The 72089-nt window shown below is 39.0% G+C and overlaps 2 protein-coding genes and 1 pseudogene across 3 annotated transcripts in view; 1 reads left to right on the top strand and 2 right to left on the bottom strand.

Annotated features, from left to right (window-relative positions):
• Positions 1-24540: 24540 nt before the first annotated feature.
• On the bottom strand, positions 24541-42329 carry LOC123757886 (palmitoyltransferase ZDHHC3-like; annotated as a pseudogene).
• Positions 42330-45994: 3665 nt separating this feature from the next.
• Positions 45995-61377, bottom strand: LOC138349697 (venom protease-like). 2 transcript variants are annotated; one of them, XM_069338670.1, is made up of 11 exons: positions 60772-60826; positions 59889-60028; positions 55679-55735; positions 53198-53329; positions 52310-52409; positions 51888-52062; positions 50612-50754; positions 49111-49271; positions 48280-48375; positions 47367-47521; positions 45995-47107 (listed from the first exon to the last, which is right to left on the bottom strand). In XM_069338670.1, the coding sequence occupies exons 3-11, from the start codon at positions 55728-55730 to the stop codon at positions 46949-46951; spliced, it is 1173 nt and encodes a 390-aa protein (XP_069194771.1). In that variant the 5' UTR covers positions 55731-55735; positions 59889-60028; positions 60772-60826; the 3' UTR covers positions 45995-46948. The 2 variants fall into 2 exon arrangements, with proteins under 2 accessions (XP_069194771.1, XP_069194770.1); XM_069338669.1 differs by lacking the exon at positions 59889-60028 and having other exon boundaries at positions 60772-61377.
• A 9525-nt stretch (positions 61378-70902) lies between these two features.
• LOC123758108 (uro-adherence factor A-like) overlaps positions 70903-72089 on the top strand; it is a 364530-nt gene continuing 363343 nt past the window's right edge. The window contains exon 1 of the mRNA XM_069338664.1: positions 70903-71840. Coding sequence (XP_069194765.1) covers positions 71758-71840 — 83 coding nt within the window. The 5' untranslated portion in view covers positions 70903-71757. The remainder of the gene's footprint in view (positions 71841-72089) is intronic.

Below are 72089 nucleotides of genomic sequence, written 5' to 3'. Positions count from 1 at the left end.
GACAACACCCTGTTAATACAATACCCCATTAATGCATACACTACTCTGGCAACCCCTATACAACATTCTGACCCAAGAGACAAACTGCGGCCCGAACCCAAACTTCTCCATTACCTGAAACACAAAACTCATATCCACCATATCAAAAGCTTTGTACCAATCTAAATTTATCATAGCCGATGGAACAATATTGTCTGAAAAATAGTAAATCATATCCCTTATCAAATTATTACAGTAAACAATCGACCTACCCGGAACACCACAAAACTGCCCAGGCGAAATACACTCCCAAAACCAACCGAAGCCTATTCGCCAGTAACTTTGAAAGAATTTTATAGTCCTGGTACAGGAGAGACAACGGTCTCCAATTTGAGAGCAGCTGCACATCCCCCGATTTCGGCAGAAAGCGAATAATAACAAACGATTTTAACCCACTAAGGGCACCATGCCTCAGACTATACCGTACCACCTCCGAAAAGTCCAACCCAATCACCATACAATAAGCAACCATAGAATTCCGCCGGAAACCCATCAGACCCAGGCCCCTTCCCAGTCGCTAACCCCTGAACTATCTCCCAAATCTCCCTATCCGTAAACTCCCGAAGTAATGGTACATTGTCCTCAACAGACAACATATTTTGGCAAAAACTGAGAAAATACCCACAATCAGCCGAAACACACACTACCTTCCGATACAACCCCCCAACTCCTCCCGAACATAACACACTAACCCATCAGTATTAGTGAGGACCGTACCATCCACCCTGCGAATACCAGTCATCATGGTAGAGTACCTAGGAGACTTAACTTTAGCCAATAAGTGTGCAGAGAGTTTCTCACCATCGAAACGTTCAGACGTTATTAGACGGATATGGATACCCTGAGCCACCTCCTCCCGCAACCCATTTATCCTCCTCTTCAACAATACAATCTCATCATACCTATCCAAACCCTGGTCCATGAGCTCATAAAGCTGACGCAATCGAATCTGCAACAAATTCAAAAGACCATACCGTTCCGCTGCAAGATGCTTCGATAAACGACCAAAGAAACGTTTGCACTCCACTTTACACCAGCCCCCACCAATCCAGCACACACACACACAACGTCTGCTTTCCGCCTTACCAGCGCCCTCCACATCACACCAAATTCCTTTAACACCAACAGGCATCTAAGCAAACTACAATTTAGCTTCCACCACCCCCTACCCACCCGCATCTGATCATTAATAAAAACGCCCATCACCACCATACTATGGTCCGAAAAACTGACAGGAACTGTGGCCCAGGAGTGGACCTGACCATAAGACGTCCAAATACACGCGATCAATGCGAGAACCATACTCCTTACTAACAAAAGTATAGGCCGGGACACCACCCGCTAGGAAACAGGTATCACGGAAGTGTATAGATTTCAACGTCCTAACTAAAGCAGGAGAGACAGACGCCTGAGGATGAGTACTACAGTCCCGGACCGATATAACACAATTAAAGTCACCTCAAAATCATTCTCCTCGTGTCATTCCGTAAAAAATAAAGCAGACCATCCGAGAACAACAACTCCCTCTCAGTCCGACTATGCGTCCCTGAGGATGCATACACATTCAGCGGGGGAAACACAGAACCCATAAACGACACATGCGCCAAAATTACATTGCCACAGTCATCCATTTCCAAACTCACCACTACAACATTCGCCCTCTTCGCCAACAATATCATCGTGCCGCCCTTTGATAACACCGGAGAGTTCAGCAACACCTCGAAATATTTCAACAACACCTCTAGTCGGTCCATACACTTAACATTATGCTCCTGAATAAACATAACATCCAACTTGTGATAGCGGGCCACCGATACAAGCTGACGTTGCTTCAGACGGCAGTTCAACCCATTGACGTTCAACGTCGCACAATTCATCCACATATCCATTGAGAAAAAAACACAGAGCACCACACACACACAACACTACCACTATACCCCAGGGTAGCATCGCACCCAACAGAAGAGTCCACAAACCCATCACCCAAAACTACCGGCGAGGGAGCCACATCGGCCAGCTCACCCACAGAACTCTTCCGGAGCTTCACTGTCAAATCGCTCCCTATCGACTTCTTCTGGTCCTTCTCCACAATATTCCACCAAGCCTCATTCTGTGTACCTCCAGGCGGTGGACCACTTCCACGAATTATAGGGACACCATCATCCATCACAGACACGCCCTCACCGTGTCTGTGGGGGCTGATTATCCGTTTCGGACAGAATCATAGGGTCACACTGCACAACCGTCAATGAAGGGGAAGGGGGTGCCGTCTTCCAACCTCCTCCTGGCATCTAGGATATTCTGAAGAGAACTTCCAAATTTCCGACGCTTCAGGCTGAGCTGCCCACCGCCGACAGGCAACACGCAATCTGATTCTCTTCGTCCAGAACCGCGACTGGGAGAATGTATATCCACCATATGCACTTCCGCCACCACCTCAGTTGTCCGAGCAGCAGGGCGAGACGGGGAAACACCTTCAAGTATCACTCGCTGCGGGTTTCGATGCAGACCAATCGGCTCAGCACTGGGCACACATCCACCGAGGAAATGCCCACCACTGTATCTACCACCTCACCAGAGTTGGCAGTCACTGCAGCGCACTCGCCCTCGGAGCCGATCTGCACAGGCACGCACGGGCCGGTAGGGAGAACACCACCCCCACTAGACCGTAAGGGAGACGACACAGCAGTACGGACGCCATTTCCACCAGTAGTGACCAATGAAGCAACACTCGTAGAACCCAGATTGTTGTCATCCACCACTGCATCCATCCCCATACAAGGGGCACTGCTCAGAACCAAGAGACCTCCTTGCTCTTTCAAAGGAGGAAAATCGGCTTAATTAAACACGTTAACGCCGTTCATACATCCGAGTGGTGCAGGCACCAGCCATATGTCCAACATGACCACACTTGAAACATGTCCGAGTTTGCCCACGGTAAAAGAAGCCGACCGTAAAGCCAACAATCGATAGAGAAGAAGGCACATTTCCACGAAGAACCGTCTTATCCGTCCTGTAACCATTAATGAGTCCCTTGACGGCTCCGGACGTGTGCCTACACACACGAATAAATTCCACACGCCCATACCTGGCAAGAGCCCGACAGGGAAGATCCTCAGACATCTCAAACGGCGCGTTCTTAATAGACACGTATGTGTACTCAACACAACACGTATGTTGTACTCAACAGACAGTCTCCGTGGTGTAGTGGTAAGACACTCGCCTGGCGTTCCGCGAGCGCTGTCATGGGTTCGTATCCTGGCCGGGGAGGATTTACTGGGCGCAATTCCTTAACTGTAGCCTCTGTTTAACGCAACAGTAAAATGTGTACTTGGATGAAAAAACGATTCTTCGCGGCAGGGGATCGTATTCCAGGGACCTGCCCGAAACGCTACGCGTACTAGTGGCTGTACAAGAATGTAACAACTCTTGTATATAGCTAAAAAAAAAACACAAATTCGTCACAGTCACAGAGCCTTGACCGTTGCTCAGTCGCACCTCCCGATCCTCATACTGGTCGATAAACTTCCGGAACAAGCCATTCTCGGCGAACTTCACAACCACTCTGTCCTCACGAATGACCTCAAGACCAGCGAGATCTTCCACTTTCACGTTCATAAACATCAGAGTGTTGGTGATGATAGCAATAGCCACCCTACAGGTAAATATCAGCCCAGTCGACTCCTCCTTCCTCAGCGGCGGCACGTAAGTCCCCATATTGAGACTGAACAGTCACCCCGCAGTGGCAAACTACCACCAGGCAGGGCAACTGACAATCGTCCAAAGTAAACACCAGCCAGGAGCAGAGACCTCAGGAACGTCCTACTCGTCTGGTGGTTCACCACCAACTCCACTTAGCCATCACTAGCAAAATTTGGGTACAGAACAAGAACATCTTCCAATATTGATGAGTGTACAGAGCTCAAAGTACCTCATACGATTTGACCTGAAGTCACTGATAACAGGGCAACCACCGCTTTAGTGTTGGAGAGTATGTTCAAGCTCTTGTTCACATAGTTTACAATTGGAATGTTCACCATTGGATTCATTACCTGCAGCCACCTGCACTGGTGGAGGTGATTGCTGATTGCCTGGAGTATCTGATATCGATACTCCAGCCTAATTCTGGCAATTACAATGTCACACTATCTAGTGGATGTTTTGTGCTGCCCGTACATGTCTCGGTTCTAAACATGTCATAGCTCTTTATATTCATGCTCTTCTGTTACATCCCTAATTTCCTGAAATATTGCGGCTTTTACAGCAGAGATTGGAATGCCCATATCCAACTCAATTTCAGGCTTATCATATACAGTTTTAGTTGCCTTATCTGTGTCATCATGCTGGACAACACCTATGTGAGATGGTATCCATACAAATGAGACTCTTGCTCTTTGCATTAATAATTTTGTTTATAATGGATGTTACAACATTCCTAGTATCTATTTTGCATGTCGAGTTTTTAAGACTTTGAATCACAGAAAACTACTCCTTCACTGTTCTTCAGTGGGTTAGTAGCAAGTTGTGGTGCAGTTAATGCTGCCTGTAATTACCTAAGTGTAGTTACAGGATGAGAACTACGCTCGTGGTGTCCCGTCTTCCCAGCACTCTTTGTCATATAACGCTTTGAAACTACTGACGGTCTTGGCCTCCACCACCTTCTCACCTAACTTGTTCCAACCGTCTACCACTCTGTTTGCGAAAGTGAATTTTCTTATATTTCTTCGGAATCTGTGTTTAGCTAGTTTAAATCTATGACCTCTTGTTCTTAAAGTTCCAGGTCTCAGGAAATCTTCCCTATCGATTTGTGTGGAGCTAAGCCAGTTATTCAGTCTCCCACTTGTGGTCTGTGTACATATGTTGTCTTTATATATTCTACAGGCTGCTGCAGTGCGACCTGTTGACATTTGAACAGACTCATCAACGTGAGCATAGTGCTCGGAGGCCGTAAGTTATTTATATAGGAATCAATGGTTTCAAGTGTTGTTGTTTTCAGGAGTGCTGCGCGGGTTTTCCTTGCTCTTTTTGCTGATGGGTGTGTAAGATACTTGTATTTCAGGGTACAGAAATAATGAAATATCTTTGGCTAGTACGTTGCATAAGATAGGAATATTTAGTTTAATGAGATTGGCAACACTTCTACTCAACCTGCTTGTATATAGGTTGCTCGCTGGTGCGTTTGCATCACTCTCCCGCCTATAAACATAAGAACAAAGGTAACTGCAGAAGGCCTATTGGCCCATAGGAGGCAGCTCCTATTTATAACCCCCCAATCCCACTCATATACATAGCCAACCCACGCTTGGACACTAGCGTGGGTTGCGTGCTAAAGTAGCGTGCGTAGCGTGCTAAACAACACTAGTCAGTCAGACAGTAGTAAGGGTGATGTTGGATCTCTCATCGCCCTTACACAGAAGGTACTATTGAGCTGCTCAGTTTTTTCAAATATGGTTGAGTTTCAGCTCCTCCGTCATGTTGATGATTCTTGTGCATCTGGGGGCTCCAGGAATTATCCTCATGGCTTCATTTTGAATTTTCTCTAAATCTTTCAGCCTATTGCCAGGGAGACTAATAAGGTGCAGACCATGGCAGTCAACTAGTGACCTGAACATAAGAACATAAGAACAAAGGTAACTGCAGAAGGCCTATTGGCCCATACGAGGCAGCTCCTATTCTATAACCACCCAATCCCACTCATATACTTGTCCAACCCGTGCTTGAAACAATCGAGGGACCCCACCTCCACAATGTTACGCGGCAATTGGTTCCACAAATCAACAACCCTGTTACTGAACCAGTATTTACCCAAGTCTTTCCTAAATCTAAACTTATCCAATTTATATCCATTGTTTCGTGTTCTGTCCTGTGTTGATACTTTTAATACCCTATTAATATCCCCCCGGTTATGTCCATTCATCCACTTGTAAACCTCTATCATGTCACCCCTAACTCTTCGCCTTTCCAGTGAATGCAACTTAAGCTTTGTTAATCTTTCTTCATATGAAAGATTTCTAATTTGGGGAATTAACTTAGTCATCCTACGCTGGACACGTTCAAGTGAATTTATATCCATTCTATAATATGGCGACCAAAACTGAACTGCATAATCTAAATGGGGCCTAACTAGAGCAAGATATAGCTTGAGAACCACACCAGGTGTCTTGTTACTAACGCTGCGATTAATAAATCCAAGTGTCCGATTTGCCTTATTACGAACATTTATGCATTGATGCTTTTGTTTTAAATTCTTACTAATCATAACTCCCAGATCCCTTTCGCAATCCGACTTCGCAATCACAACACCATCTAGCTCGTATCTTGTAACTCTATCATCATTACCTAACCTCAGAACTTTACATTTATCAGCATTAAACTGCATCTGCCAATCCTTTGACCATTTCAAAACCCTATCTAGATCAACTTGAAGTGATAGTGAGTCCTCCTCCGAATTAATTTCCCTACCGATTTTCGTATCATCGGCAAATTTGCAAATGTTGCTACTCAAACCTGAATCTAAATCATTTATATATATTATAAACAACAGAGGTCCCAGGACAGAGCCTTGAGGCACTCCACTTACAACATTTTCCCACTCTGACTTGATTCCATTTATACTAACTCTCTGTTTCCTTTGGTATAGCCATGCCCTAATCCAGCTTAATATAGCACCCCCAATACCATGAGACTCTATTTTTTTAATCAGTCTTTCATGTGGCACTGTATCAAAAGCTTTGCTAAAGTCAAGGTATACAACATCGCAATCCTTACCACTATCAACTGCCTCAACAATGCTAGAATAAAAAGATAACAAATTTGTTAAACATGAACGGCCATTTATAAAACCATGTTGCGACTCAATTATTAATTTATGTTTTTCAAGATGAAGACGAATTTTATTTGCTATTATAGATTCGAGTAACTTTCCCACAATAGACGTTAGGCTAATTGGTCGATAGTTAGACGCAAGTGATCTATCTCCTTTCTTAAAAACTGGTATCACATTAGCAACTTTCCAAAACTCTGGCACTCTGCCTGACTATTGATTTATTAAATATGGTTGACAGTGGGTCACAAAGCTCCTCTTTGCATTCTTTAAGCACCCTAGCAAACACTTCATCCGGCCCTGGGGATTTGTTTGGTTTGAGTTTTACTATTTGTTTAAGAACATCCTCCCTGGTAACTGCTAAACTCGTCAACCTGTCCTCGTCCCCACCCACATAGACTTGTTCGGCTGAAGGCATATTGTTAAGTTCCTCTTTAGTAAATACAGATACAAAATATTTATTAAAAATACTACTCATCTCTTCATCACTATCTGTTATTTGACCTGTCTCAGTTTTTAATGGACCTATCCTTTCCCTAGTCTTAGTACGATATAACTGAAAAAACCCTTTAGGATTTGTCTTTGCTTGCCCTGCTATGCGAACTTCATAGTTTCTTTTTGCTTTCCTTATCTCTTTTTTAACATTTCTAACCAGTTGTACGAATTCCTGTTCTAAAGTGACCTCCCCATTTTTAATCCTTTTGTACCAAGCTCTCTTTTTACCTATAAGGTTCTTCAAATTCTTTGTTATCCACTTTGGGTCATTAGTATACGATCTATTCAATTTGTATGGTATACTACGTTCCTGTGCTTTGTTTAGAATATTCTTAAATAAGTTATATATTGAATCCACATCGAAATCCCCATTTAAGTCACCTATCGCTGGGTTCATGTCTCGCTCCAAGACCGGACCACACCCCATACCCAAGCCTTTCCAATCAATTTGACCCAAAAAATTTCTTAGGCTATTAAAATCAGCTTTTCGAAAATCTGGCACTTTAACAGAATTTTCTCCTACTGGTCTATTCCATTCTATGCTAAATCTGATTTCTTTGTGATCACTGCTCCCTAGCTCACTCCCTATTTCGATGTCATTAATTTGCGTTTCCCTGTTAGTTAACACTAAATCTAAAATATTATTTTCCCGTGTTGGTTCCTTAATGTGTTGCGTAAGAAAGCAATCGTCAATTAATTCTAGAAAATCTTCTGCTTCACTATTCCCTGTTTTGTTCAACCAGTTTATTCCGCTAAAATTAAAGTCACCCATGACATAAATACTGTTAGATCTAGATGCTCTAGATATTTCATCCCATAGATGCTTTGCTTCCATTCTGTCTAAATTTGGTGGCCTATATATTACTCCTATTATAATATTATTAGCTTTTTCGTTTAATTCAATCCAAATAGTTTCTGTGTGTGGCTCTGTTTTGATTCCCTCTTTGAGACTACATTTCAAATTGTCCCTAACATATATGGCTACTCCACCTCCTCGTCTAATATATCTATCTGTGTGAAATAGTTTAAATCCATATATTTGATATTCAGCTAATAGTTCTCTATTTTCTACATTCATCCACGTTTCGGTAAGTGCAATAATATCTATTTTTTCTGTGCAGACAAGAGCATTTAATTCGTTAATTTTATTTCTTAGACTTCTACTGTTAGTGTAATATACCCTAAGTGAATTGTTATTTTGCGGACCTTCTCTTTCCCTGATCGTTTTGCCAATTCCTTTCTCCCACAAACACATACTTTTATTACCTCCTTCCTCCAAATTAATTCCCATACCTCTATCTACTAACAGTTTAAACCCAAACAAACACCTCTAACCACTTCTTCTAGCGAGTTCGCAACAGCAACAACCCCAGCTCTCGATAGATGCACCCCATCACGAGCATACATTTCATTTCTTCCATAGAAGTGTTCCCAGTTGTCTATGAAAGATATTGCATTTAATTTGCAATATCTTTCCAGCCGGCAATTGACACCAAGTGCCCTCGATATCCATTCATTTCCCACTCCCTTTCTTGGAAGAATGCCACATATGATCGGGATTCCTCCCTTGCTCCTAACTAACTCTATGGCTGTTTTATACCTCTGAATCAGTTCCTCACTCCTGACTCGACCAACATCATTTCCTCCCACGCTAATGCAAATAATGGGATTGTTCCCATTACCAGCCATAATATCATTCATGTTGTTTATAATATCACCAATGCCAGCTCCGGGATAGCAAACCCTTAACCTGTTCCCCCTATCTCTAGCACAAAACGTTCTATCCAAATACCTTATCTGGGAATCTCCCACAACTAATGTTTGCTTAGGTACTTCCTTTACTTTCTGAGGGGCCTGCGCTTCCTTTCTCTTCGTTGCTTTCCCTTTTGCGCGATCCACAGTCTCTCCACAGCACTCGTCCTCCAAAACGTCAAATGAATTTGAAGTTGCTATGGCGTTTGAAGGCGGCTTTATCAAAGTCTTCTTAAGGCCCCTGTCTTTCGCAACTCTCCAAGACGAGGTCCCTTTACTGCTGGTCTCCTCCTTCGTTACTTCTCGTTGTTTTTTAAGCTGACGCACCTCCTCCCGCAGAGAGTCCAACTCTGTCCTCAGGGCTCCCACTAGAGTCACCAGGTCCTTCACTACAACTTCCATATTGCTATGATGAACATCATGTTGAACATTCTAGCATATTTGACATTAATACCAATGTGCTTTCCACCAAGCGTTTTAAAAGGACTTAGCCTTTCTTTAATCTTAAGTGTAGTTTACTTACAATGTCACTATCAATATTCACACTAAGGTATTTGTATTGCCTGCAGTTTTCAATGCACTTATCATTGATTGACTTTAAAAACAGGAGGATTATTGATTGAGGGGGGAGGCAGGGGGCATAAGGTCTTAGTTTTACCAATGGAGACGATAAGTCCACACTCAATACATTTATTTGCAAGTGTATCAAGGAGAGTCTGCAGCCGGTTGTCACTGTAATGACGCAAATTATGTCGTCTGCATAGCAGATGACAGCCTCGTCGACTTGTATAGACATGTCAGCTATTAGTCTATGCATCATCACATTGAAAAGCGTAGGAATGAGGAGTCCTCCCTGTGTGCCCAATTCAAAGGAGGCATTATAGCTACTCTTAACCCCATCTATTTGATTTGGCTAAATATCACCAAGGATGCCAATATGAGAACAGAAACGCATAAGGCGAATGGTATCAAAGGTATCCAATTCACCAAGAATTCTATCGAGGGACAAGTGACCACGAGGGACGGTCGGGAAGCAAGACACACGCTCGCCCTGGAAGTCAGGGCATTCAACAAAGATACGCACGATCGTAAGAGAGACAATGCAGTTTGGACAATAAGGAGCAGGGCGGCGCTCCTTTAAGTGCCCTTGAGTTAAACGTGTATGGCCTATACGTAACCTCGCCAGAGCCGTTTCCCTCCACCAGTTACGGTGGTAGGAGGAAGGTCATGGGTACACACTACTCTTAAGAGCACGCAATTTGTTACCAGTAACCAGTAACCAGTATGCCCGAAACGCTTTGCGTAATAGTGGCTTTAGGCATTGTATGTACTAGCTATACCTATAAGTTAAACAATCCTTGTAAATATTTATTGTATGTATGTACCTTACCTAAATAAAATTGTATTGTATTGTATTGTATAACAGAAGACCAACAACCCTGTCAACGGGCAAGGATGGAGGAATGAATAACTGGGTAAAAGTCGGAATAATGAATACCTTTATGAGAGATGGGACAAGTGCGGATAGCTTCCTAAGCGGCAGCGTCCGCTCATTTGAGGACACCCCAATATGGCTTGGAACCCAGCAAAACTCCAGTCTTAAATCTATTGGAGTTAAGAAACAGCCAGTGTTGAATCTCGACTACCACAGTATGGACTGGATTAAAGGACTCCAGAGCCACGAGGGCACTGCGAGAGTCAACTACAACAACAAGGGAGGATTGACAACGAGAAAGCAGTTGACGAAGAGCATACAATTCTGCCGTGAAGATGGTAGGAGGTAAGCGGCACATATAGGTGTGGTCAGGAAAAACAACAGAGTAGCCTACACAGTCTGCAGACTTAGTTAGACCCATCGGTGAAGACGGAAATGGAGTGTGAAGAAAAGTGTTTAAGGAAAAGGCGTTTCAGAACTGTAGGAGAGGTAAAAGCTTTTACCCCTTTTACATCTCGTAAAAAAAAATTGCGAGATGAATTTTTGTATATTTGCCTGAATTTACCCGAGGGCCGTAATATCTTTCTAGTGGCCTTGACGGGGACAGGAAGCCAGCAGCTTTTCAAAGTTCCATGCATTTGTCCTGTTGATTTTATCGAGTTAGATCTTGAAGTTCAGCAGTGCTCTGGCATTAACCGCTTCTGCGGCTAGGCGGTTCCATGGGTTAATTACCTGATTTTACCTGAGATATTACGAGGCCATTAACATAAGTGGCCTCGACGAGGACAGGAAGCCTGCGGCTTGTCAAAGGTTCCCCCCATTTGCCCTGATGATCTTTTACAGTTGAATTTTACAATTCAACAGGGTTGGTATTTATGGCTTCGGCGGGTAGGTAGTTCCATAGGTTTATAAACCTGTGGGTGAAAAAGCATCTCCCGTTCTCAGTCCTACATTGTGGCGTGTTGAGCTTGAAACCGTAGCTCCTTGTTTGTGTTACATCTGACCTTTGAAGAAATTGTCCGGATCAACATCCTCTAAATTATTCAGTATTTTATGTTTCAATGAGATCCGCAACGCCATGCCTAGTTTGCAGTGTTGTTAGCCCTGTAGTCCTCAACTATTCTCTATACGAGAGTTGACAGCTCTTAAATTATTTTTGTTGTACTTTCTCCAGATCAGCTATGTCCTGAAGATGAGGTCTCCATGATTGGATACAGTAATCCAAATGGGGGCCCACCAGAGATTTATACAATTGAATGGAAACCTTCTTTTCCTTAAAGTCAAAGGAACGGTTGATTATTTCAAGGGACTGAAAAAAAACCTTTTTGACTGCTGCTCTTATCTGTTGTGCAGCTTTCAGTGAATGGTGGACTTTGACTTCATGGTCCCTTTCTTCATCAATCTGCTCTAATGTAATGTTATTAATTTGCTAGTTGTGGCATGGGTTGCTATGCCCCACATGCAAAGTCTTGCATTTTCGCTACTAAATAGCTTTGCCAGTTTTCTGGCCATTTGTGGAATTCATGTATTTCTCTTTGTAAGGCTTCAATATCATTTTCATTTCCTACTTTACCATAAATCTTTCTCATCTGCAAATTTGATGATGTGGTTTGTAATATTCTCATTTGTGTCGCTGATGTATATGACAAAAAGGGTTGGCACCAAAATAAACCCCTGTGGTACCCCGCTTACTACATTTCTCAAGTCAGATTCATTCCCATTTAGCACAACCTTTTCTTTTCTTTGTTTAAACCATTGTTTTATTTATTCTAGTATTATATCTTTTATTCCATGTGCCTGTAATTTCTTTGCCTTTCTTTCATGTTGGCATAGACTTTGTCTATACAGTTCTAGCAGCGGACTATTAGGTTTGTAGCCACAATGTAGTTTATGATGTTGCCAGCTGTTTGAGCCCGAGATGAATGTAGGGAATAGTTGGATATTGGCTGTGACTTTGAGTGTGGTAATAGGGCCAAGAGGCAAAAGGGAGTCCCTGAGAAACTTGTATTGGCAACAGGGGTGCTGAAATAGGAAAGCAAGGAGAAGGGGGGCCAGGGAAGGGTAGGGCAAAAACCATGTGGATGGGGGGAGAGTGCCCTAGAGTCATATCCAATAACAGACTGCAGAGAGGCATTTCAGTAGAGAACACTGTCATGAGGAAATGATAATAATTCTGGAGCTGGAGATCAGAGAGGGAGTCAAGGACACCTGACAAGCAATGTATATGTAATGTCTGTGAAGAGCCTGAGGCACCACAGTTGCCGCCTTACCTCAAAAGAGAATGTCACTGCAGTGTTAAAGGTATAGAAAAGACTGTTCTTTTTGAAGTAAGCACAAGACTGTATGAATGCTGGGCACCACTTCAATTAATGTAAGTGGATATAATATTATCAGACTCGCAATAAAGATGGTAAAAGATCACAGCAATTCTGCAAGCTAAAACACCATGGCCACATCATCATCTAGTATTGCATTAGAGTGCTGGAGTTGGAGATTTATCAACAACTGCATAGTTAAGATAACAATACTTGGTCCATATAGGTGGACCAAATATATTATTAAATGTGGTAGTATGCAACAGGATGCTATAGCTAGAGTGGAGTCAAAAGATAAATATGATGCTGTGGCCTCCCTTGAGTAGTGAGGGGTGGCATAAAATACCATTATTAGAAGCATCGAGAAGTACTGGAGAGCTGATCACTCTGGAGGATATAGTACAGTAGATTCAATTGCTAAAGAAGTGGCAGGGAAGAGGAGATGATCATTAGGGTGATCAGGGGATAATGCCAAGTCAGGCCTGATCACAGCATATGATGTGGTTCCAGCAGGGAGCCTTCCCCGAGGTAAGGGGGAGAACAGATCTTTCGGTAGGGCACAACTTGAGCTGTGAAAGGTGAAAGAATGTTAGACAATGTAATATAAAATTGAAGACCTTCACATACCTGCATCACCACCTACCACAAAGCCCAACAAGGAAGAGATATAAAAAGCAGATGCATAGTAAGAACCTTAGGGATAGCATACATTGGTTACCATTGAGTTAGATGTCAAATGAAGGACAAAAATATATGCTGACTCCAGAGTGCTCACTTGACCCAAAGCCAGCTGATTGATTCAGGCAAGCTATACTAAACCTTCCATTTACCCTAACGCAACACCTAAAAAGAATGTTGCTAACCTGGACTCGACTATAATGCATGTAAAAACCATTGGTGGTATAAACCTACAGGTAGCTTTCAGTCTGCTTCTAAACCACTATCCAGTTTGGCAAATTCGATTCTATCAGGTGCTTAAAGGCACCCACAAACAAAATCCACTGGGGTTGAACAAAGAACAAGTCCTACTACAACACCTAGATATAACTGCCATGGGGAATTTTTGAAGCAAGCCATGGGAAGACGAGCAGGTATTGTACTGTTTATTGCAACAATGCAACCTTGACAGGTTGTGTTTCCATCATACTGTGTAATTACCAATAGCATGTTCATGTGACTCCATAGGAAAGGCTTCGAGGCACACACTGTCCAACTTATACCAATTGGCCAGAAGGGACTAAACACCCACAGTTCATTAATGATATAAATATGACATACCTCATGGGCAGGAAAGTACAGCATAGCTCCTTTTATAAGAAAGTAAAATTCTGGTGTTGGTTGCTCAAACAGGTAGATAGGCTCTAAGGTTAATGTTATAAATTCTAGCTTTAACAAGTCTAATGATAACAGTACTAAGTGCAATACAATAGACTTTGCAAGCACTGAGAATTCAAAATCATTTTATATAATATCTACAACAGGAAGTAATGTCTATACACTTGAACATCTTTGCGGACATTTTACATGAACACTGTCATGTTCATGTTCAGGCAGCTACAATTTTTGTACAAACTTAATCATTGCCAGATAGTAAAACTTATGATACCCATAACATATACATTGAATAGATAACTACAAGAAAGTACTCTAAAGATTAACAGCAAAACATGTATAAATAACCCAAGATGCACATCTGACAAAGGAATGACTAAAAGAAAATTGCTGGTTCTATTTAAGATGTATTAGTTCTACTGTATAATTCAATTATAAATTACAAAAGTCTTATCACAACACGTTAAACAGTTTGCGTCAAAATAATACTACATCATTATTATAATATTTATTATATTGTGGTTGCTGTCTTCAAAAAATTGGAACATTATATTCTGGACTAGTCTGCCTGACACTCCTGGAAGATGAGATACTGAATTTTATGTGGCACTCTATGTAGTAATGAGATATAATACTTATCACACTATTTTTCTTTGGTTAAATTTATTATAGAAACTTTTTCTACCAAAAACTCTATTAAGCTGTTAAAAATTATTTATAACCACTAATGGTGTGTGTATACAGGTAGCTGTCATTCTGTAATTTTTAACCCACATTCAGGAATCTAAATAAGCATGATGTATTAACAATAATATAAAATTTTGCCAAATATTCTTTCCCATAAAGTTAACATACTTTATTTATTCTGTACAGTATTAATAAAAAGTATATAGACTTAAAACAATTTCAGTGAAAATAGTTAGTACTGTACACAAGTGTGATCATCTTTTTTGCAGCAAGTACTGTAATGGAATATCTTTAGTAACACCCATACTGTTTATAGTATATATACAAATAATATATGGCATTACAATGTCGTTATTTTATAATGGAAAAGTAATCACTGCATATCATGTTCAGATGCAAATATATTACTGTATGAGTAATATTATTTTCCTATTATTATTAAACATTTATACACAGTACAAAAGCAATGATATCTGCCATAATTAAATTTTATACACTGTATTATAAAGGATGATGCTTCACAGAACTCATGTGATATAAAATGTGAAATGTTAGGATTTGCTGCCATAATTAGAGGGCTTTTACTAAAATTTATAATTTTATTTTTAGCCAAAAATTCTCGGCAAAGACAAAGAGCACACTAAAGTCTTCATCTTAGTGCACAATGTGACATTATTATATAAAATTCAGTGGCTTTTAAAGAATTTTTTTGGTAGTACCCTTTACCATTATAATTCAGTACAGTACTGTATATAATTTATGATCATGATACTGTAGTTGTAAAAGGTGTTACAATTGCCTGATACCTTAGGCCAATAATGCATAAAACTGAGTGGCCTTGATCCTCTACACTGTACCACTAATTTGGTGGGAAATATTCAGTTTGGACAATTAAACAAAGGCCATGTATAATCAAACATTTTTACTGTGCTGTATCTACTTTATCAAGGCAATATTGGTTGAGTTATTGATTTTATGACAGAAACAAATTACAATACTACAAAATTAATGTATCCCTTAATAACTCTACATTAGCAATGCAAATACGTAACGCAACAGGATGCTATAGTTAATCCACAACCGTAATAGCGATAACACGATAAAGCAAAAACAAATATTGAACTTTCATTTCCATAACTTTCAAATGGTTCATTATGGGCTGTACAAATATGCAACAAAAGCATATGGTAATGTATTTTCACTAAGAATAAGATTTACACAAAACTTTAACACAGAAAAAATATTAAAATATCTGCTGAAGTGGAAAAAATTGACCATGCCTGATTTAAACAAAATTTACTATAACAAATTTAGAAGTTATTAAAACAATTCCAAAATTCAGTACATAATACCCAAGGTATATTGTGAAGTTTTCTCCCTTTACATTACATGAAAGGAAGAATAAAATTTATCTTTAAATCTAAAACAATACACTGAGTGAGTAAACAGTGTTTTTAAACTACTGCTGCATGCTCCACAGAAAGTTTCATTGAATAGTTACGTTTACTTTATTAAAAAAGCAATTTAGCAATTGCAAGACATTATGAATAATTTGCAACTAGAACAGTTATGACAACTACATACCATCATTGATCTTTTTAAAGAGCAATATGCTGACAGGAGGTGTTTTTACTACCTACACTACAGGCTAATATTGATTAGCACAACTAAAGTATTGAAATAACAGATGACCACATTTCTTCCGGGCACTACTTATCTGGATACGCCAGCTATTCACTTTGGATTTGTCTGAATAACAGTTGCGATAAAATGGCAAGGCAAGTGGTCCAAATAAAAATGTGCAAAAAAAATGGATTAGCCTGGTCGAAGACCGGGCAGTGAGAACGTTGAGTCCGAAATCATCGCAAGGTAGGCTTAATTTGGTCAGTGACAGTACTGGGTGCCTCCTACCCATGTGATTTCATAAGTCCATGGGCCATTGTTTTGATTTGTTGTGAGGCATTGGAGCATTCATTCCCATGATTTCATTATACAGTACAGTATAAATCTACAAAATGTAGGTACCTGTGCATCCTTGCTCTATGTCGGCTCCAAATGCAAGCATTTTGCCAGTGAAAGTTTCAACAAGAGACAAAACTAAAAAAATGAGGTCAGTGCTGACATTCAAGAAGAAATTTGAACTAATTAAGAAAGAGTTGTCTTGAGAGTTGTTGTGCACTGAATATCAGGTGAACAAGATTATGCTTTTAGACACTACTGGGGCTAAATCTACCATCTCTGACAATCTTTCTAGAAGCGAAAGTGATAAAACAATGTGTGATAGAATGGGAGCAAGTAGAACTAAGATACAAGTGTTAATAATGGAGTGTGAGAGTGGTGGAACCACTTTAACATTAAAGGGTACCACCTCATCACCATCAATCTCCACTTTAAGTCAACTCAACACCATTAACATCCACCAACTCTACCATCTAAATAGCTATGTACCCTTAATAATAATAATCTTTAGTTTCATAAGTGTATCTGAACTTCTAATATTGGTGTGTACAATCAGGGTAGTCAGATTTTTCCCCTAGATTTTTAAAATGACAAACCACTTGTTTGCACCCAACAGGTTATTCATTCAGTCTCGAGGTGTCCGGAAAGCATGTGGTCGTCTGAATTTTTTGTTACTTTCCTGTGATATAACAGTTAATATACTGTATGTTAAAAAGGGAACCAGGTTCATTGATTGTACATAGGAGTGGTTAACAACAAATGTTAGATGGTACAAATCACACCACATACATACAACCATGGCCCTAACTAGTAATTAATTATTCATATGCTTCCCTTCCCCGTCCCTCCAAAAAATAATCCAAAGTACCAAAAACTACAAGAGTATTCCCAATACATTGCCATTTTTTATATTTTTGATGAGACTTTTTATATATATTTATTTATTTATATTGGCCCCTCCATTTGCGAATTATATCCGTTCCCAGAGATGGGTCGAAACTCAAAAATTCTTAACTCGAAACGAATTTTCCAATAAGAAACAATGTAAATTGAATTAATCCGTTCTGGACTCCCAAAAATATTAACTTCAAAATACATTTCATACATAATACACACATTTTGTACTATGTACTATAGTATGTACAAGTTATAGCTTACTTTTATTGATGACTTTTGTTTGCATATGGAAGATGGTGAGGATGGGGGGAAGAGGAGAGGTGTTAGTGTTTGGAAGGGGAGTTCCCTTCCATTATAACATCAGGCAGTGATGACTTCTCTGGGTGGTACTCTCTCCTAAGTTTTGCAGGCATACCACTAGGACCTGGTTGTGGCTCACTGCTTGCTTGTCTTACTAAGAATCTGTCTGAAGATACTTGTTTTTCCCTACATTTTAACACTTGTCTGTAGTGAGACATCACATTGTCATTTAAAAGGTCAATGCAACGGCCTGCTACAGCTTTATCTGGGCGAGTTTTTTTCAACAAAACTTTGCACTTTTTATCCATACTTCACACATTTTCTTAATGAGGAAGGGACTGCCTCTACTCACAACTATTTTTTTAAGTTGAACCTTACCACTGACTTTTTGGGGACCCATGGCATGATATATAATAATTACATTTATGTTAAAAAAACAAAACAGCACAAAAACAATTACATTTTTAACAAAGAATTCAAGCGCGATCATCGCTTGGCGAGCGGTCTGGTAAACTGAATCGGGGTCACCTATGCCACCAGGAACCACACGTTCTGTTGGCCCATACGTGTATCAACAAAGTCACATGACGAGGCTAAGGTCGTAAGTTGAGTAGAATTTTCTGACAAAATTGGGGTCATGACTCAAAAATTTCGTAAGTAGGGGCATTCGTAAGCCGAGATACCACTGTATATATACTGTGCGTGTGTGCGTGCGTGTGTGTGTATATATATAATGTATATATATATATTATATATATATTATATATATATATATATATATATACACACACACACACACACCACATAGACACACAGAGAAACCTCATGTGATAAGCAGCCCCATCTATGAGCATTTCAGGTAATGAGCAAGCCACTCACAGAAAATTTGTCTCATTGACAAGCTTCCTCTCGATTAATGAGATAACCACCTGGTGCTTCCTAGCATTCCCACCAGTTCTCGCAAATTCTCAGACCTCCGACGGCAGTGTTGTTGTTTTATCGCACAGGACAAGCATCCCTTTTCATTTATTTGTTTTTTTTGTGGTTTTGTGACCACAATTTGTAACCCACGATGTGAACAAAGCTGCTGCTTGCTAAAGATAGTGTTGTCAAGAGGAAGAAAGACACAATTACTGTAGATTTGAAGAAGGAAATTGCCTGACTCGAAGGTGGATTCTCCTTCCATACCGTACCCCCTCTCATCCTCCCCATCGTCTCCATCAAGCCAGCAACGAGTCTTCATAAGGTAAGGTACAATTGAAAACAGTACAGCGACTCCTCGGCCTACAAATGCCCCTCTCTACGAACGTTTCGGGTTATGAGCCCAATTTCTTCGTAAAATCCGAATTGGGTTGCTAACTTTGCCTCGGGTAACGTTGTTTGTTGATACGTGTATGGCCGACCTAGAGCATGGTGGCACGGCGACCGCCCCTCAGTTTACCAGTGCCTCCAGCCTAGTGACCATCGTGCCTGAATTCTTTGTCAAGAATTTCAATGTTCTTCAGATTTTTGGGTACTTGTACATAAAAGTATAGGTAATTATTATATATCTTGCCATGGGTCCCAAGAAAGTCAGTGGTAAGGTTCAACCTAAGAAAATAGTTGAGTAGAGGCAGTAGAGGATGTCCCTTCCTCACTAAGAAATGTGTGAAGTATGGGAAGAACTGCAGTTTTGTTGAAAAAACTCATCCAGATAAAGCTTTAGCAGGCCGTTGCATTGACATTTTAAATGACGTGTTAAAATGTAGGGAAAAATAAGTGTCTTTAGACAGATTGTTAGTAAGACAAGCAAGCAGTAAGCTACAACCAGGTCCTAGTGGTACTCTTGCAAAACTTAGGAGAGTGAGTACCACTCCAGAGAAGTCCTCACTGCCTAAAGTTATAATTTCAGGGGACTTCCCCTTCCAAACACTAACACCTCTCCTGCTATCCCCCCTCCTCACTGTCTTCCATACATCAACAAGCGTCATCAATAAAGGTAAGAAATAACTTGTAAATTCTTTAATACTAAAGATTTGGGTGAATTAAGTATAAAATTTACTTTGAAGTTAATATTTTTGGGAGTGTGGAATGGATTAATTCAATTTATATTATATTTTATGGGAAAATTCGCTTTGGTTTGTGAACCGTCTCTGGGAACGGATTAAATTCGTAAGGTGAGGTACCACTGTAAAACAAAACATTTATAATGATTACATGTATTATAATTATATTATAAAATTTCATATTGATGCTTTTCAGGGGTGGAATGGATTAATATTATTTCCATTATTTTAAATGGGGAAATTCGGTTCGCAAGATGAGCGTTTCACACGAGCTCGGTGCCAGAATGGATTAAATTCGTTAATCGACGCTCAATATAAATAAATTATATATATATATATATATATATATATATATATATAATATATATATATACATACATACATACATATATATGTATGTATGTCATACCTAGTAGCCAGAACACACTTCTCGGCCTACCATGCAAGGTCCGATTTGCCTAATAGGTCGAGTGATTTTCTTTATTTTCAATAATTTTTTCCAAATAGTTTCTTTGAATTATTATTATTATTTTATATTAAGACCATAATTTATTGACTTAGTTGTGTTAGTTAAGGTTAGGTTAAGATAGGTTAGGTTAGGTAGGGTTCGTTAGGTTCGGTTATATATCTACACTGTACGTTAGTTTTAACTCAAATTTAAACAAATTAACTTATATATAATGAAATGGACTGCTTTATCATTTCATAAGAAAAAATTTGGAAAAATATATAAATTCAGAAAAACTTGGCTTATTAGGCAAATCGGGCCTTGCATAGTAGGCCAAGTACGACATTCTGGCTACTAGGTACAATATATATATATATATATATATATATATAAATATATATATATATATATATATATAAATATATATATATATATGTCGTACCTAATAGCCAGAACGCACTTCTCAGCCTACTATTCAAGGCCCGATTTGCCTAATAAGCCAAGTTTTCATGAATTAATGTTTTTTCGTCTACCTAACCTACCTAACCTAACCTAACCTAGCTTTTTTTGGCTACCTAACCTAACCTTACCTATAAATATAGGTTAGGTTAGGTTAGGTAGGGTTGGTTAGGTTCGGTCATATATCTACGTTAATTTTAACTCCAATAAAAAAAATTGACCTCATACATAGAGAAAAGGGTTGCTTTATCATTTCATAAGAAAAAAATTATAGTAAATATATTAATTCAGGAAAACTTGGCTTATTAGGCAAATCGGGCCTTGAATAGTAGGCTGAGAAGTGAGTTCTGGCTACTAGGTACGACATATATATATATAAATATATATATATATATATATATATATATATATATATATATATATATATATATATATATATATATATATATATATATATATATATATATATATAAATATATATATATATATATATATATATATATATATATATATATATATATATAAATATATATATATATATATATATATATATATATAAATATATATATATATATAAATATATATATATATATATATATATATATATATATATATATATAAATATATATATATATATATATATATATATATATATATATATATATATATATATATATATATATATATATATATATATATATATATATATATATATATATTATATATTGTGTGTGTGCATGCACAAGTTATATGTAACTAAAGAACTCAATCTCATGAAGGATTCAAACCTTAGATAGCCTGGTGCTCCAAACACACTAGGAGATCACACTATGGGAAGAGATCGGTATTCTCTTCCCATTGCAAGTGCTTTCGGATCGTTGGTCAAATAGCCTCGGCTATCAATGACTTTTGTAAAGTCTAAATAAATAAATTTAAAATTTAAAATAAATTATTTTTAGATTTAAATTTAAAATTTAAAATAAATTATATTTTTAGATTTAAATTTAAAATTTTTAAATTTAAAATAAATTATACACATACATACATACATACATACACACACACACACCTTAATAACTTACTGTATTGTATAAACTTTCCTATATATCATTGTTTTTAGTTACAATCTGAATGGTATGTCCTGGACAGAGAACCAAGGAACCTGGGTTCCATCCTAGGGTGGGGACAGAAATAGTTTGGACAGGTTTCCTTTCACTTGATGCTTCTGTTCACCTAGCAGTAAATAGGTACCAGTACTTTGTAGACAGGCAAGTGTTATAAGCTGCATCCTGGGAAAGATCAGTTGGCCTACAGGGACCTCAATAAACCTGAGTAAAGGTATCCTGTCCCCAGACAACGGGACTTAAGCTAATTCAAATATTATACAAAATTCTCCACATTAGATACATAAAAATTCCCTTGCCTCTTTACTTTATACATTACCTCAAAAGAGAGATGCTGGAACCTTTTAAAACCAAAGATCTTCCATTTAGGTCTATGAAAAATTTAAATTTTTGTGAGCACATATCCAGAGCATAGTGTACAGCTAAAGCAATGTGGCAGCAAAAGTTGTGATAATTGTGGAGAACATTAATGGTACTATATGATATTTTGAACTTTAGGAATGGTTGGGCCCTATGGAAGATACAAGTCTACATTAGGTAACTTTCATTATGTTGCCTATTAAAGCACCTGCATGATCATCACATACAGGCACTGGTTGCATATAAATTTGTTGTATATCTACTGCTGTCCTGAGGAACCCGCATATTTGGCTTAAGAAATGAAATAATCTATGAAATTATATACAATAATGAGCATTTTATTACACTTGAATATTCGCTGAAGTTTAGATGCTATGAAGAGTACACAAATACCAAGTACATTAAAGGACAATTAAGCTTTTCATACTGACAAAAAAAATAATTGTATGATTAACAAAAAAATTAAATGCATATGAATTAATCATGTCCATAATATAGGATGATAATGAATAACATGAATCATCTCCTGTAATAATTTCCAAACCTCAAACATTAACAAATAATTTGACAGATGACTCTTATGACTTAATAACTACTGAATTTGTTTATCAAATTTTTGAATAATATGCAACAAAAAGTAAGGATCATCTTTCAAAATCTATAATATATTAAAGGTTTAATAGAGCTCAAATATATAAAACTATATTGAAAAGGTGAACGGTAAAGCTAGTGTAATAATTAGTAACTATTCTTCAATATTGATGGGTCATAACACTTTAGTGAATGACATTTAAGATACAGTGTATCGAATGACTACATACCAATCCTTCACAATTAACTGAACTCGATTCAAAGGAATCTCTTCAAGATATACTAAATTAAATACAGACAAAACTATACTGCAGGGATCCCCAACCAGGTGCCTGTGAGTGCCACAACATTAAGCCACACAATTAAGAGCACAATACATTATTACTAGCACACAGAAATCACATTAATGTGATATATTTCAATGAGAAAATCCACTAGGGCAGTGAGATGGGTGCGAGCCTATGACCATGGCCTAAGGTCAATGGGCAATAACCAAGCTGCATACTCTACCACTAGACCACCACTAGTCACCGGAGGTTTAGTGACTAGTGGTGGTCTAGTGGCAAAGTATGCGGCTTAACATTGCCTTAATGGTAGGTTCTCGCCCACCTCACTGCCCTAGTGGAGTTTCTCATTATTACTATTAGAATAAGCAATAAAAACTCTGAATCCTCTCTAAAACATTTTACACATGCACATTGCATATACAGTACTGAATAATACTATTATGTAATTTGTTTAAGAGAACCTAACCCCTTATGTTCTGTACTACTACATTTGGTTCCTATACTGTAATGCATATGACTTCAATTGGCTCCAACTACATGTTCATAATTTCTCACAGCAGCTCACCACCCGAAATAATGTTGGGGACCTCATACACTATAGTATCTTCATTTACAACTTCCAACAACAACTGATCTATACAATGAGATTTCACTCACACAGTAATTATAAGTGTTAGTTCTCTTCTTACTTGTTTTTTTAAGATATGTACAGTACCTTTAAGTTTTAGATACTAAATCAATATTAAAATTATATGTTTATGCAATGAGAAAGGTCATATAAATTTATGATACCCCATCTACTGTACATCTTAAATAAATTAATTGATAAAAAAACATTTAACTTCTCGATATAAGAATTCTCTAGCATATCAGATATATATAGTACTGATGTAGTGCCTTTTTACAAATCTTGGTGTCATACAAAGTGATTTACTGCTTAATATATAATCCTGTAAAAAAGCTATATGTATAGTGCTCAACATTTATCTATATACCATTGATATAAATCACTCTTAAAGTATATTTATATGTTCTAATTTAAAATTCAAAACTGTATAAAAACTATTAGTCACCTTGTTTTACATCTTTAAGTTGTCAAACTATCTCAGAAAATCTTAAAAGCTTTTTCTTGAGATAAATGCAGAGTAGATAGTTGGGTTAGGCACTAAACTGACTTAAGCATTCAGCATGAATTTTAAAAAGGCATCACATTCGGCAGTGGAATCAATAGCCTTTAGAGAACCATTCATGCTATCAATGACCTTTTCATATCATTGTCAGATTTAAATGTATTTTTTAATATACAATTTATTATAAATTCTCAACTTTAATTAAGGTCTTTAAACAGTCAAGTTATAAGAGGCCTCAGTGTTCGTAGGAGCACTGGTACAGGGAAATATCCACAGTATTGGACGACTGCGACCACACACTTCTCTAAGAAGAGCCATTTTGGGTCGGCGCGCACGATATGGACCTTGGCGCTTTACCTAGGTAAAGAAAATAATTGTACAACTTTTTCACAATTTGATTACTGCAAATGGAATGTTGCATATTTAAGGGACAGATTTTCAACCAGAGAAATGCAGAATACTATATGCAATTGAATTAAATAATATGTTAACTAAATAAAGATATTTAATTTAGAAAGGAATAATTTTTATGGGGTAAGCAATGCTTACCTTGCTTCTGAAGAATATACACCACTGCTAAGCAGGGTAAGCATTCAAACATTGTATACTACAAAGCGTGTGAAGCTGACCCTGTGTGTCCAACGAGATAATAGAGGGGGGCTAAAGATAAGGCTGTCAGGGTCTAGGAAATCTATACAATAACTTGGTATGCTGCAGCATGCAACGTTTTATCAAACATCACAGTGCTACACCATATTGGCCACGTTTGGGGAAACAAATGAACAAATCCACAAGGGACGTGACGAGGGATCAAACCTACGCTGAGAGGATCCCAGACGCTGCTTTAATCAACTGAGCTATGACATGGTAAAAGAATTGCAACCGGGAAATCATCCTGATTTACCGACGGATCCTGCAGTCTCTCCGAGACATAAACCAGGGTTTTACGCAATTCCCCCATGCACTTGAGCAATGTCAATAGGCTGTTCTACCTCTCCAGCCTATTGACATAGCTCGAGTACATGGGGGAATTGAGTAAAACCCTGGTTTACGTCTCAGAGAGACTGCAGGATCCGTCGGTAAATCAGGATGATTTCCCGGTTGCAATTCTTTTACCATGTCGTAGCTCAGTCAATTAAGGCAGTGTCTGGGATCCTCTCGGACGTAGGTTCCAACCCTTGTCACGGCCCTTGTGGATTTGTTCATTTGATGCATCACGCTATTGTGATTTCTGTGTGTAATTGGGGAAACAAAACAATGATAAAATAATGTTCCAGTACAGATCACCAGAACGGCAGCTTTCTAGGCAGTTTTACTTGATAATGATATTGATCTCAGATCCCCATGCTCCATATGCTTATAGAAGCACACCAAATTCTGGTCCCGGTCTTAAGAAGGTTTGCACAAGTCTGAAGGCCTTATAGTTTGTGGATACTGTATCTCTGTGGATTTAGAGTCAATGCACCGGGAAGTGACTGAGGACCAGCCCAGAAAAGTCTAATGAGAGCCAGATTGTATTTAACCTTATGGTATTTAAATACAATATTGTAGTTCATTCCACCGAATTTGCATTATACTACATAATCAAGAACTCAAGATAAACTTATATAAAAGAAATAATTGAATTTCACTGCCACATCAAATTACTATTTAATGTTTAGTCTGATAAATTTATGAAGGAGAAATGTTTCTTTTAGTACAGTATTGAGCAGTGGATAAATTTATGAATAAGTATTTATCTGAAGTTACAATATCACTTTCATTTATGATTTCTTCAAAGCCTAAATATATAGATCATAGCAATAACACATTTTTAGGTGTACAATACTATGATTGTAAATTATTAAAATATACCTGTAAAAATGCAACATTAAAAAAAACAAAAGAAGACCTATTAAATCATTCCAATAGGGAATGATCTAATAGTTCTTTGATTTAATTCTAATGATTTAATTGGTGAACTAGTTCACCAATGATGTTAAATGTCTATATATGTATATTTCTGCCCGAAACGCTGCGCATACTAGTGGCTTTACAAGACTGTAATTACCATTTTATGTATCCTCACATTCCCAATGTACCTTCTTGTATATGCATATATAAATAAATAAATAAATAAATATATAAATTAATCATGCCCAATATAGAATGATTTAATATTTTTTATTTAAAAATATCTGGAATTATGTAGCTGCATAACTACTAACCTGCTCAACAGCTGTCTCATCTGTAAGTATAGCTTGCATCTGGTCCCACATGATGGCAATAACAAACAGACCAAACAAAATACTCTCCATACTCAATATTACAGAATGCAACCTGCAAACATAAAGAACCATTGTAGTACTAAATTGTATCTTATGAATGCTTATATAAAGAACGTAATTATTCATTGATCCATACTAACAGGTTCAGAAAATTTGACTAAACAAGGATATTATTTTTTGGGCTGCAACTGGAAAAAATAAATGGTTAATTGACAACCAATGAAACCGGCAGCAAAGTTCTTCAATTTTATATATAACCTTTATGCTGTAAACATTGTCATTTAAATACTGTACCTACATAACCTGCTGATTTGTGTTAATAAATTCTGTAACTAGTTCACCAATGATGAAACATGTCTATATAAATTAATAATGGATCTCAGTTCCAAAGCCTATGATGCACCTCTGAAACCCTTCCACCACCACCCACAGGATGCAAGAAATGTGTTTGCTTTTATTGTTTATACCAGTACATGTGTTTGTAACATGCAATGTAGATACTTTCCATCTTATACAGATGGAAAGTATATGTCTGTCTTATTTTTTTGTAGTAGTTCAAGTAACATTTGCATTTAACAAAACAAAGGACCCAAGGGTCACACTACAAACAAAATTAGTTATTGCAAAGCTAAAAATTTATGAAGGTATATCAGCAATTTTAGTGTGGGAAAAATAGCTCTTAGCTTGTAGTAGTATTTAGGAGCATCAATGCTAATCTTATCAGACCCTGTTACATGAAAAAAATGGATAATAATCAGTAATAGCAAATACTATAGAAGAAAAAGAACAAGAATTAATCATGAATATGTGTTAAGTGCTCAGTGATTGTTAAACTGAAAATGAACCTGGGTGTAAGAGTTGTAACTCGTTTGCAGTGCAGTTGATTTAGTGATTATAAACAATAAGTGGAAGGCCAACAACTTCAAATGAGGCTTTAGGCATAGAATACTTATATCAGCACATGCTGAGGAGGGACTGACCATACCTAGGAGATACATCACTGATCCATAAGCTAAGGATCAAGCTCATAAAGAGTGATATCATGAGACTTTCACGCAATATTTGCTTAGCTATAAGCATGTCTGTAAATGACACTGTAGTCATTTATAGTACTGTATTACCTGAGCCAAATAGCACAGGTAGGTGCTATTTGGTCTTTGTTTATTACATGTTAAGCCTTGTGCTGTCAAAACAAGACTACTTCACAAATAGTTTAAAGGCTGATGTGACTCTGATAGTTTTATTTACTATACATATTAATACATTACTGGACTGTGTTTTAGTTAAAATGAGGATAAATATAAGTGACATGTTCAAATAACCAATAAAATTCCAGCAACCAGACTCTCCAACCTGGATATACAATACCTACCAACCAAGATTTACCATAAATAAAATGTCCCTGTTCAAATTTAAACTTATTTATCTAACATTATTTCTAATGCCATATTCATTCAGTGAAAATTGTAATGATATAGTTCTCTACATTTATCATAATTATGCATTCTCTAAAAATGTCACATCTCATAATATTAAATTTTGCATTCCATTCTTTAAGATTTAAGAATTATACTTTAGTCACCTCAACAATACTTACAGTCGGCCCTGTTTCACCATCATGTCTTTTGAGCACTCGGGGCATGCCTTAATCCAAGAATAAGCAATAAGGCTCATTGCATATATTGACATGAGACCAACGAACATTAGAAACTGCAAGAAATACTTCTGGTTCCACTCTCCAACACAGTTGTTAATCCTGAAAAAAATATGGTGGCAAGTAAATATAAAATTAACTTTTCCAAGAAATGCCATTCAGTTACTGTACCTCCTAAGTTAAGATTCTCTGTGCTCTCCAAACAAGGATCATTATGATCAGGCAGGTAACATTCTTGGCACCAGCGATGTTGGGTCACTAAATGCACTAAGGAGGGTCAATGAAGATGAGCTCAATTGAGTAAAACCAACAGTCTTACTTAGCCCAAAATGCCCAACATTCCATCTGCTGTGGTGACAGCACTTCCATCTGGTAGCGGCTAGGTTGCTGGGCAGGGAGGTGGCAGGAGGCCTCATTTGGTGGTTACGTTTGATCACAAGAGAGTAAATGGTACAAGTTTTTAAAGAATGCACCTGTCAAGTCTTTTGTAGCAGGATTGAACAACAGTAATCTCAAATGACCACTATTGGCACCTTTAACGATCCTGCAAGAACCATTTTAAGAGTTCTATGTGGTGCCAGTGCCAAGAATGTATTCTGCCTGAATGCCATTTTCCTTGTCCAGTGGACTAAGTAGATCTTAGCTTAACCACTGCACTGTTAATCTGGTATTGGCAAAAACGTCATAGTGCAATTGACAAGGACTTTTTTTTTTATATATAAATGTTCAGGTAAAGTTAATGTCGAAATGTTTTTAAACTCAACCATTTTCATTTCAAAACTAAAAGTGATGAAAACATTAAAAAACATTAAAATATAGCCTAATTAAAAAATAAATAACACAACTCTCAGTGCCTTAGGGCACTCTGCACAGTACAGTGGTTAAGGGTCAACCAATTGCAATAAATCAGAAAAGAAGCATATTTTATAGTATAACTTCTGTATCTCCATACTACAAAAATAAAATACCAGCATTGGATGTAATGAAACGCCATTTTCTAGGCGAGTCCCATAGGCTTCCCGGAGCTATACCGGGCCGATATGCATGTATTAGACCTTGGTATCAGTCATTTCGATTGGAGTTCTTAGCCTACCGGAGACCACGAGCCAGAAGTTGGCCCCCCCCTCAGAGAGGCACAAGTAGCAATGGCCTATAGAAATGCCCATGTGGATGGAACATTCTATGTATGCCATCTACCGGGTTAGGGACCCAGAAAGGTAGGCATCCCAAAACAGACTCCACTTGGTGAAAATTGCTACCAAAAACCAAACTATCAAGCAGAACTCCACAATCTGAAGACAAACAAACAAGCATGACGTCACAACTGCCGCCGCCCCACTGTCAGCGCAGCTTCCCCCTCCCTGGGGGGGGGGGGGAGGGGAAGCCCCAGACCCCTCGCACCGGCTACCCAACCCCAGTTCAGAGGCTGAATATCAAGACGTGAAAACCGCTGACCGGAGGGAGGGAGGGTTGCTGGGGAGCCTCAAGGACTCACCCAGAAAATATTGTTTCATTACATTCAACACTGGTTTTCTGTGGAGAGCCCCTCCAGCTCTCCAGAGCTACCTAACCACAGAAAAATTAAACCAGGACCCTGTTCGACCTCCAAAATCCCCACGCCTGAATGTTAGCCCAAGACATATTACCAAAAACGTCAGCTAAAGCAGCAAATTGGTGAATGCCATTGGCACAAGGATAGATCGCAGGCTGGCTGGACCAAATAACCCTCTGGACAACCTGGGAGACCATAACCCTGGAACAGGGAAAAAGAGAAACTGGTGTTACGGACCCGAGTCCAGCATCGGAGCACGGAGCAGTGACAACAACGCCATCTGTGAGTCCGCTCCCGAAATCCCCTCCAAATGGACGACGCCATCTAGTGAGGACGGGATATACCAGCCACAGGTGCTGGATTCCCGTCTTAATCAGCTCATAACATAGCCGCTGCTGACTTCTGGTGAGGTGGCGCTTAGACAGCAACGCCATCTATGGAATGAAGAGGTGGACGTTTGTGTCTAAGCCTGTAAGTGAGGTTCCCTAGAGCGTCCCAGTATTAATGACGTGTCTGATTGCAGAGTCGACCTAGGACTGCGTTGGATGATGAATCATCCAACACAGTCCTAGGACTGCGTTGGATGATTCAGACAATGTTGGATGATGCAGACTAGTGTTGGATGATGAATCAGTCTACCCAAGGCAGCCAAGGTCTCTTCACCAGTCTGCTTTGAAGAAGCTGTGAGCCACCCCCGGACGAACTCTGTTGAGAGTGTAATAGCCTGCCTGAGGCGTGGCGGTGTCGGGAATCGCCTTATCCGGGGCTGGCTGGTGGAAGAGACTAGCCACTGTGGTGCTTAGTGAGGAGAGTGATCAGCGGGATCACACGAAGTTCCTGCCTAGGGCTCGCAACCCTAGTATCGGTCGTGGAGTGGCCTACACAGCGGAGCTGATCGGTACCTGCCAGCTACAGGCTGGATTGTGGTTGAAGGCCTCCACGACGAAGCACCCAGTGGGACGGTGATTTGGCTGGCCTGTGGCCAGGGTAGATTCGTCATAGAATCATAGTGGATTCATAGTGGGCCACGGAAGAAGGAACCAGGGCTACCCAGAGTGAGCACCGTCGAGCATCCAGTGTCTTCGGAGGAAGACGAACCTGTACATAATTGTGTAGTTATAACCCCCGCGTGTGACTGTTAATTTATTTATACATGGTGGTGGAAAATATATATATATGTAAATTGGAATATTTGTATCCCTCCCCCTTTAGTTTAACTTGCGTTACGGAACACACCCCTTGAAAGCCTCTACTAACTTGGGGCCGGATTCCCAAACTCTACTAACATCAGAGAAGAACCCGGTTGCGTCCCACTAGGGCCGTAACAACTGGGTCAACCCAAAGTGTGTCCCTGGTCACAGAGGCCGAGGCACGCAAATAACGGCAAAAAGCCGCAACTGGACACAACACATAATGCAACCCCAGCCGAACCAACCAAGCATCAACCACCCAAGGACCCCTCCGGAAAGCCACCGTCTTGTTCTTCGCCAGAAAAGAAGGAGACGCTTGCAGCCAAACAAACCTCTAACCAGGACCAAAAGCGCAAAAACCCCTGCGCCGAAGGAGAGCATGAAACTCCCGACCCAACCAAGCCCCCCAGAGACCAATGTGAATAAGAAAAAAGCCTTATCAAAACAATCTCGAACCGAAGGGGCCACCACAAACCTAGGAAAAGAGAGAAACCAGGTGGTGCATGAGCAGGCCGGAGGTGAAACAACATATGAGACAGCTCGTGAAATGGGGCTGAAGTGACATCCACCCCCGAACTCAAGCAGGAGCGGCTCCGCCAGCAGCGCACAATATGAGGAGACAGTATTCGGCATAAGATGACGGTCCTGAAACAACCAATAGAAAAAGGCCAAGACAACCCAATCCGAAACCAAAGACATTCTACGAAGAGAAAAAAATAATGAAAGGACAACCAGGAGACTTCATACTGCTGCCGAGACGAAACTTGCAGGTGGGACACCATCAAAGAAGCCACCAGATCACCCTACAAATGGTGATAAACCCATTCAGAAAGACCAGATACGAAGATTGAAGGTCCAGGGACACCATTCAAGCATCCAGCTCCAAAAGAAGCCGGACCTGGGACAGAGTGGTCATCCGAAAGGAAGGGCAAAAGACCCAGGGGTTCAGACGGGCCAAGTCCAGAATGAACCGCAGATCTGCACAGTCCTGTTTCGGAACTGGAAACAGGCAGGAAACCCACCTGAGGGACGGGGTTGTTTCGACCATGCCCAAGCGCACCCACTCCAGGATGACCTGACAGAGCACAGGGAAAGAGGCCTGCTCTGCGAGCCCCAAACCCCCCCAAGGGGAAGGAGCCACCCAACAAAGGCCAGACCAGGCATGCGCAAACAGAGCGAACTGCTCCCACATCACCCCATCAACGGAGTGAGCCGCAAAAGGGCAGACGCCCCTCACGCGAACCCGAACGATGCGCAGAGCAATCACTGCGCTGACCAGACGCCATTGGTTCTGAAGGAAGTGCCAACTCCAAAGCTGGCACTACTGGCCCACCACGACTGGAGGAGCCCTGAACCCTGGCACAACCCCTCCGGGAATGACCCCAACGATTACCCAGTAGAACCAACAAGTCCGACAAAGGACGACAGCTAGTAGAAGCCACTTACAGATAGTGCATAACCGCAGAATCCGCAAACAGCAACGGACAAGGAGATGAAAATCTAAGAGCCAGGGCCCATGTGGTTTCCAGAGAATGAACAAGCACAGCCTGCTGGCACACGAGACAGGAAGCAAAGAACAGAGACACCGACTCCTTCAGAATCGGTGCATACAACTTCAACAAGGCAGCCGATGCCCGAACCGCCAAGGCAAGTGCACAGACACATGCACAGTCCCCAGCGCCTCCACATCCTCTGCAAGCCAGTCCATACAGCTCGAGCAGGGAAAAGAAACGCGAAACCGAGGCCAAGTGCCCTCGGGCACACAAATCCTCAGCTACCCGCGATGCCAAAAGGGTGGGAACCTGCACATTGAGCTGCACCTGACCAACATCCTTAGGAAGAACGAGGGCAAACAAGCACGCATTAAGGTGCTCCAACTCACCCCCCAGGTAAACCTGAACCACAGTAGAAGTTCCCACGACTCGAGCGTACAGGGTCAGACAGAACGAATGCCACGCCCCCAATGAAAAGAAAGGACAGTCTGCTAGCCAGGATGACTTCAGTACCTTGTAACACACCCAACAAGGAAAAGCAGAAACTAGCTCAAACGAGGAAGGGTCCATTATCGAGGTAAAATTTGGGTCACGCAGGAGATATGCCGCAATGGCCTCCCGGACCTCCTTAGGCAGGATATGGGAAGCCGATAACCCCCGGAAGGAAGGGACCAAAGAACCCAAGGGAACCCAAAACCAAACCCGGGGAGGAGCCAAACCCATATCAAATTCGAACAGGGAAGGGGGTAAGAAAACCCCTGCAACAACAAGTCCCACACCGAGTGTACCAACACCCAAGTGGGGTCAAACAGGGCCCAAGCACCCCAAGTCAACTCCCCAGCCCCATGATCCTCCACGCCAGGACCCAGGGCAGAGCCATCCTCCAAATTCTCCAATCAAAAAGAAAAGGCAGAGTCAACCAGAAAACCTGGGAAAATGGGGGCCCCGCTGGTCATACCCCGAAGACCAGGACGGAGGAGCAGGCTCGAATGCCTCTGTCGCCGAATCGGAGGGGGCAGCCCCAGAGACCACCTGAATCTCACCACCATCTACACCCTGTCCTGACTTCAAAACCCTCAGATGTTTGGGAGCTGGCAGCAGGGAATGAAGGGGTGGGGGGCAGCAGGACAAACCAGAGCAGGAAGGGAGGGGGAGCAGGACAGACCACTGGAGGGAAAGGACGAAGGGGCGAGGACGAAACCAAAGTCAAAGTAACTAACGCCCCCCAAGTCTGGGGTCACTATAATCAAAGCGGGGCAGCTGCGGGACATCCGAAAAGGCAACCAACCTAATGCGTTGCAGCAACCGAAACCTTGCATGCAACGCCGATGCTGCCTGCACCCTAGTATCAGTATCAGTGGACTGAGTGAATTGGAGAACCAGCAAGGAACACCACTCGCAGGACTCTGGGTTGAAGGTGTCACTGACCCAACAGGCAGCATGATGAAGGCAAAACCAGTGAATGTTACCCGGAGATAACAGGACTGAGCAACCTTCAAAATCGCACAAAGCGAGATGGAACCCAGGGGACACATCCATTGGACAAATGAGTCCCAATGGGGTTTTCTAAGGCCCTTAGGCTGACTGCTAAGGGAAGCCCAGGCAAGGTACTGCTAACCGGTTGGCCCAACTACCGAGAGATCTGTTAAAAGCTGAACCCCTGTGACATGTACAATCATGGGGACCTAGCAGAGGATCACCAGAATAATAGAGGGTGGACAAGAACCAAGGGGCAGACCCCTTCCCAGGTAACAAACAAAAAGAAAAACCCCCGCAAAAGTACGTCTCCAGGAAAAACAGAACCAGCCTTGTGTAATAGGTGACAAGCTGCACAGTACCTTGTGCCCCTACCAACTACGATACTACCTCCTGCCCATGGTCAAACAGTGGAAATGAAAACTCCAGCTGATCCCAAGGGCAGGCAATCACAGAGCTGCAAAAGGATCCTATGGAGGTAGTGTCCTTAACGACTTGTGGAAGGAAACCCCAAGCTGCAAGGGCAGTACTTACAGGGCACCTAGGGAAGGTGGCCCCTAGGCGCATGCAGCCCCAGTACTCCGTGAATTACTTATTGGCTTGCACACCACCACACAGCAGAACAACATCGGAAAGGTACAGCACTGCTCAGAAACAGGAGCCAGAGTCGAACGACCGCCATGCAACACATCAGCCTCAGAACTGGGGTAGGGTAGGCGGTAAAAGGGGGTCTAGGGCTACCCCCTTCCCCCCTCCTGAGGAGGAAGGAGCTGCACAGACAGTAGTGCGGCAGCGGCGGTTGTGACGTCATGTCTGTTTGCTTGTTTTCAGATTGTGGAGTTCTGCATGATAGTTCGATTTTCAGTAGCAATTTTCACCAGATGGAGTCTGTTTTGGGATGTCTACCTTTCTGGGTGCCTAACATGGTAAATGGCAGACACAGAATGCTTTCAACCACATGGGGGTTTCTATAGACCACTACTCCTCTGAGGGGGCCAGATTCTGACTCATGGTCCCTGGTAGGCTAAGAATCTCAATCGAATTAAGTGATGCCACGGTCTAATATATGCATATCAGCCCGGTATAGCTCCAGGGAGCCGGAGGGGTTCTCCACAGAAAATGCTCATGATTGGAGTTTTCCAAAGTTTTTACCATCAGAAAAACATGAATATTAGCAGTAAATTTTAATTAAAAACTCAAATTGTACCAAGGACAATGATGATCCATTCGACGTATACAACGTTGACAAATACGGCAGTGGTGTGCTCGAGGAGGTCTATACATTTCACATCTAGCACACACAGTCCAGTCATCATTTTTTTCTCCTCCTGAAAATGTAAAAAGTTAATCTAATGATGCTGATTACTGCACAAGGCTTTTTATTACTATCAATGTATTGAAGCACAAATAGTCTCTTCGTATATTTTAGGGCCCACAAGCGGGGACAAAGCAGAGTGAAATGGTGATAGCTAATGGTGGAATTGAGTTTCTTACAGAAGCTTGTTATGTCTATCATGGCCCTATGGTGTCTGAGCACCAAAGCTTGGTGAGGTATTGAAGGGTCTCCACAGAGAAAATACTGTACTCGACTCTCAAACTTAATATTAGTTATTCAGGTTTTACTATACAGTACTGTACTCGAAAACTGTACTGTAGGTTGTCATTTTTTAATAGCAAAATCTATGTTATAAAGTATTTCATTCTTCTAAATATCATGCAACATACTTATGTTAATTTTTTATTCAGAAGGAAAAAACAGTTACCCTTCTTGGGTTAATTTTTGTCCTTCGCTGATACCTCGTTTCCTCTGTGACTGCTTTTTGTCTAAAATCTTCTCTAAACATTTCAACTGTCTGCAAATGTTAGATTTTGAAGGAAAAGAGTATTTGAATATTTGCCATCGAATTTCTAATGCTGAAAGAGTTAGAATACGTGGCAAAAATTAACACTGCTTCAGCAAACATATACAGATACAGTACAGTATCTGAGAAAAAGACAAGATGAAAACAAAAACAAAAATGGGATAGATGGGAAGACAAGATAAAAAACAGACTACAGGTAGCACAAGAGTGGATAGTATTATATAATCCACTATACAGTAATGTAATTATCAAACGGCACCAACCCTGGGGGACTATGTAGCACCATAATCTACTGTACACCATGCATTATTTTTATTTATAAAGTGTTTTCATAACAAATAGTAAAAGGTAATTCCTTTACAGCTAAGTGAAGCAAAGAACTCCACATATCACACAGTTAATGTTAATACTTTTGTTCTGATAGCCTCCAAAATGGCTCCAATAAATATATTTACTGTACAGTACTGTATTTCAAAGTCATACATTCCTCATAACATTGTAATAGTCATTCGCACAGTTCTGCATTAATCAACACTTGTGCAACATTTTATTGTATAGTATTCTGAAATTCAGAACCAATGGAGCATTCATATAAAATTAGCAAAATCTTAATTACAATCTAAATAAAATTAGTAGTAAAGAAAAAACGAGTAAAAAAACTGCTAAATTTTTCTCTATGAGGATATGTAAGAAGCATACTACAGTATTATTATATACCGTACTATTAACCTTACAGGCACATAATAAAGTATATCAAAGAAATAACATTAAAAATTAGTAACTATTGCAAGGATTTTTTTTATTCATTCAATAATTAAAACAAAATGTAAATAAACATGTAGTGAAATTAAAATTGTTATTCAGTCACCTGAATGCATGTCTGAGAAATCCAGTCGAATCTGGGGTAGAGGTACAATCCCTGGATCACTGAAGACTGCTCGCACATGTGCCATTAGAGTCAAGAAGACAAGGATGTTGAAAAGAAGGACATGTAGTGCTCCCCATAAGCTGCAAGATTAAAAACAAGAAAAAATCAGTTACTGAATAATTTTCAATATATGCCTTAATAATTCCTTTCATATAGGTTTCTTTTAACAGTATTAAGAACAATAATCAAGTTACCAAAATTCATTGTAAGAAAACTAATAATTATCTAAGAACTTATTTGCAACAATGTTTTATTCCTCTATGGAACATCTTGAGGTAAAGAATGAATACATAAGGTAAAACATTGGGCTATATACCAATGAGAAAGGATTGAGAGAGTGGGGAGGTGAAGGGGCCACTTAAACATTGGGCCAGAATTTAAGTAACACTCTGGAACTCTCAGTGGGCAGGGAGATCTCAGTAGTGATGTTCTCGTTATCCAGTGATGTGCAATGAGATCTGGGTTTGAATATCAGCAGGGAAGCGACGTCATTATTTTGCATATTTAAAGGAGGTCTTTTTTTTTCTTGCATTAGTATAGCTTCCAGGATATACAATCTTCTTTGATTGGTAGTAGATTCCAGGATTTTTTTTATTATTTTCTAGCATGTTTCTAGTAAGTGTCATCTCTTGTTCACTTTGCAAATGGTTTTTGGGTTTTAGAAGTCACTGGTCTACAATTGATCAGTTGGTTCATTTAGAGAATACCATTCAATGTGGGTGCCAGCCTTTAGATGAAAAGTCAATATACTTGTACTCGAAAGCTTTGTAGTTGTCATACCAATATAAGCTGATCAAAGGTGACATCCTTCATTGGGGCATGTAAACTGGTATGCCACATGAAGGATGTCACCTTTATCAGCCTATATTGACCCGAGCCCAACAAAGTTTTTGAGAAGATTGACTTGCCATCTAAAGGCTGGTGCCTACATTGAATAGTATGCTCTAAATGAACCAACTGATCAATCATAGGCCGATGACATCTAAAACTGGCTTGATTTGATATAGAGAAAACCTGTTATTCACTTATAAGTACCGGTATAAATGACGGAACACCATTTTCTCGAATATATATCTTATCAATGGAAAACAGCAGCGAAATAATTCTGTAAGATGATGGACTCAAAAGATCCTTGCCATTTTGCAAATGGCAATATTACAGTATGATTTACCGAGCTTCGAATGAAGCCACCAACCCAAATGTCATTACAAGTAATAAGCAGATAGCACTTGTAATGTAACAGCAAAGCAATGAGGAACTTTTAAGATTTGATGACATACAATGTCACCTTATTCCCAAGAGCCATGTGTAGAGCTGGATCAGGTTCTTGCATCAACTTGTCCTCTTAAAAAGAACGTCGCTTTTGGCCGTTTGCCCGTATGGCCGAAAGTGGACGTAATTTGAAAATTAAAAAAAATAAAATAAATTTGGGATTTTTTTTTCAACAACAGTAAGTTAAGGGTCCTCTGATAGGTTAGGTGGGCAGGAAATTCTCATAAAATTTCAAAACGTTATGAAAAGCGTTAATTGAAAGTTTCCTCTTCTAACCTTACCGAGTGAGCCGGACGACTCAAACAGAAAACGGGACAGTACGTCACTTTTGTGAGTCAATTTCATTTCAAATTACATCCAAATTTGGCCATAGTGCGCATACGAGCCAAAAGTGACGTTATTTTTAAGAGGACGGGTTGCTTGCATAGTGAGAACCTGATCGAGTTCCTGCATAGTGAAGGAAACATTATAAGGACAGTTCCTTAGGGAATTGGTCTTTGTCATGTGGATTTCACACCCAAGTGCCTCCTTGTCAGGGAGGATGACTTTATTACCAAGTATAAAAGACATAAACGGCAGCTAGCACATTAGCTTTCTTTTTAGGCATCAGTGGTACACCTGTCAGACCTGACAGTGGAAAAGTGTCAAGTAGAGAGTGCCCTTTCACACCATGGAAAACTTTCCACACAAAAGAAAGCAGAGTTTGAGCAATAAGCTGAGAGCAGAAATTATGCCAATATGATCTCCTGGTAGACTGTACGATTCTCGTGTATCCTAAAGCAGCCTTAATATAGGGACACAAGAGCAATGCTGTAATGGCAATGAAGTACTGGTTTGGCCTACTGCCTCCTTGCTATTGCCAAGGAACAAGCTTGGGTCTATCACGGAGCAGAATATTTCAATGAGTACACCCTCTTGGTGCACCTTACCTTGAGGTGCTACCGGGGCTTAGCGTCCCCACGGCCCGGTCGTCGACCAGGCCTCCTAGTTGCTGGACTGATCAACAAGGCTGTTGGACACAGCTGCTCGCAGCCTGGTTGATCAGGTATCCTGTGGAGGTGCTTATCCAGTTCTCTCTTGAACACTGTGAGGGGTCTGCCAGTTATGCCCCTTATGTATAATGGAAGCGTGTTGAACAGTCTCGGGCCTCTGATGTTGATAGAGTTCTCTCTCAGAGTACCTGTTGCACCTCTGCTGTTCAACAGGGGTATTCTGCACATCCTGCCATGTCTTCTGGTCTCATGTGATGTTATTTCTGTGTGCAGGTTTGGGACCAGCCCCTCAATTATTTTCCACGTATAGATTATTATGTGTGTCTCCTGCCTGCGCTCAAGGGAATACAGATTTAGGCTCTTTAGTCGGTCCGAGTAGTTTAGATGTTTTACTGAGTGGATTCTAGCAGTAAAGAATCTCTGCACGCTCTCCAGATCAGCAAATTCTCCAGCTTTGAAAGGGGCTGTCATTGTGCAGCAGTACTCCACTCTAGAGAGCACAAGCGTTTTGAAAAGTATCATCATCGGTACAGCATCTCTAGTGTGAAAAGTTCTTGTTATCCAACCTGTCATTTTTCTTGCAGTTGTGACGGCTACTTTATTGTGTTCTTTAAAGACAAGGTCAGTAGTAAATGGACAATGGTGAAACCAACTGCTGTCAGGGCAAAAAGGAAAGAGGTAAAGCTAGCCACTATCCCAACACTGGAGGAGGGAACATAGGAACACCAATGAGAAAACAAAGGCCAACTTGATACCAAGTTGGCCACAGCTGATCTTCTAAGAGCCACCTACACAAAATGCTATTGAGTGCCACACAGGATTGCACATACACTACTAATTATAATTATAGGGAAACCTCTTGCAAACTAGCTTGCCACAATACTTATTCTTTATTGTGGTGAACTGGAAGACACCAATGTAGTGATACACTGTGCTTGTTTACTGTGGTGAATTGTATAAGATGAATACCAAGTATTTACCAACAACTGGATAAGCTTTACATACATCGTGTTAGATATTTACTAACTGTCCAGATGATATGGTACTCCGCTGTCACCAAATAAATTATAGTATACAGATATTAGACATATCAAATTTAAATGGACGTACAGTACAGCATAAAGACATTATATTTTGTTAGCTCAATTTGTAAGCTGTTAAGGATGGTTTGTGTGAAATTTCAGTTTGAAAACTCCAACACAGTAAAATAATACACTTATTCTCTTGAATCAGAAAATTATATACAGAATAATGTGTATGCTGTGACTATTTTAATAATGGCTATGGATATGCAGTGTTATGTTTCAGTATTTTCCACGACATTTGTATTATATGATACCTGTATGACGATATCCAAAAATGACATTCATTAGATTTGATTAGTTAGGTTAAACAGTGCTATTGCTCTATACCTCACTGAAATATCTATATATCAGGCTATATCAGAATAAGTGGTGCTTTTTCAGAAGCACAACAAGCTAAAATTTTAACAAAGCTGATATTAATGAAATCTTACAAGAAACATTTTATTATTAGAAAGAAACATTAGGTCAAGAAACATTTTTAAAATATCAAACTATATCAGATAAGTTAAACACATTGAATACATTAAAAGGGGCTTATTTCAATAAATACCAGTATAAACAATATTTGACTGATCTGGATTCTCCAAACACTTAGAATATGGTAAAGAAAGATCTTTTTTGTGAATATCCCAAAACTTTCCCACAGAATAAACCTTTCATGAACACCCAAAAACAGATTGAAATACAGTACATAAAAAATGCATAAAATAGTAATTAAATTAATTAAAAATAAAGCACCTGTTTAATGAAAAGTCTCACTTTAAGATGAGTCATAGACAATTATTTGATAATAATAAGGCTTTAATGTAATTCAAATATTACTAGAATAATGATTATTTACTGATTGAGGATGCAGGCTCATGGGGGAGGATTCAGTATTCAGAATCCCCTGAATATTGAACCCTACCTATTCTATGTATTGTAGATATGTTGGATCCAGGCCTTAGGGTAAAGTTAATATGATACCGTCCCATTGGTGCTGTGCTATTTAGTTAATTGTTTTTGTTGTTGTTAGTTGATATCAGGGGACCTGTGAAATTAGCTGTATGCACCCAATTGGTCCAGCTCCTAGTATGATACAAAATAGGAGTGTATCTCCAAATGAAAGCAAAGCCAAATGGAAAAAACAAAAATTGCCTAGCAGAGCAGCACACTAAGCGACACTTGGTGACACCCGAATACCCATAGCAGGGCAGGAACTGGCCACCCATTCTGCACATAGGATAGCTACCTTGGAATGGAGCAAAAGCCAGGTACCCCTCCATATCTAGAGGGAACACTGGAAACGCCAAGGCCAGCTGATCCTCAGCACCTCTTGGCCAAGCCAATTCACGACCCCACTCGATGCCCGAAGAGCAAGCCAGGAAAACACAAGACAATTCATTAGCACTCATTGACCCCATGGTGACGTATGTGCCAGGCAATGCAATCACTCTGGTAGTTGAATAAAGTGCCTTATGGCACAATGAAGTCCAAGAGGCAGCAAATGCAACACATTTTCTGATAATCCCGAGGCAGAGCAGAGGTACAGCATCAAAATTTAACTGGCAATCCCTTAGTTAATTATTCTGGCAATATTTCAGTTACTCCTGAGAAATTGCTGCACTTTTTCAAGAATGTTTGCCTCTCTAGGATGCATAGAGAGCCTTTCCTCATACTACTAATTATAGGCTGGAGAATTTCTGAAAATATCAATCTAATAAAAAGTAACTGCATATTTTACGATGGATAAAATACCTCAAAATTAATATATATGTATATATATAACATTAAAAATGAATTTATAAAATATAAACCTCCTTATTATGATGACGAATACATACATAACTTAGATTTTCCCTTCTCGCAGATGAAGGCCAGCTTTTTACCTACAAGTATGGGCTTGTCCCAATGGTTTTGGCCGCACAACGAGACCCAGTGATGTTAACCTACCTGTTAGACATAGTCTGCAACACAATCCAGTTGATGACAACATAATCTGCGTAAAATATTGCGGCATAGGTAAGAATTAAGCAAGTTATGCCACAAGGGTCTCCTCTGAACACGGGCATGTTGACATCTTTCTTGACATGTCGATGACAGGGACCTCTAATGTAAATATCAACACACCATAACAATTAACAAAACAGGTAATATAACAAATATGTGAAGTTGTTTTCAAAACAATACAAAGTTAAAAATTATTAATTGCGTGATATGAATGTCTTTGAAATATTTAGGTGTAGATAAAATGGTAAAAAAGAGATGAGATGAAAGTTCCCCCTTAGTCCCCCACCCACGGATGTGGGTTGAGTCACTCAAGGCGACATACGGTTCTTCACTCATTCCTTTCCCACACGTCACTACCTTGATGTGTTTCCGAGGATCAACGTCTTCGTGAATGGGTCTCTGACTAGGCCTCCTGGTTGGTGGTCTGGTTAACCAGGCTGTTAGACACCTCTGCTCGTAGTCGCTCTCATGAGTTTTGCCTGAATTTACCTGAGGACCACCATCTCTCTAGTGGTCTCCACGAGGGCTGCAAGATGACGGCTTGCTAAAGATCCCCACCCCCATTTGTCCTGATAATTTTATCGAGCTGGATTTTGAAAATCGCCAGTTTTTTGGCATTTACGGCTTCGGCGGGTAAGTGGTACCGACGATTTATAACTATGGGTGAAAAAACATCTGTAAAAACATCTTAATCAATCATTGCTACTTGTCCGTGTTGCATCTCACCTTTTGAAGACGTGGTAACAACCTAGATACAACCCCCTAGTGGACAGCGTTCGGGGTACGTAGTCTTAAGGGTCCGGGTTTGATCCCCGGCGGAGGCGGAAACAAATTGGCAGAGTTTCTATCACCCTGATGCACCTGTTAACCTAGCAGTAAATAGGTACCTGGGAGTTAGACAGCTGCTACGGGCTTCTTCCTGTGTGTGTGTGTGTGTGTGTGTGTGTGTGTGTGTGTGTGTGTGTGTGTGTGTGTGTGTGTGTGTGTGTGTGTGTGTGTGTGTGTGTGTGTGTGTGAAAATTAGGATTAAGGACTTGCCCGAAGCACTATGCGTGTTAGTGGCTGTACAAGAATGTAAGAACTCTTGTATATATATATATATATATATATATATATATATATATATATATATATATATATATATATATATATATATATATATATATATATATATATGAATGAAAACTCACACCCCAGAAGTGACTCGAACCCATACTCCCAGAAGCAACGTATGGGTTCGAGTCACTTCTGGGGTGTGAGTTTTCATTCGCATATAGTCCTGGGGACCATTCAGGCTTGTTCGCATATATATATATATATATATATATATATATATATATATATATATATATATATATATATATATATATATGTATATATGTAAACAAGCCTGAATGGTCCCCAGGCATATATGCAACTCAAGACTCCACACCCCAGAAGTGACTAGAACCCATAGAGCCGGAGCACTATGCAACTGGTGTACAGGAGACCTTAACCACTCGACCATCAGTGACCATGCAAAAGATGATGGTAGCCGAGACTATTTACCCATCATCCTGACGGCACTTTGATGGTAATCTTGGGCAGTTATTTATCAAATCACCTCACTTTGTGGGGCCACGTGAGCAACACATGTGAACAAGCCTGAAATGGTCCCCAAGCATATATGCAACTGAAAACTCCACACCCCAAAAGTGGACATGCATGTGAGTGGGATTGGGTGATTAGAAATAGGAGCCGACTCGTATGGGCTAGTGGGCCATCTGCAGTTACTTTTGTTCTTATGTTTCCTCATGAATACCGAGAGTAGAGATCGGCTATATTTATGCCCCCCCCCCTCCCCCACACAGCTTATCTTTAATTAAGGGAGGATGTTGAAAACATTTGGGTCCTTAATTTTTATAGACTTGTCTTTCAGCATATCAATTGCACCTTTGCTTAAAAATTGAATAGTATTAAACGATACATTAGAGTCCCCTAATTAATTACTTCCGTGTGTAGATTTGGAGTTAGTCAGTCTAATATTTTCTAAATGTAAATCTCGCTGGCGCTCGATCCAGGGAATATAGTTTGAGAGATTTTCAGTAGTCCCAATAATTTAGGATTTTATTGAATGAATTCGGACAAGTAAAGGGTCTCTGCATCAGCAACTTCAGTTTTGAATATGTTTGTTAGTGTGCAACAATATTCCATCATAGAGTATTAAAAAGTACCATCATTAGTTTGACATCTGCTTGAAGGGTTCTTGTTATCCGGCCTATCTGGGTTTTTTTCCCAGTTACATAGTTATAATAGTGAAAGTGAGATTAAGTGACACGATCCACCTTTAATTAAAGTTCTTCCCTATTTGGTTTATACGACTTTATCAATTCTTTGAAATCTATGGTTGGAGGGGTTTGTTTAAGTTAAACGTGTTAGATGACAGAGGTATGGAAATGGATTTGGGTAAGGGAGGGATAGAAAAAGTTAGGGGGTGAAAGGAACAGGATGGATGCTGACCTCAACATAATATTCTTCTAGGTGAACTACACAAATAGCTTGACTCTTAACAAGAAAATAGACGATTAAACTACTCCTGCCTTCACATAAACACTGATATTAATGCAGTGTTAATTTCCAACATAGGAAACCAATACAATAATATTTGACTAACAGGGAGACATAAATAAATGACATCAAAATGAGGAGTGAGCTAAGTAGGGAACAGTGATCACACGGAAATTAGATTTAAAGTAAAATTAATAGATATGCAAGACAGGGGAGTAGTAATATATGTTAGGGGAATTTTAAAGTGTAAAAGTAAAGAGGGGATCAAAAGTGAGCCACATACAGAAACTATATTTGGTTGGAATTAATTTAAAATAAATAATAATAATCTAATAATAAGCGTTAAACTTCGACAAATGGAAGCATAGCATCTATGGGATGAAATATCTAAAGCATTATATGCAGACGAGGAGTCACAATAACGTGGCTGAAATATGTTGACCAAACCACACACTAAAAAGTGAAGGAACGATGACGTTTCGGTCCGTCCTGGACCGAATCGACTTGAGAATGGTCCAGGACGGACCGAAACGTCGTCGTCCCTTCACTTTCTAGTGTGTGGTTTGGTCAACATCTAAAGCATCTATCCCAAACAGTGTTTGTGTTGGGGACGATTTCTTCCTTAAACAACATATTAAGGAGCCAACATAGGAAAACACTAAAATAATATTTGACTAACAGGGATATATAAATAAATGACATCAAAATGAGGAGTGAGCTAAGTAAGGAACAGTGATCACACGGAAATTAGATTTAACGTAAAATTAATAGATATGCAAGATAAAATTCTGCTAAGGTGCTAGATTTCTAAAAAGCTGATTTTGACAAGTTAAGGCATAGTTTCTAAGTCGAACTCTTACTCTTTGTGCTGCATTCTTATCTGATACTGTATACCAAACACGTACCCTCCCGGTTCACCTCTCGGCATACGTGGATGACTTAACATTGTATTATTCAGACAATAACCGACCAACCTTAAAGCCCTCACTGGCACCACCTGGGTACCATTAAACACTGCACCATTTTAATACAACCGACATTTGAAGTCAACTTGATTATTGTTGCCAGTCATATGCATGCGCAGCGACTGCTAAACTTCAGAGCCTTGAGGTAATACAAAATGCCATGCGAATTATATGTGGCGCACGTAGTCCTTAGCACTGGCTAGGGATCCGGGGTCTCATTTGCAAGGGATTCAAATGATATAACTTGTAGAGTTTTTTATTTATTTAATGATACATCCCTTGAGCTCACTGCACTCCCATCTGTGATGAAAGGAACAGATATATACACACCAAGATTTACACAAATGCATTAAGATTTGTAGAGATAATGCCCACAAGTAACAGAAAACATGAAAGATAAATAGTTATAACTATTTATCTTTCAAGTTAAATAAGGGATAACTAATGAGATTTGCAAGCTCTGAAACTAATTGGAGATGCATTCTTATTTCATGGTAGAATATAATGCACCATACAATTTCCAAATATATATATATATATGGTTCACATTTACTATATTAACTTTAAGACAGATTCATTATTGATAACTATGCACCATAAATTACTGGGATCTGCGTTCCCATCCTTTACCTCTTGTCTTGAAAACCCAGTGATGTTTGGTCTTATTCTCTGCTAGTGTGATAGGCTTCTATGCCCTGCTTCTTCTCTGTAGTGCATATATAGCTTAAACAGGATTATTAACAAAAATTCATTTAACGATATTAGTAAAGTAATAATAAAAGACTAGTTTTGGTTTTATGGCAATCTTCTAGTGACACCACATACTGCAAAACCAGTATTATTACCTGACGATACGAGTTCTGTCTTTTAAAAATTTTTTGTCGAGTCTACATTTTAATTGTGTTTATTTTATCTACATCTCTCTTTTGTCTTTGATTTCTTTGATTTATTCGCTTTGAGAAGCGAGTAAATTCGCACCCATTAAATATGCACTTATGTGTTCCATTGTTTACTTAGTATTTCCCCTTTCTTCCTTACCTACCTCCCTATACTAAAATATAATTTTCTCTCTTTTAGAATTATACCTAATTAAGCGATGGACGAGAAAACATAAATACGCATCAATTACATAATGTACATTAACCACAAGAACAACGAGATTGTAGTTGTGGCATCTACAATAACAACGTTCCGTGTACTATTGGGCATTTCTAACGATCCAGTCGAGGAAGGAGGAGACGCGTGTGTAGACTCCGGGGAACTCTGGTCGAGCACACCCGACACCGAAGGACACGATGCCCACTACGTAGTACTTGCCATTGGCACCCCTGTAGTTGAGAGGTCCTCCGCTGTCACCCTGAGGAGAGATATGAATGGTCAGTAAGAACCGCTGATGAAGGAGGTCAAATACTGAGGGTTTGGTGGCCACAAAGATGCTTAAATGATACTGTTCGGTGGAGGGCAACAGAGGAAATATTTTTGTATATTTGACACTGTGCACGATAGTATTCAACTGCACATACGGACAAAACTCATAGGAAATGCATCAACTGATCAAATTTCCTTTCTGTCACCTAATATGCATTCCAAAAGAGACTTAGACTTGAGGTACTTACACTACACGAGTCCTGGGTGCCGGAGCCGGCGCACAGGTGCCTCTGGTCCACCACAGGCTTGTCTCCCTGAACTGCCTGGTAGGAGGTGCTGCAGGTGCGGGTGTCCACCACCGGCACCTTTGCCTCCATGGGCACATCAGAGAGTGTTCTGCTCTCTGCACAAGGAGATACGTGTACAAAATTTAAAACAAAAGCAAAAAAGTGATGAAACCCCATTAAAATATTTTGTTATTGGAAGTGAGGAAAGGTTGTGAGTACAGACACAAACTTCTATCTACTTTCTTATTTGAGATGTGGTGGGATTGTATGTCTTTAATGATCAGCAGGGTATATACACCTAGCTGCACCCTATTTGCTTGTATATATATATACATTGATAGCTTGTTTTAGCCCTGAACTATGATGAGGACTGATGTATATCTGCTGGTCTTTCAGTAAGCTCGTGTCACAGTCGTAATAACCCTCTACAGCACAGGTCTCAATCTTCTTTTTTTAAACTGTGACACACTGAGCAAGGTGCTGAAGTTGTTAAGACACCATCATTTTTTAAAGAGAGACTTTATATGTATAAATAAACGGGTTTAAGATTGTGTTAAATGTCTAATAGCCAAAATTGTAATCATAGTGTTATTTTGTAAGTAAAGTTGATCACGGGTTTTAAAAGATTGCTGTCATTTATTCCTGTTATTTTTTATCTTCCCTCAAACTCCTGCGGCACACGTCTGGACCATTCGCGGCACACTAGTGTACTTGGACACTAGTCAAAGTACATATATAGTGTGTATTTTAGTGTGTATTAGTGATATATATTAGTGTATTTTTTAGTGTGCCGGGACACTAGTGTGTTGGGACAGTAGTGTCCCAGCACAGTGACCGAGACCTTCAAAAAGAAATAAAGGGCATGAAAACTCACCAAAAGTTGTCCTCCCCCAGCCTACGATAGTAAGGCGGCTTCCTTCGAAATTGTTGTTGCGCTCGTTGAAGGGAAGACACGCTGGGGCGATCTTATCTGGAGGGAGATGGAGGCGGTTACGAGGGACCACAAGAGGTCTGACTTATTACAGCTGGAGTCGCCTACTTGATATATTATGTACAAACAAAGCTTTAGTCAATTGTTAATGTTATGTAAACATTGAGGAATCTTCCAAACACAACTACACCATAGACACAAAAAAGCACATCTGAATGTTAAAATTCTGGTCAATAATCTATTGTGATGGCCTTAAAAATAGCCCTCCTGCCGTTGATAGCTTCTAGCCTAAGCCCAACAACAAACAAAAAACTTGTTTGCTTCACGTGCTCTTAATACTGTACTAGATTTTATTTCAACATTTTTGTTATTAACACATTTAGGTACATCTGCATTTGTTCAAGTTCAAGTTCAAGTTTGTGCAACTACCCTAGACTATATGAAGGGTAGTACAGCGTGTGTCCAAAAACTAGCTACGTGATGCTAAAAATCCCCATTACCGAGGCATGTGATCAGTAATTCTTTCAACATACTGTTGTTGTTGATTGAGATGAGACGACGATCGAGGGATGAGGATGCGTCCATTTTCAACATACTGTGATGTTTCAAATATCGAAACAAGTACCAACGTAAACAAATCCATATCTTCTAATTCCCTTCTATGAATTCTACTTTTTCAGCCCATTAATGGCACGAACTTTTGTAGATTGAATAACTTTATATATTCTCAAGCCACTGCTGGTGAGCATAATAACAACTACGAATTACACTCACCAATAAACTGGACGTCGCGGTCCATAATGAGCAGCATGATGTCATTTTCCTTGGTCCTTCGGTTGTATCCACCGTCGATGCGGCTGGCGATCCTGAAGTCTTGCGGAGCTGCGTCGTCGTTTGATCGGGTCAGGCTGAATTCCCCGAGCCGTATATCTTCCCTGTAACACAATACTCAGGGTAAGACTTGTAGGGCCTTACGATAACCAATATGTAACATAACAATGTGCCCTGAGCGGAGACACTGTGGTGATAGGAACTAACTAACTACACAGAAGGATAAACGATTGCAAGAGTGTTATACTAATTAAATGAATTAACAAGAATTTCATTGTAAAATAGCATGTTGAAGTAACTTTGACAAGTGTGCGGTAAAGATTTTATTGTTATATAAAATAAATAACAAATATTATAACGATATTTTTATTTATTACTTAACTGGCTAAGTGAGTAGGGACGGTGCGTTCTGCAGCTAAGAGTCTGAGTGACTCAAGACTGTTATACTAGTCAAGATTACCACCAACGAACTGCTACAAAATGGCCTTTGCAAGAATTATCAAGGACAGTGGTTCTTAACGTTAACTGTAGCTCGCACCCTTTTATCTCTCAAATTTGACGTTCTTCCACAGATTTATATGTTTCTCCGATGATGGAGTCCAGACGCTCTTTCCAAAAAGACACATAGAGGGGGCGGGGGGGGGGGGGGGGGAGATATTACAGGAGTGTCACAGGCCAGTCGGGGTTGGCCCTAGTGCCACACTTTGAGAAATATTAGAATCTATAGAGACGCCTTGGGATTTTCTGAAATCTGAAATGAATTCGGAGATTTTTCCCGTAGGGTTTTAATCCTTACACCTTCAGTTTACCCGCTCATTTTCATTGTTTACTCGAAAATGACGAGCGTGATTTCATCATTCTCGTCATTTGATTCGGGTTACTGAATCTAATATTATTATATTTTCTGAGAAAGTGACAGAGAGAGAGAGAGAGAGAGAGAGAGAGAGAGAGAGAGAGAGAGAGAGAGAGAGAGAGAGAGAGAGAGAGAGAGAGAGAGAGAGAGAGAGAGAGAGAGAGAGAGAGAGAGAGAGAGAGAGAATACAAAACTTTTTTCCGGCTTGTCCAAATTCAATAGTACTAAATTCTACTTTCTAATTGTCCAGTACTATATAAACAGAAGGACGGGCTGGATTTATCATTTAATATTGTCATTAATTTTTCTTGTATAACTAATGAACGTGAAAATTTGTAAACTTAGTCAACTATTACTGTACCACCATTTCAGAATAAAGTTTATGAACTTGATTTTGAAATTATCAAAAGAAAGCACTAGTATGGCTATATACGCTTTGTAGTCAAAGCATATGGAGGCAGCAGTTGTTTTATAACAAAAAATATGAATACCCAATTTAGAATTTTGTGATTTTTATATATAAAATATTATTATTATTATTATTATTATTATTATTATTATTATTATTATTATTATTATTAATATACTCACGGGTCTCTCTTGCCAGGCTCGTTAAAGCAGTGGGCAGCCGTAAGCACGTGGTGCTGGGTGATGAGAGTGCCACCACAGTCGGTACGGAAGGAGCCGTCTGCTTGCCGAAACCCTATGGCCGCCAGCCACGGCCAACGCCCAGGCTGTGTAAGTGCACTAAATTAACCAAAGCACATTACCTCCACGATAAATATTATTAGAAAAAGAGGCAATAAAGGAAGAAAATGAGAAATGTTCTATCTGTAGAAGCCATTGTACAGTAGATACAAATTAATTAACACAAATAAGGTGATAAGCTATTTACAGATAGGCTACGCTCCTCTAAAACCACTAATATGGAATTTGCAGAGCTTTACAATTCAACAGAAAAGTCAGTATTAATGTACTTCAAACTAATGGATATATTCTAGTTTATATGTAGGCTAGGCTTTCACGTAATTACAATACAACAGTAGTAGTATTGTAACTACCTGAAGCCGAGCCTACATATAAACTAGAATATATCCACAACGGGCTCACCATAGCCCGTGCTGCTTGAACGTTTTTGTTCCTAGTAGCTGAATCTAAAACAACAATAACTACCATTAGTGATAAGGAGAATTGATATAGTATCAGATGGAGTTGTATTTTAGACAGTACGCATTGAATTATCAACAGAACGGTTCATAGGTAAATATGATATAATACTACAGATGCAAAACTGTAATAATAGTAATAATTGGGTGGGTACCATAATGAGGAAGTGATGTGCGTTTTTTTACTTGATTTTGCAATAAAGAAAATGTATTAGAATTCTTTACTCCGTTAGGGAGTTTAATAATGTATTTTAGGTTCCTTTATTGGCATAGCACGTTTGAATACCTTGAAACTTGGAAGGGTAAAGAAATATTTCCTATATGATGTTTATGGGCTCTATCACATCCCTCTAGAGAAGAATTACTAGTTAGGATTAGTATTGCAGTAAAGGGTTTTGTAAGTGTAAAGATCACAAGTTAATGGATGGAGTGTGTCAATGTTTATCATGTTCCGAAATCTGAACAAATGATCTGCATACTGTCGATACAGAATTTGCTATAGTTCTGATTGTTGAGTTTTGTTAGGAAATGGTGGGTTTCAGGTATAGATAACGGTAGATGAATCAATTGATAATATTTTAAAGATTTCAGATTTATGTCTCTCATGAGGCCTTAACATTTCAATGTGTGATGGTAAAAGAAATATTTGCAAATAATATATCCAAAAACCTTTCAATATTGAATACATAATGTGAACGTACATATTCAATTATGTCGCCTCCGACAACCCTATCTCCGGAGGGAGTACCACAGACACTCTCCGATGGAATGATGTTCTTGATGGGAGCTGGGCGCCCAGGAGGGATGGGAGCTGAGCGCCCAGGAGAGCCTGGTCTCCCTGGAGCGCAACACACGTACACTGTCCTCGGCAAGAATCTGATGGCGGGAACATAAATGAGTATCCTGAGTAGAGAGAGCTTATAACAAGTAAAATATTACAAAGGATTTGTAATATTTTACAGTATTTACAGTCATTACAGTATTTACAGCACTGGACTGTCATGCTATGAGATTTATTTTATATTAAATCTTTATAATAATACTGCATCTTCAAGTACAAAATAGCAGAATTCAGTATTAAATGGTTTCACGAGAACAAAATTGGACACGACGATGATCTTACCTGCATATGCGACGCCTGAGGAACTGGAGGACTTGTGGCTGACTGATCTGACCAAAGAGGTCAGCGTAACTCCGACACTGACTCAGTGGTCCACAAGTGCCTGTAACCATTCAAAATAACAGTACAATAATGAACAATTATTTCAGAGATAAAAACACATGACCATACTATATTAGGAAACATTACATCACACCCAAATTATCTCCAAATACACAATAGGAAGTGCTCAATTATTAATTGCTGTGTAATAGTGTTTAAATCTTATGTTTTATTTGGGAACCCACTTTTAGGGGAAATAAAATCATTTCGTGTGTGTGAAACCGACCCGGCCAGGATTCGAACCCATGCCGTCCAGGATCACCCCTAAACGTACACAGCACCGTGACCACCGCACCAATGATCGTCTAGTAATGATCGTAGTGAGCACTCAACCTACATAAGTTCAGCCACCAAAATCTATCTCATAAGATATTAAGACATCGCCCTCACAAAAGTTCTAAACAAAGGGCTATAACCTAACAGTCACAACATTCAAAACTGTCTCAACAAACAGGTTAGCTATAATGAATTTCCTAGTGCATAACATCCAGCATAACTACATCCGAGGAGAAGAGTCTCTTGAATAGTCGTTCCACTACACCTTGCCAAACATTTGGATACAACATTACACCCAAGCCATGTAACTTGTTCTTGCTCTCCTTAAGTCTGCCGAAGTTGTGAAAACTTTATTTGCATTTTATCTTGATTCTCCTCCTTCCCTGACACTCATCTACGCTACCAAAGACAGTCAGTTACCGTCAGTGACAGTCCTTCCCTCACACTCATCTACTCTACCAAAGACAGTCAGTTACAAGACTCAAGCCTAAAGAAGTTCAATAAAGTACGTACCTCCCTGTCCCTCGGGGGTTCTGCAGCCGTTGGCAAAGTTAGAGGTAAGAAAGTTAAAGTTCTGGCGGTTTTCCACTGATAGTACATTGTTGAGCTTACTGTCAACGTCCTTGGGCTCACCGGGGAATGTAACTGTGAATTATAAAACGAGAAAACGTGTTAAAATTGTGTTGGTAAAATAATTCAAACGGCATATGGATGGATTGTACCTGGATGGGGTTGTAGGAGTTCTTCCAGTCTCCAAGCCCGGTCCTGAGCCAGGCTTTACTTGTGAGAGCTTGGTCCACCAGGCTGTTGCTTGCAGAGACCCACAGGCCCACATATCCACCACAGCCCGGTTGGTCCGGCACTTCTTTAAGAAAACTAACCAGTTTTCTCTTGACGACCATGTTTGTTCCGGCAATATTCCTTATGCTCGCTGGGAGGATGATGAACAACAGTGGATTTTTTATGTTTATACAGTGTTCTCTGGTTGTGCCTATGGCACCCCTGCTCTTCGTTGATTCTATTCTGCATTTTCATCCATATCGTTCACTCCAGTATGTTTAGTTTAGTTCATTTATTATGCACCCCATACCCATCTTGTGGGCGGTAGTGGAAAGGGTTACAGAGGCACATAATGGGCTCAGGGACTGAACCCCACAATTCATTTAGCTAAGCAAGTTACAATCTTGATGAGCTAGTTACAAAATTCAATATAAGTCATCACATCAACAATGGGTTCGAGATCGACCGCAAGTACAGGTTCTAAATTAAGCAACTGACATATGTGGAGAGCTAGTGTCAAAATTTATATGTTTGTCCTGAACACCGCCCCCCATCCAGTGGACAGCGGTGGATAGGTTACAATCACTTAGTTACTACCTACAGTTAGCAAACTGGGGATATTTGGCTAAAATTTCTGGTAGCAGATCATTTTGAATGAAATATTGACACATCGCTGGAACATTGGTTATAGAATTGTCTCTAAATTCACGTATCTTTTCGCACTCCATCACATAGTGACGGAGGGTGTGCGAATAATTTTGTTGACACAGTTTACATTTGGTCAGGTCTACATTAGCAGATAATGAGAATTCCCAGAGATACTTGTAACCGAGTCTAAGCCGAGCAGTAGTAACATCTAGAAGTCTGCTGATTTTATTGGATGATCCAGATTTGGGACCTGGCTCTCCAGTATTTTCCACATGTATATTATTTGTGAAGCTCTGAAATTAAGTTATTTTCAGAGTAATTCACATTGAATCAGATGTTGCCTATTTTCCAAGATAAAAGTGTTATTATTTTATATCATCAGGGTGTTTGAAACCATTTGCCCATTTTCTTAAATTAATTCTTTTCTCCGCATCCCTAAAAAAATGTTTGATGAGAATGGGCTGAATAAAATTTAAGCTTAGGATAAAGTTCTGAGGCAAGGAGCCATTCAGTGCTGAATATGGTATAATGATTATAAATCCATGAGAATAATTTGTGGTAAATATTATTTAAAGAAATTCATTGCTGGATTTATTCTAAGGATCTCATTTTTGTTATTATTTTATAATTTGTTTACGTGCTTGAATATACCTTTGCCAATCTATATCCATAAGAGATAATGTCTGCTTGTCTGTCTGTTCAAGGTCAGAGGCCAATCGTTTAATTGGGGACTAACTTAAACCAACTTTATAAGGGAAATGGTCTCAGGTACAGGATCGGACATAGGCTGGTAGGGGTCGGTTAACTTAAATAATTTAAGAGATATTAGCATTTATAGACACTTGTATGCAATTTTCTTGGAGTCAAGTATGAAATATTTGGCGTGTTTCCCATAGAGTTTCCACTGCTTCCTAATGATACATTTTTTTGAGACAAGTGGAAGAGGGAAGAAGTGGGGGGCAGGTGAGGAAGGAAGGGACGAACTGGGTGATGAGGTGTGAATATGAAGTGAAGAGGGTAAACAAAAGGTGGAAGAGAGGGGGGGATACCATGAGATATATATATATATATATATATATATATATATATATATATATATATATATATATATATATATATATTATATATATATATATATATATATATATATATATATATATATATATATATATATATATATATACAATATATATATATATATATATATATATATATATATATATATATATATATATATATATATATATATATATATATATAACTAAGAACTCTAATTGACCCGGCCACAGACAGACAGACAGACAGCAGGATGGAGGGAGTGACAGGAAAGGGGGATGTGGGAAGAGGAGGAACAAAATACAGTTGCAATTAAAAATCCGCATTTAAAACTAGTTAAATATGTGAGTAAAGTAGCATAAGAATTCAGATAGGCTGAAATATTTTGAAGTAAATTTAATAGACATGCAATTGCTATGTGTGAAAAAATAAAAGCGCTATTACTCTTCATATATGACTCACTATTTCTAAAATGTTATCATGCGGTTATAAAGGAGCCATTATACCTACTTTGTGCCTGGGCCGTCGCGAGGAAGAGCACCACACATCCAAGCAATTTCATTTTTTCTGAAAAATATATTAATTCTGTTAAAATATGCACATCATTATTATTTTAGTTGTATATTTTATCTAATTGTTTTAATGAGAAATATGTATATTTTATCATAGAACGTAAACCAGCACGTGAGAAACTAAAGATAATTATATTGTAAACTATATAATTACTATATAATAATATAAACTATACTGTATAATATAATTGTAATTCTATAATTACTACATTGTAATGATAACTAAAATTTTCACATTCGTTACCGTATTTAAATCATTCTATTACACTTGGAAGGCAGTGGAAGGCTTCACGTAAAAAATGTACGTAAAAATGCTTATAGAATCGTACCTGCAGGGTAGAGCCTCATCTCTTAGACCTCGCCTTTCATGCTGTCGGTCACCAAGTGCAATTATTCCTACGTTCCATTTTTATATTACACCTGCTTTTAAAACTAAAATTTGGTAGCTTCATACTGCTTCGTCTAACACATCACACCTATTCACTTCTCATAATTAAAGAATACTTTCTTAAATATCTATGACATCTGTGTGTCTTGTTGTTACAATCATGCCCCTGTGCTTTTTCTAATTATTTTTTCTAACATTTCATCTTTGTTTACCATGTTGATTTCTCAAGAGCCTTTATGTAGTGATCAAGTTTAGTCTTGCTCTGTCCCTCCAGTGTTAGGAGGTCATGCTCTGTCCCTCCAGTGTTAGGAGGTCATGCTCAGGCTGCAGCATTTCATCATATTCCTCTCAGCTCAAGGATCAGCATTGTTACAAATCCCCGGGAGATATTCTTTTTTATATTCGTGTTTCATTGGATGAATTTAACACATAATCGTTTCATATTCAATTATTGGTATCACATACGTAGTGTATACGGCTCAGAAGACTTTCTTGTCTAAATACATGAATGATATCCAGATATTCACTTGCTTGAATAAGGTGCTTCTGCTGCTGTGTGTGAGCGTGTGTGTGTCTGTGAGTGTGTGTGTGAGTGTGTGCGTGTGTGTGTTTTACCTAAGTGTAGTTACAGGATGAGAGCTACGCTCGTGGTGTCCCGTCTTCCCAGCACTCTTTGTCATATAACGCTTTGAAACTACTGACAGTCTTGGCCTCCACCACCTTCTCACCTAACTTGTTCCAACCGTCTACCACTCTGTTTGCGAAAGTGAATTTTCTTATATTTCTTCGGCATCTGTGTTTAGCTAGTTTAAATCTATGACCTCTTGTTCTTAAAGTTCCAGGTCTCAGGAAATCTTCCCTATCGATTTTATCAATTCCTGTTACTATTTTGTATGTAGTGATCATATCACCTCTTTTTCTTCTGTCTTCTAGTTTTGGCATATTTAATGCCTCTAACCTCTCCTCGTAGCTCTTGCCCTTCAGTTTTCGGAGCCAGTTAGTAGTGTGTCTTTGCACCTTTTCCAGTTTGTTAATGTGTTTCTTAAGATATGGGCACCACACAACCGCTGCATATTCTAGCTTTGGCCTAACAAAAGTCGTGAACAATTTCTTTAGTATATCGCCATCCATGTATTTAAAAGCAATTCTGAAGTTAGAAAGCGTGTGAGTGTGTGTGTGAGTGTGTGTCTGCGTGTGTGTGTGATAGCAAGAACACTGACAAAATTTCGTACATATTGTAAATTAAAGTTCCCCTAAAATAATGCACAATACAAAGTTCAGGTTTCTCATACATTAATGATTTCAACTTGTTACACGAGATAGCATTTGCCGAGGTACCCAACACTTCCCAAGTGAACATCAGAGCCCACGTCTTCTCCACATACGATCTTCATCACTGTATCAACTTTACTCTTACCGCTTACCATCCCTGGCCCTTGGGGTTTCCCCAGAATCCATGATTCATTGGGATTTTCTGTCAAGAAAATAGATTGTGACTGAATCTTGGGAGAGTTATAAGACTTGGAACTTAGCTACCGATATGGACAAAAAACAATCGTTGCTTAAGACAGGGCCTAGAAGATGCAACCTTCTTTTGGGTCAAATGAGGAAGCCGTGGAAAGTGTGGCCGAATTTCGTTTAACGATGTCTGATAGCATAGTGAACAGACTTTCGAATTTATATATACATGTATATATAGATTTATAAACTTTCCTAAATTGTTAAATTTATTATTCTAAAAATGCATTGACGTTATAAAACATGCATCAAATGAAGAATTATTGTCACACTATACATTAATAGGTTATATGCCTGCCTTGCTTTATTTTACAAGGTAATTAACTCATCTTGCGAACACCCATACATTCGAAGTGTCGCCCACACATGTAAAAATGATCCCTACAAATAATGGTAGCAGTGGTTCTTCTGAACTAAAAATGAACGTTGGCTGACCACGGAAGATTCCGGGAACTTTTTGTGATGTAATAATTGTGTGCACCATGCTCTCTTGTCTCAGTTACGCAAGCACTTACGAACCTGTACATCTTTTCTCAATCTTTGGCGGCTCTGTTTACAATTATTAAAGAGTGAATGCGCTCCGAAGCACCAGGAGACTGTTTTTAACAATAACAACAGTTGATTGGGAAGTTTTCATGCTTATAAACTGTTTGATAAACGTAACCAAAGCCGTCAAAGATTGAGGAAAGATGTACACGTTCGTAAGTACTTGTGTAAGTGCTTCGTGAATCCGGAAGCTAGCAGAAGGAGCGAAGTTCAGCATGTTGTTGACGCTTAACAGAAAAGAATCGATGCTATTTCCACAAATTTTAAAAACCTCTTATGGCAAAGCCTTGTTTTGAACTAACATAAGCAGGTGCTCTGAACACTTGACTACCATGTACAATATGCACCGGACTTAATACTGGAACTAGAAGGACATGTAATTACTTAAATAATGAAAATAAAACTCTAACATTTAAATATACTGTATGCTAGGCTTTAGTCTCAACCTGATATTAAGGTTTCACCGGCGTTCAAGGATATGGTCCGGGGAATGCCCGGTGTGAAGGCCTTGGACGCTGGTACCACAGAACTTCCCACCGAGCTGACGTGATGCCTGGTCTGGGAAACACGTCTTGTCGGTATAATTATAACACAAGACCTCTGTGACCGATACTTCCCGGCTTCTTAACCTTAAGCATATCTACTCCGTCCATAAACTAAGCGGTGTAATGCCTTGTAACTAAGATATTATAAAATAAAAATATCAATACATAGAACATTTATGCTCTAAATTTCCTAAAAGTTGAGAACAAATAAAACAATGAAACAGCGAATTTAGTGATATACAGATAGGAATTTATAATTCGTGAAATATGTTTGTTAATCAACAAGATATTAATAATTATATAATGTATATGTCTTTTATAACTATGGAAATATGCAACACATTAAGTATTATATATATATATATATATATATATATATATATATATATATATATATATATATATATATATATATATATATATATATATATATATATATATATATATATATATATATATATATATATATATGACTGTCAGACCACGAAGGTAAATTGAAACGGAATTTCCTTAAGTACTTTCGTATATTAATACATCTTCAGAAGGAGTCTTGTCGGATGTATATGTATACAGGATGTATATTAATACATCTTCACTCCTTCTGAAGATGTATTAATGTACGAAAGTACTTAAGGAAATTCCGTTTCAATTTTCCTCCGTGGTCTGACTCTGTCACATTTTTAATCACGTGTTTATTTTCGTGAATTACACACACACACACACTATATATATATATATATATATATATATATATATATATATATATATATATATATATATATATATATATATATATATATATATATATATATATATATATATATATATATATATATTATTTTATACTGTTATAAGCCTTCGGAGAACTAACACCATTTCTAAAAATGAAATTAAGCAAATAATGACGTCAAAGGAATTTCTCTTAAACCAGAAGGGCCTGTTTCATTCAAAACCGGCAAAACTACTGAGGTGATTCACTTCATGAACCTAACAAGTATCTCAACAGTTTCAAATGCATAATACAAATTTATACAAATTAAATGAAAAAAAACAGATGCTATTAAGAAAAGTTATTGCGAATTCTGGGTTGCATGTCTTAGCACTAGTCTCTAGGCTCACCAGTCATGGTTGCCGCAAGAATATATACACACCTGTCACCAAGAAAGATAATGAAATTCTTGCTTTTCTCAAAGTTGTCACACTCGAAACAACTGCCTCCTCCAGCGAGAATTTAAGACTCGCGAGCACTGTGTCTACACCGACGGCTCAGTCCAATCTTCTACTGGACGGACTGCAGCAGCATGTAGGTTTTATAGAAATATTATTTGCACAAAGACTGTCAGTATCAGGTTAAACAACTGGCTGACCTCCACACAAGCAGAACTAGCAGCATAGTATCCCTTTGTCTAGTATTTCTCACAGTATGAACTGAGTGAAAATTTATTGGAAATGCATATACTGTGTTGATGAAATTTATAATCCGTCCCCCCAGCCTAGTGTTCCAAACCATATAGCAGTCCAGCTCTTTCAGTTAATATGGTAATATAACCACAGCTTGGACTGAGAGTCCTTACTCGCTGGTAGCTGTGGCTGCGTATAACGTACACTCTCTCTCCTGGAGAGTAACTCAACTGGTTTTTCAAGAGTGCCATCTGCCACTGTTGTTTTTACTCTTAATCTTTACAAATTGATAATTTCTTTCTTAACTATTATATTTAAGAGTGGTGGCTTCAATATTTTTATATTTCAATGTTGAGCATCGGATTATATTTTTATTTTACACTTAAAAAATTAAAAAAAATATATATTTTTATGCCCCTGCCTAATACTGTGAGGATGAAACATTATCTGAGGATAATCAAAACCAATTTTCCGGAAAGACACCTATTAAAACCATTTTATAAATAACACAATAATTAACATCTTGTCGCAAATGCTTATAATTTTACATAGTTCCTTCGACTCTAATAAAACGTATGTATTCACTACACTCTTCAAGATTATAAAACTCTACTAATTAACCGAAATACATACCGTTGAAGATATCCTCAGCTTGTGACTTAAGTCTCCTTACGCGCACGGAGACAGACTGGCAAGAAAGACGCAGGTGTCTCGTTCTTAACCTTGCTTCTTAGTTGCCAAGTTCTCAATACTGGGAATACCATTCTTAGGTTGCCAGTTTCTCAGTTCAGTGAGTTCCATACTGTGACCCTTCACTTCCCATCACTCTCCAGTCGTATAAACAAATGCAAGAGGATTTCCGAACTCTTTTTAGAGTGCTTCATTTACCGGATACAAATAAGAACAAATTATGTTACAACTTCAGACAAAAAATTAGGCTACACTTTTTCCAAAACCATATATTTACATAACCTCACATATTCGTTGACTCCTATGGTGCAATTCTTTTTAAGTACAGACACAAAAATCTTTTAGTTCAAACGCATATTCTATAACGTGAACTACGTACATGGTGCAATCTATGGTACCATTATATACTACTCGGTAAACATGTTAATTAATGTAATGTTATGTTTGAGTAAATCTAAAATAAATGAGGTGTCCAACATAAGCTGTGACGCCTTGGCGACTCCGACACCAAACATGACGTCCTCGCCACCACCAAGACAACGCCACAATATAACAGGGGAGACCCCGTTTCCGGGCATTGATAATAAGTTTTAAACAGCGTCTCTGATTGACAGAATGTGAATTTCCTGTTAAAACTGCTGCTTAGTATTTATCCAAATAAAAAAATATTCTTTGAATAAATCGTATTAGATATATTTCCATAATTCTACAAAAGAGATATGTAAAAATGCTTCAAGTGTTGAAGGTATATCGAAAAGGAGAAACGTGTATTGTTCTACAATACACAAAGACACTTAGGTTTTACTCTGTGTCCATAAGATCCTAAAATGAGGCACCATTTATTCAAATAATCCGGTTAATTAACAATTAAAATATCAAATCCATGTTAACAGTATTTTCAGAATCCCCCTATTGTAATACCGACTGCTGGCAAGTTTTTATTCAGAATTGAGAAAACAAGATGACAGGAGATTCAAGCTCAAATTGCACAATTCCTACCACCAATTCCTTTAAAATATGAAAATAAAATAAAATAAAATAAAACTATCCACAGCCTATGTCACAAAATTGGATTTTGTATACGATCGCAGGATTATATTAATAAATTTTAATATTTGCATACTATGATGGCTCTTTTTTTTACTTATGAAGTTGTCATATAATTTTTCATATTGAAGAAGCACAATTGTCGACACAAAGGCGTCTCTACTCGATATTAACCTGGAACTAGTAAACCTGTTTGCTGTTCCTGGGGGAAATCCCGGTAACAGCTCACTTCATATGGTAGATATCAGATCCAAGTGTTCAGAAGTAGAAAATTGTCTTCTCTCTGCAAGGCTGTGTATTTGAGTGTTTAAGAAGCTATGTGCGTATTCTTAGTATGTATGTGGGTTTACGAGGAGCTATGTCTAGGCCTAGAGCCCCTGTCTCATGACTGTATTTTATCCTAGTTTCATTGGAAGCTGTGACTAGTTATTGCTTCCACCACCTCTGACTAAAGTTCATTCCGCTGTTTACCACACTTACTACATACAAGTACATATTTCCTTACATTTCTCTGCTCCTTCTATGTTTCCATTTTCCACTTGCGCCGCCTGTTGTTTTGATTCCCTTTACTTCAAATTCAGTCTCTATTCATTTCGTCTTTTCACTTCATTATCTTGTAAGTTTGTGGTCATATCGCCTCTAGTCCTGTTCTCTTCTAATGCCGTTAGAAATAATTTTCTTACCCTCCCCTCATAACTCACTCTTTTCTGGTACTAATCTTTTGGCGTATCTAAGGACTTTCTCAATTTTGATATTGTGCTTTACCACACATGGGCGCCATGCTGAATTGTGTGTGTGTGTGTACTAATGTTTTGAAGAAGCTATCAGCGTCAATACCTATTCACAAACACAAGGAACAAAGTTCTGATTTTAAATAGATCCCCATGATCGTGTTATATTAACTTGTTCTCTCCGATATTCTCAGATATCGAAAGCAATGAAATTATTCAGGCTCATAAAATCAAATAAAAATGTTTTCCATATTCCCATTTAGCTTATTCATTGTGATGAATCTTGGTTCAACGTATTCTGAATGCACCTTTAGAAGACAAAATTTTGACTAGTAGGCATATACTTTGTTGAACGACCCAATAACGTATGATCAAATTATTCACATTGTGTTTATTATAGCAATGTTTTCATACTACAAAAGGTACGAAAGTACTCTCCCAGTTCAGAGCATGACTCACCACCGGTCCTCATCTACTAGCCTCACCAAGCTATCCTCCATCCGGGTTCTGGGACCCAGCACAAAGTTTTCCTCTTTCAAGTATTTTCGTCATATACGACACGTTTTGTCTTGTGTTTTCGGAGAATCGTAATGTGTATTTATTTATTTACAGTACTAATTTCTTAACGATATAGGTATCTAAAGTTCAAAGCATTAAAAATATGAATAGAGGAAAACCCATGTCATTCCACAAAGTTTAATCAAATTATTTGCATAAGTAAAGTTGTTAATGTAAGTTATGTGGTTTTCATTGGAACAATTTTCAGCGAGAATTTTCCTCATTTCGATAATGATATTAAATGGCTTGCTTTTTAGTCTCAGCTTTCCTTATTGTGGGCTCGTGACGTCTACTACTTTTTTTGTATTCTAATACGAAGTTGTTGTTTTTTATTATTATTATTTTCTACCACAGACGTGGCCAAACATTTACAATGCTAACCAACATATATACATTTTCTTCTGTCCTCCATGGACAGTGTGAGAGATTTGTCAAACATACAGTTCAAGGATTTATTGAACAATCAACCACAGAAGGTGATTGTAGTGCTTTTAAAATGCTAGGCTAAGCTACATACGTAAATACATAGATACACAGATTTATGTATGCTACATAAAGTGTTCGATGTGTCTTTTACAGTGTCATTAATGTGCATTTACAAAGGCGAAACGTAACTCTGATCAGCTTCCACATATACTTTATACACATACATACTCACACATATACATACATACATATATATACACACACATACCTTTGTCTCTTTTACTCTGACAGGGTGAGATAGCTGATAGAGAAAGTAGTGTGCAATTAATATGAAGGTAATCTATTACTTGTTACCACCACTCATCATGAGAAAATTTTTTGAATTGACGAATGTAATTCCAACAGATACAACTAATACACCTAAGGTCGACTTCCTGATTACACTATGTCTATACTTAATAACAGTTAAAACAAAACAATAATTGCTTTAATGTTAGTTTTAACAAACATTAAACATTTCTGAAACACTAAGCATATAACCGGGAAACAGACTGAAGCGAAACGAAACGTTTGCAGCAAGAAGGAAAATTTTATCGTTACTTTCCATGCTTCGTTGTGTTTGGGAACGTCTGATCATAGGGAAATTCCCCTTCCCTGAACAAATAATTTAAGTGCATTAGTGAAATCAAAAGCACCATAAGGCACCATTAATCGCAGGTGCTGCCTGCGATTAATGAGTAACAGCATCGATAATTTCGGTGGATGACCTAGGCTCGAGCACTTTTCTGTAGTCTAAACTACTGCAAATTTGAGGTTCGTCAAATCGTGGGAAGGGGTTGACCTGTTCGTCTACCTACATTCGAATGTAGGGGGACCTACATTCCCTCCAATGCGTTATGTGTGGTTTCCTCCGAGGCTATGGGTCCCCCTTCTTCCAGCCAGAGGTGATACTAAAATATATATATATATATATATATATATATATATATATATATATATATATATATATATATATATATATATATATATATATATATATATATATATATATATATATATATATATATATATATATATATATATATATATATATATATATATATATAATTGATTACCACAGTCGGAAAACATTCCTTGCATAAATCTAGCAAACTCGGTGGTGCGGGGACTTGCTCAAAGTAGTTATACAGGCTTTCTTGTGGCTGGCAACTTTTTTCCTATTCACTGAAGAGGCGGAACATCACCAAGAATATACGGACGTGCTAGCAGACAAAGATTTAGGTTAGTTATACCACCAGTATTGACGATAAACTTTCACTACGATGTAATCTAAACTTTCTTATAATTTTCGAATTTGACAATAGCTCTCGATATAATGGGGGTTGCCTTGAAGGAAAGAAAGACTTTGTAAGAATCCTTAAATGATAATGCATAGCACTGTTTCAATCTTACTTACAAGAGCATTTTATCAGCGCAAGAAATATTTATGATAGAAAGCCTAAACAAGTATATATTATATACAATCTACAAGACCAAGGTTACAACCATTGGTGTTGTTGGGGTGCGAACTTTGCCACTCTACAACCCAAATTCTAAACCGTTTTTGTTATATATATATATATATATATATATATATATATATATATATATATATATATATATATATATATATATATATATACAAAAGAAACTGCAACCTTGTAACAATCATATATTGCATGTATGATGGATTAATAAGAAGTAGGAAGTGATTTAGATGTACAGTAGATAGTAATCTCAGGCTAGCAGGGAGATGGCTGCCTGGAGGTGGGCGGTGAAAAGAATGTGTGACGTCATAATGACGTCACTTCGAATACACCATAAATAAAACACAACATTCTATCTCTTTCTTTCCTACATGTACAGTGAAAAACAAATTTCTCAGTAAATAAATAACACACACAATGAATAATAAATCAGTAACACTTATAACACTAATAATTGACTAACTAATTGCCCGAAACGCCGTGGGTATTAGTGGCTTTAGGTAGTGTATATACTAGCTATATCTATAGATCCAACATTACGTTTGTAGCTCATCTTCTATGTATGTACTTTTACCTGAATAAACATTTTGATTTTGGTTTGATTTTTAATAGAGTACAATCGTAAATTTGTGTCTCTCGGTGTAAAAGATGAGGAGTATCCTCGTGATGGCCAGAGAGTTATTAAACCATCTTTATTCTGCCAAATTTGTGAGAAATGCTTTACACAGGAGGAATCATCACTAAGATGTACGTTCTAAGATAACTTTAAAGTCTTAACTACAAATTTGGTCTGTGCTAAGTTGACAAGCAGTAAACCTTCAGGTAATGCATGTGGAATTCAAAATTCTATCCAGGGAATTGTAGGAGGCAGATAGTGATTAGGTAATGACAAGATTGTTTGCTTGGATCTTAACTTTGTGTGACTAATCTACCTGGAACATGGATTTGTCACCCAACGAGAGGACTTGTTTAATGATATATAAATTAGTAGGGATCATGCGGCTGCGGTTCGTTTAACTTGAAAATAGTCGTTAATAGCATAACGTCAATGCAACGGGATCATGGAATGGGGGCTGTCATCTTTAATGAGTTTATTTAAGACTAAGGAAACAGACCCAAAAAAAGGAGCCATCAACTACGTTACTCAACAAGTCGTATGTGATTGGAGACTCAACAACAATAAGTGATTGAAGACTCAACAACAACAAGTGATTGGAGACTCAACAACACTTATGTGATTGGAGTAATCACATAATTGGTTTCCTAACAGGCTTCCTGTCCCCGACAGGGAGAAAAGGGGGAAACCCTGTCGGCTGTTATAGAAACAAAGGCAGAAGGTCTCAGGAATAATAACTCTGGAAACAAGATATATCAGCGATAGCCTCATCGGAATCTTTTAAATACTTAACAAATTAGAAGAATACAGACAATTTTTTTAAGGTCTGTAATGTTTCCTTTGTTACGTCAATTCCTTGCCCCTTGTTACGTCAAGGGACAAGAACATTAATCTCAACAAGGGACGATGTTGGATAGTTAAAATGAGATTTTATTCCGAATAGTGTAAGTAACCCATATATAAACCCATGGAATGGCCCCATATGAATAACGAGACCTTTCACAGGTCACCGGATTCCTGTCTCCTTCAAGGTCACTAAATATTGGCTCTCAGGTAAACTTAGGTATAAGCTTCGGAACTGACAACTTTAAAATTATTGCCCATCAAAAGGTTTCTCTTGTAGAAACCTTCAGAATACGCTTCGGAGCTGCCAATTTTAAAATAGTCTTCCATCAAACATTTTCTCTTCTGGAAATCTAAAGTTTTAAAAGAAAACTAAAACTAAAAAAATGGCTAACTATTTAAATCTTAAAAAAAAACTGAATCGTGAATTAATTGTTCTGAAGTGTTATTTAGGTTCAGGACTAAATGAATTATGGAGTTAAGTCCCTGAGCCCATTATGTGCCTCTGTAACCCTTTCTACTACCGTCCACAAGATGGGTATGGGGTGCATAATAAATGAACTAAACTAACTTATTGTATCATGTTCTTCTGAATATTTTCCAGATAAATTTATTATTATTAACATTATAAGGTACTGCACAAGACAGTAGTATTATTGTAAAGTGTATGGAACCTTATTATTATTATTATTATTATTATTATTATTATTACAGATCAGAGGAGAGTTCTAGTCACATTGACATGCATCTGACATTCAGTGTGACGGATATATATACACTGAGAGGTGTAACCTGCTTCGCGGTATACACTGACAGTATACTTTAGTCCTGGACAATGTTCAAGACTAAGGTATACTTGCTGATTGGCCAGTAAGCTGTTGTTGTTGCCTTAATAACCTCCCATAGGTTAATAGGCGTTAAGCTCAACACCAAACCAATTACGGGTTGGACAGTTAGACGTGGTTTCGTGCACCTGCGGGACTCACAGATGTGGGCCATGTTTACACAATGTTCGCTCCAGCTGACATCTCGACGCGCTGCCACCTGCCAATCAGTAGGCGTTCAGGGAAACAGGTGCCAGACAACAATAGCGACAACCTCCTTAGAAAGAAGGTTGTCGCTATTCCCTCGTCCTCCGCCCTCTGGATCTCCCTGCCAATCCATTTCCCATGGCAGCCTGACTGAAGCTGCGTCTACTGTCAGCTGTACCTTTGAGGTCGCAGGTCATGACATCAGCTGATAAGAAAACAAGTGGTCACTCCTTAGTTCCGGGATGCTGCCGTCTAGTGGGAGTGGACCACCTCAGGCACAGTAGCCCTTATAGTCCAACAGAGTTTAAAGTGAGGATTAGCAATTACCACACCAGAATCAAGAAGAGATGGAAATTGCGAACCTTTCCCCTACCTCCATAGCAACCTGACGTTAACTACCTTCTCTGAGCAGTAAGCAGCTACCTTCCAGCAGCATATACATAACTAGCATCAGCGGTCACAATAGAAGCCGTAGAGGCTACGTGAACAGCTCCCAACAAGAGAGGCAATACAGTACCTACACAGGAACAACACGTAGTGTGGAGTCAGTGATACTGACTCCCTCCCTCCTCTCTTCCAACCTTGAACACTGAAATTAAAAGCTTCCCAGGCCATCAGCAGAAACTTTCAATGAACTCAAACTATTTTGTTAACAAACCTTCCAGAGTTAATTGGCTATTGATGATGAGTCCGCTAAAAAAAAGGACAAATTACTGATATATTCTGAAAAGTGTCGGACGTACACCGTAGAGGTATAACGGGATGTAACAGATCTTATTATCCCTGTACCTACACAGTAGATTAATAAAATGTACAATTTAATTAAATAGTATGTAACTCAACTATCCATCTTAAGTTAGAACATTGCATATAGTAAAAATTCAACTCTCAGTGTTTTCAGTGCCTGTGAGTGGTACAGCGCTTACAACCCTTCACAGTCGACACCTTTAACAACGAGCTTTTATATAACAAAGAAAATTTTCCCTTAAAGCTGTAGATCGGCCTCTCAGGTACCCCAACAGCCATTTTGCAGACACAAGTAAACACTATGACCACTACAATTACTCTAATGTGCACACTAAAACGAACTACAAAGAAAGTCGACTTTGTATCTTGAAAAATCCGTAAGTTATACATGTTCTGCCGCTTTCAGATCGTTCAACCTGCAGCAGGGGAGCGTATTGAGCGTAATCATCAAACTGGGAACCCCATGTTATCGGTCTCAACCCCCATATGGCATATAATATAAAAAATCAATATTTAAAATACTTGCTCATTAATGCAAAATATTCCCTCTTCTGCACAAAGCAAGCTAGTTGATGGAACTTGGCCAACACAGGTACTGAACTCCCTACATCCTCCCAGTACACACACGCCTTGATTACCCTCAAGTCCCCAAGTATTTTGTATATGTGATCCTGTTTTCCCCTCTTTCCTTTAGTATTTCCACGTAACTCATGCCCCCTAGCTCTGGGACTAATCTAGTTGCATATCCCTGGACTTTTTTCCAGCTTCGCTTTGGTTAAAACAAGATAAGACTACTACACCGTGACGCCGCATGTAAGATTTAGATTAAGATTTTTTTATTCAGGTAAAGGTACATACATTGAAGATGAGTTACAAACATAATGTTGGATTTAAAGATAGAGCTAGTACATACAATACCTAAAGCCACTAATACGCATAGCGTTGCATAGCGCAAACAGAACAAATATAACATAACTGGTCTATTACCTGGGGTATACAAGGTCCTAAACGACTCCTTTAGAAATTCAGATTTCTAAAGGAGTGCGTTGCGAAGGGTGCTTGACAGAGTGGGCATCGTCCACCACTATTCACCTGAGACCTGCCCCGTCTAGCCATACCTAAAGAGATTACCTAATGTTTCCCATCACGCACACACACACAACACCCCCCCCCCCACACACACACACACACATACGCGCGCGCGCGCGCACACGTGTGCTCGCGACAGGTACAACAAGCCTAGTAGCCGGGGTATAATGAGGGAGACCTCGCCTCCCGTAGTGACTGTTAGGTAAGCACTGTTAAGTAAAAACATACACTCACAAACCAACGAGAATGACTCTGCTGTCCGTCTTTATTACATTAAACGTAAAAAACTACTTGCTTTAGGTGCTATATAGGTGGTAATAAATAGTTAATAAGGGAGTGTAACAATATGTGACCTTATATAGTGCCTTGTAACCGACATCAAATCTCCACCAAATGCCGTGGCATGATTGGCGGGCATTTTAAATTGGCGACGACACGTTAGCGTTTGAAATAGTGGAGACCGGGCGCGTGTCGAGGCGCGTAATAACTGTGGCAGGTGTGCATGGGATCAATATTATGGTACCTGCAAAAGGGAAACACCTGCCCAGGCCACGAGCCGCCGGGTGTTTCGCAGTGAACGGTTAAATCATAGAGGGGGAGGATATGGCCCTGGCTACATGCTCTCGAATGGTGAATTTTTTTTGGTGAGAGCGTTTTAATTGGACCAGGTGATTTATGTGCCTAATTCTGCAGTATTAATCGCCACTCGCTGATGGGATTGTTATTATAAATATGTCGCCTAAAATTCTAGCGGAAGTGTTCCCTTGGTATGAGGTGATGTTTGGGTAGTGGGTTGTGGGTAGGGGGGAGCGGAAGACCCCGCCCCCGACCTGCGGGCACGGCCCCACCACCACCCACAGTTGCCAAGTACCCGGGCAGCATCTCTGTTGTGCCATCACTCACGCCAATGGTAACCTAAAGTATAGCTCACAGTCGCCCTTCAACTCCATTTTTCTACTTAGTATGTAAATAGATGATTGTTTTCAAATAATTTGTATAAATAAGTCATTTCTTTTTATGCTGTTGGGCTACTAATAAGGGGTCTTGGAACTATATGTATATATATTGATGCATAGAGCGATATGTGTTTGATAATGATAATGTTTATTCAGGTGAAAGTACTATACATTCAAAATGAGTTACAAACAGAATGTTGGAGTTCAAGATAGACCTACTATGCCTGAAGCCACTAATGCGCACACAGTTTCGGGCAAACGATGACTACGTTTCTACGCAAACGTTTCAACACACTGTTCTTTTATATGTAAATATATTACAGGATGATGTCATTTAAGCGTAATTATATTTTTAATGGACCTCATTTTATGTTACAAGGTGTGTTTCTCGCAGAGCGAGATGGTGAAAAAACGAGAATTATCGTACCCTTCGCAGCCTCTCCTGCCAAACATCTCAGTTCAAAGCTCACACGTTTTGGTGTACCTGGCCATAGTAGCGTCGGGGCCTGGCCGCGTGTGACCCTCACACATGCTCTCCACGCTGCGGCAGTGTTTGTGTGGCGCGTACAGGAATGCTGGCCTGGGAGAAGGCGATGGTGTTGAAGGGCCTTGTTGCCGTGGGAAGCTGGGTATATTCACGAGGTGGTAGCAGTGTGTAGGGCAGAGAAGGAGGCGTAGGAAGGCGCGCAAGGTGAACATCCCTTCTCAGGAGAAGTGGCGTATCGTAGGACCAGTGCTATGGCCCGCTTGGTTTGCCATATATGCAAATTATGGCTTCTGATATCCATATGTATCCGTCGAGTGTCTGATGAGGCGGTAAAGTAACAGGTGTGTGACGACCTCAGACTGGGGCTGTCTATAATACTAGTGACGGCTGTGATGAAATAATGGTTTGTGACAAACTGGAAAATGTGGAAGAAAAATTGGAAATATGAACAGTTTAGAAGTAATGACAAGGTGGCTGTTGATAAAACTTGGAAATGACTTGCAGATGAAAAGATCCATTCAGTGTTAAACAGCGTGTGGAAAAATGATTAAAAGATGACTGAAAATATTAATTACAAGACGTAGTTTTGTGGTATGGTTATAAGATATCTGGCAATACCAGATAACACGTGTTAAGGACAATCAGTAAATAGTGTCAACTCCCCACGCAAGAGTGACAGGACATTTTTTTGTTGAGAAACGCTCGGGAATTCAAGAAAGGTAATGTGAGAGGACTCAAGTGAGCTAATACTGTAGTGAGACTTTATAGTGAAGGACTGCAATTTGTACAAAGTAGGGTACGGCGTATAGAGACCCTGCAGCGCGGGAAGACTGCGGCGTAGAAGGATTACAGCACACCCGGGGTGAAGGACTATGGCCGCTGAGCTCCTGCAGAAGGAACTTCCTCATCCATGGAGCTTCGGTGTCACTCGGGACGGACGGATCTTTTTTATCAAGTAAGTATCGTGACTACTGCCTTTTGAGTAACGATAAGTTGACCAGAGTTTGTTGATCGGTACCAATACACACATTTATGTCCCCCCCCCCCCACACACACACTCTTTCGTAGCCTAATGATGCTGTTTTGAAGTACGACCCTACAATATATAATAGTTGGATTAAGGCATGTAAGGTACTCCAGAAATGTGCAATCATGTTCGGAGCAACGAGCGCCCGAATTATAATGTTAAAAACCTCCATAGATG

This window comes from Procambarus clarkii, chromosome 40 (assembly GCF_040958095.1).
Source record: "Procambarus clarkii isolate CNS0578487 chromosome 40, FALCON_Pclarkii_2.0, whole genome shotgun sequence".
NCBI lineage: Eukaryota > Metazoa > Arthropoda > Malacostraca > Decapoda > Cambaridae > Procambarus > Procambarus clarkii.
This window is presented reverse-complemented; position numbering and strand designations above follow the sequence as displayed.

What these genes read in the sequence shown, in the direction of transcription:
- LOC138349697 (XM_069338669.1), bottom strand. Translation starts at nt 55,730, where the DNA reads ATGAAATTGCTTGGATGTGTGGTGCTCTTCCTCGCGACGGCCCAGGCA. An exon ending in GAGGCGACATAATTGAATAT is followed by an intron (nt 50,755 to 51,887) that starts GTACGTTCACAT and finishes GCACTTACACAG; the next exon opens with CCTGGGCGTTGGCCGTGGCT. An exon ending in CTGGGGGAGGACAACTTTTG is followed by an intron (nt 47,522 to 48,279) that starts GTGAGTTTTCAT and finishes CTCCTTGTGCAG; the next exon opens with AGAGCAGAACACTCTCTGAT.